The sequence below is a fragment of the Phragmites australis genome, chromosome 17, assembly GCF_958298935.1.
Source record: "Phragmites australis chromosome 17, lpPhrAust1.1, whole genome shotgun sequence".
Lineage (NCBI taxonomy): Eukaryota > Viridiplantae > Streptophyta > Magnoliopsida > Poales > Poaceae > Phragmites > Phragmites australis.
This window is the reverse complement of record NC_084937.1, coordinates 14,322,233-14,393,635: the sequence shown is the minus strand read 5'-3', so window position 1 is coordinate 14,393,635 and position 71,403 is coordinate 14,322,233. Positions and strand designations below refer to the sequence as shown.

The 71,403-nt window shown below is 41.5% G+C and overlaps 4 protein-coding genes and 1 pseudogene across 5 annotated transcripts in view; 3 read left to right on the top strand and 2 right to left on the bottom strand.

Moving 5' to 3' along the window:
* LOC133896720 (probable disease resistance protein RF9) overlaps positions 1–1,329 on the bottom strand; it is a 19,228-nt gene extending 17,899 nt beyond the window's left edge. The window contains exons 1-2 of the mRNA XM_062337321.1: positions 948–1,329; positions 1–38 (exon numbers count right to left, since the gene is read on the bottom strand). The exon at positions 1–38 is cut by the window's left edge and continues 1,117 nt beyond it. Coding sequence (XP_062193305.1) covers positions 1–38; positions 948–1,280 — 371 coding nt within the window. The 5' untranslated portion in view covers positions 1,281–1,329. The remainder of the gene's footprint in view (positions 39–947) is intronic.
* A 21,990-nt stretch (positions 1,330–23,319) lies between these two features.
* LOC133896826 (putative disease resistance protein RGA1) lies at positions 23,320–30,331 on the top strand. Its single transcript, XM_062337475.1, has 5 exons — positions 23,320–23,708; positions 25,432–26,577; positions 27,914–29,269; positions 29,362–29,527; positions 29,784–30,331. Exons 1-5 carry the CDS (start codon positions 23,394–23,396, stop codon positions 30,005–30,007), a joined length of 3,207 nt encoding a protein of 1,068 aa, XP_062193459.1. The 5' UTR covers positions 23,320–23,393; the 3' UTR covers positions 30,008–30,331.
* A 3,024-nt stretch (positions 30,332–33,355) lies between these two features.
* LOC133897852 (uncharacterized) lies at positions 33,356–36,069 on the top strand. Of its 2 annotated transcripts, none has more exons than XM_062338684.1 (6): positions 33,356–33,561; positions 33,690–33,828; positions 33,920–34,102; positions 34,348–34,470; positions 35,169–35,312; positions 35,399–36,069. In XM_062338684.1, the coding sequence occupies exons 2-6, from the start codon at positions 33,706–33,708 to the stop codon at positions 35,852–35,854; spliced, it is 1,029 nt and encodes a 342-aa protein (XP_062194668.1). In that variant the 5' UTR covers positions 33,356–33,561; positions 33,690–33,705; the 3' UTR covers positions 35,855–36,069. The 2 variants fall into 2 exon arrangements, with proteins under 2 accessions (XP_062194668.1, XP_062194669.1); XM_062338685.1 differs by having other exon boundaries at positions 33,356–33,590.
* A 15,195-nt stretch (positions 36,070–51,264) lies between these two features.
* LOC133897854 (putative glucose-6-phosphate 1-epimerase) lies at positions 51,265–54,898 on the top strand. The gene is made up of 10 exons (XM_062338686.1): positions 51,265–51,449; positions 51,565–51,681; positions 52,440–52,553; positions 52,633–52,684; positions 53,113–53,250; positions 53,391–53,489; positions 53,589–53,686; positions 54,110–54,217; positions 54,306–54,387; positions 54,534–54,898. Exons 1-10 carry the CDS (start codon positions 51,376–51,378, stop codon positions 54,597–54,599), a joined length of 948 nt encoding a protein of 315 aa, XP_062194670.1. The 5' UTR covers positions 51,265–51,375; the 3' UTR covers positions 54,600–54,898.
* Positions 54,899–55,079: 181 nt separating this feature from the next.
* Positions 55,080–57,877, bottom strand: LOC133896655 (bifunctional protein FolD 2-like; annotated as a pseudogene).
* Between the last annotated feature and the right edge of the window lie 13,526 nt (positions 57,878–71,403).

The following is a 71,403-nucleotide window of genomic DNA, read 5'->3' as shown; positions in this document are numbered from 1 at the left end:
TGCTGGAGAAATGGACATGACCAACAGAATGGAGCTGCCTGTAAATTTTATTTCAAATGACCGCAAAGACAATTAATTTCTAGGTACATGTCATCATTAAAATATTTTATAATCAAATAGAGTTGCTAAACTTATTGAGGTGGAATAACATTATTGCAATGTCATAGTAGCTTTACCTAAATTTAGATGATGCATCAGTCAGGTCATAGAATTAACAGGTTTACCACATGGTTAGGGTTTGTCTGGGTAGAGGGGATTGGATCCAAATCCTTGGAATTTAGTTCAATGTATGGACTAATCCTGAAACTCAATCCTCTTCGGCCACACAAGGTTTTAGTACTTTGTAGAAATATTGATAGGAGCAAGTGTAACAGTAGAAAAATTATTTCACATAGGTTTGACAAGGCTTTGGGCGGCAAACCAAAGGGCGCATATCCGCCATCCGGTGAAATTGAACTAAGTATTGCAAATGCATGAAAATTGGGTGCAGAAGTTTTCAATAATCTTTAAAAAAATATTATAAATAGTGGAAGCCATGCTATGTATCCATTTAAAATTACAAGATTAAACTCAACTTCATTGGGGAGATATGGAAAAGACAAAATTTTCATATATTTCGAAACTAAATTGAGTTTTGTTTTGAAAGTTCGTGAATATATAGAGCATGGATTCCCCTATCGCTCGTAATTTTTTAAGAAATTTTGTAAAACCTCTACACCAACTTTTCACATATTTGCAATACACAATGCATCCGCAAAGCAAAAGGTTGGCATGTGGCTTTAAAACGTCGAGACTTACCTAACTTCAATACTTCAAGGTTTAGCAATGAACAGGCATCCCCAAGTAATTCTCACTAGCAGTTCTACAAATATCATTTCTATATATACAAAAAAAAAAAAGGAAGTGGGGGGGGGGGGATGCATTGGCAATATTTTCGGCTACCAAACCTTTGCAATCCAGGAGCCGCTCCTTTGCGACCCTATTCCACTAAGATCATCAAATTCATCCAGCAGATCCTCCATGTCGTAGGTGATCTGCTTGATCTTCCCTGTCCACTCCTGCGCCTCCGTGCGGATCTCTAGGCTTACCAGGACATCTTGCAGGCTCGCCAGAGTTCGCCCCACATGCTCCACGTCCTCTTCTATGTTCGGGGGCAGCTCCAGCACGCGAGCGTCGGGGGCCAGCCGGCGTAGCAGCCGGTCCACGACGGCGGCGGTGTGGGCGTGTCGGCATGGCGATTTTGGTAGAGAGGCGGAGGGACAAGAAAAGCGAGTCAACATATTTCAGCAGTAGGCGGAGAAAGTGGAGTGCATACTGCGTTTTGCGTTAGTGCGTTTGGCCGATTTGATTTACGAAAATAGCTAAGTATCGGTTTGTTTTTTATTATGATTTTAGAATTCGAATCAAAAATAAATAGGTTGATTTTACAATTCAGATTTCATAATTTAGAAGTCAGATTATGCTATAATCTATAATCTAGAAAAATGATAATTCTAAATTGTGAATTATGGAGTTTGGATTATAGCACATATTTACTTACCTTGTTATTACAAACATAGCGTTTGTTTTTTTCTCCCTTCGCTTTTTTATCCTCTCGCGGTTTTCCCCATCACCTGTATCGCCGCCCTCCGCCACGGTTTAGGGCACCCCATCGCTAGAGCCCAGCGTCATCCACCCGCACAACCTTAACCTCGCCTTCTCCCACCACGACTCCGATGTCGCCAGCCTCTGCTGTCGCCAGCCCCCCTCCTCCATCAGCGTAGGCACGACCATCCCTCCCCGCCGCTCGCGACACCTTGGCCGCTCTCCGCCACCTTCTCGTCGTTTGTTTTAGATTGCACAATTCAGATTCTAACAATCTAGTCAATGAAATCTGGATTGTTAGAATCATAATTAAAAATAAATAGGCCCTAAGTGTCGTGTGTTGTAACGAAAACAAAAATATTGGACATGGTAATGTCAAACATAAACACAAATTTAAGGTGTTAAGATGTGAAATGTGTCATGGGAGCGCCACCGAACGAATATTCAGGCTACTATAAAGCAGAGTTCAGATGAGTTGTTTCAAGATGTTCATGCAATATTTGTTATGATATCACGATATGTAATTTGGTCTTTCTTGTATAACATGATGAATGGAATCAAATTTCCTATAATCAGCTATGATAAAACTGTAAGATTTATGTTTTTTCTCTTTATTTTAAATATTCAGAATTTCTAATGTAATTTTGATTTTCTAGCATCCTCTTTTCTTTTTTCTTAGTGCTCCACTATTTTTTATTAGCTTTTATTTTTTGTTGTCCATCTTAGAACTGTGACCAGAATGCAATTTGCATACAGCAGGTAAGCAGCCCTCTTGCTGGTTTAGTTATACTCTGAAGAACACGCCCAGCAAAACACAAACCAAAACATCATTGAACATGAAAAATAAAAACTCACTCAGAAAACAAAATCAAAGCATCATTCGACAACAATCAACAAGGTGTGCACATTTTACATTTCACAGGCCTCCTAATTTCCTCCAAGAATGCAACCAAACAGGCCAACTTGACCTAGCACATTAGTCCAAACTTTTACTAAAGAAATGCCCCACTGCTAGCTACAAACAAATACGTATCACTGAGAGACGTACATTCATGTAAAGGAAAGGTATACCGGATGACAATGCGGCAGTGCGACGGTCGGTGAAGAAGCAAGGTGACCTGAGCAACTCAAGTGCTAGCGAAAGAATAGGACCTCTTGCGGCTGAGGCTCAAGCGGGGGGCAACAACTATCGATTGTTTGGTTGGGGCAGTGACTCTAAGACAGCGGAGGAATCGCTGCAACATCGTCAGGAGGCAACCGTGGTGGCCGGGGGAGGCGACGCGGGGAGGAAGGGGGCAGGAGGCATTCGTGGTGGCCAGGAAGGGAGGAGTGGGGGTGTGGCCGGGGGAGGCAGCGTGGGGAGGAAGGGAGGAGGAGGCAGCCGTGGTGACTGGGGGAGGCAGCGCGGGGAGAAAGGGAGGAGGAGGCAGCCGTGGTGGCCAGGGGAGGCTGCTCGGTGTTGGAATGGGTGCAGGCGTGGACGGCGGGGACGGAATTGAGAGATCCTCCGAGAGAGGTAGGGAGGTGGGGATAGATCTGAGACGAGGACCAGGGTAGCTAAAGAAGCGGGGGATGTGCAAGATTCGTGGGTGGGCCATTGGTGTCCGGTTCTCTCTGTTTTTTGGCACGATTTTTCAATTTTTTATTAGATAGTGTGGGAGGGGTGACGTACGAACCAACTCCTAATTTATATAGTAGAGATAAGCAACCGTGCGATGGGCCCAAGAGAAATAAGAGACAACAAAAAATTGAAAATTGTGGTTTTTTTTAAACGATGATCAAAGTACCTCAATAAAAGTTTAAGGGCTGCTTCACTCAATACACTTAGGGCTCATTTTGTAGAGCTTTAGCTCCAAAAAAAAAATTGGAGGTGGATATCTCTAGTTTCAAAAACTATTGGAGTTGTAGGTACTTTGGGGTGGTTATGGTAAGTTATCTTATTTTCATTTTAGGCTATATATAGAGGTTTAAACCACTTTATTTTAGTCTACAAACTCTAGATCTTAGGTGGGTCTTGGAGCTGGAGCTCTTAATAACTTTGTTTTTTTGGTTGGTCACACTTAATATATATGGCTAATGCAAAGTACAACTTTTAGCGAGCTATGAAATGATAATTGTCTACGATTAGTAAATCGTCGATCTTACAAATACGTGATTAGAGTAGGGGATACTCTCTCTTGCCGAATCATGCACCGGAAGACAGAGATTTATACAGGTGCATGCCTCCCGAAAGATAATAGTTATATGTCATGTGTTCTTATATTGATCTTCGAGACAGATTATAGGGGGGGTCTTGGCTAGCCTAGATGGAAGTTAAACCTAGTCGAAGGCTCCTCGTGTGTAGTCTTGGTGAGATGTTGATGTAAATCACGATTGGAGAAGGTTTGGGGCTCGTGGGGCGCTTGTTGCTTCTATTTGACTTGTTGTGACTTGTCCTCCGTAGAGTCCCGTGGATCCGTATAGATATGGGGGTTGTCGTGTAACCTCTAAACTCCTTTCCGAGTAAGATTATGTTATCTTTAGAGATGAACTTCCTTATTTACGGGATACCCAGCACTTGCGGGCAGTTTCCATACATTTAGGGATTCCTTTCCCAGACACGAACGTATGCTCCGAGAATACAGGAAATCATAGGGGATCTGTACATGCAGAAGACAATCGTATACGATAGTTTTATACTACTCATCGTCAAAAATGTTTAAATGGAACAGTTGGTTATCATTAGCATGATTTTCTTCCCTAAAATCATGTCAATTTCTAGCCAAGAGATCCACATGGAGATTCATGGTTACTCGTGGGCTCATCGTCTTCTTCAACGAAGTTTGGATTTGAGATTGAGGTTAGCATTAAGGATTTGATGGGCCTGAGCTTTAGGGGTGTGATTGGTTGATCACATATTCTGTTGCTCGCATGGACCGTATACGCAGGCTGAGGGGAAGCAAGCTGAGCTGATGTAAGAGTGTTGAAGAGAAGAGTGTTTGGTTGGTTGTATCTGTCTAGACAGACTGAGCTAAGTTTCTGTTTGGTTGATTGAATCTGAGGGCGCATGAGTGGATGCAAGAGCTGATATTCTAATTGGTTGCTCGCATGAAGGTGATTTTGTGACACTGACAAAGTGAACTCGCTTGCATGAGCGGATGCAACAGCCTGCATCTGCCCAGTTGGGCTGCAGAGGGAAGCTCAAATCGAGCTTCCCTCCCGAGCCAGGCTGTGGGCATACATTTGCATTCGCCGAACCAGGCTGGAACAGTGCATGCGGGCAACCAAACAAGCTTCTCTCTGAGATTATTCGCATCTGCGGAGCCGAGATCCCTGGATGCAGGCAACCAATCACCCCTAGAGGGATAGCCTAGGTGAAAGTGCATCTAGCTCCTATGTGTGGTTTTGATAATTAATGACAATACCTATGGACTAACGATGGTGTTGAGTTTGTTAGTAGGTTATTCCATAGGTGATGCATGGATGAGAGATATGCATGAGCTCTAGGTAAATGAGGAGATTGAAAATGCATCAAGATGAATGAGCTCTATGTGATGCTCGGGTAAGTGATGACAATGCTTATGGACTAACAATTATATTGAGAATTGCTATTAGGTTATTCCATAGGAGATGCATAAATGATGAAGCACGAATTCTTTGAGAAATGCCATAAGTTCAAAGAATTGCATCAAAAGTCATTGAGATTTTAGTGATGCTCATAACAAGAACAAAGAGCTCAATAAGATTAGCAATAAGCTTGAAGGCTAAGTTGCTTGTGGAGATCAAGTAACTAAAGGTATAACTTGTCATTTAGGTTTTATGGACTAACACATGTGCTTTATGCTTGAGAGTGAGTTGGGGTTAGGATCCATAAGAAGGCATAAGTTGAATTAAAATCATATATGCCAAGAGTGAAGAACAAGAGTGGACTCCATATTTGATAAAATGAATTCCTTGAAGATGTTGAATACAAAGTGGTTTTCTATGGCAAGACGGTGAAGGGCAAGCAAGACTCGGCTGCGATGGACCATCCGTAGTGAAGGGCAAGCAAATGGCTTAGCGCCGAAGGACCAAGGCGGTGGTGAAGAGCGAGTAAAGCTTTGTGCCAATGGACCGTGCAAGGCCATGAGAAGCTATGAGTGATTCGCATCAATCACATGAGGAATCAAGAATAGATGGAGTGAAGATTTTATGGAAGTTGGCAATCCTCAAAGGTTTGAAAGTAAGAAGCGGTACTTGAAAGTATTCAAAAGGCTCAAATTGGTTCAAATGTGTTTTATCTTTGAAATTGAGTCTAGGTATGCCGCACTATTAAGAGGGATGCAACGTGAGCTAATTGTCGCGTCTTAGTGCTCAAGAGTTCCCAACCAAACCCAAAGTGAGAGTTTTTGTTAAGAGTTCGGAGCGGAAAGTGTTGAAGTGTCCAAAATAGGTTTTAGAGTATTTCTAGTTTGATCCTATATGTTTTAGGTCATAAATTCAGTTGGGATGTGTAGCCCTCTGAATAAGCTTTCCATAGAGTCCAAAATCGTCGAAATTGGACTCTGGGATCAAAAGTTATCGCCGTTTTTTAGAGGTCAGCTGTGCTGTACTCAGAGACTCCGGTGAAGACTGGATTCTCCGGTACCTGGAAAGGCCGGAGACTCCGGTGAAGTCCGGATACTCCGGTACCTGGAGTGGCCGGAGACTCCGGAAAGTCTCCAGAGCTGTTTTCTGTGTTAAGTGCCGACCGGAGACTCCGGTGTAGGCCGGATACTCCGATAAAGTCTAGAAAAGAGCATAACGGCTAGTTCTGACACGTTCTGTGACCGTTCTGACGCTGTTTTTGGAATTGAGACCAGATACTCCGGTGTTTACCGGATACTCCAGGGTAGGTGTGTGAGAACAGTAACGGCTAGTTCTTTAGAGTGGGCTATTTATACCCCACTCACCCCATCCTTTTGGGCTGCTGCAAAGGGCACGAAAGAACACATTTCTAGAGCCAAAAGAACCTCTCCCACTCCATTCTAGTGTGTGATTTGAGAAGAAAAGTGAGTTGGGTTGAGAGATTGGAAGATTGAGTGCAAGTGAGCTAAAATCCAATCTTGAGCACTTGAGTTCTTGACAAGAAGTTTGTCGTCGTGTTTGTTACTCTTGGAGGTGAAGCCTCCTAGGCGGCTAGGCGTCGCCGACGAGCACCCAAGGTTGTGGGTTGCCGCAGAAGTTTGTGAAGGGTTCGATTTCGCCTCCGCAAGGGAAGAAATCAAGAGTGGATCGAGGAAAGCGGTTGAAAGAGACCCGGCTCGTTGGAGCTTCCTCAACGGAGACGTAGGATTCACGGTGGTGAATCCGAACTTCGGGAAACAAATCTTGTGTCTCCTCTCTTGTTTCCTTACTTTTAAGTTCTTGCTCAAATCTTTGTGCATACTGCTCGATCTACTTGTTTGTGTGTATTTGAGTGTAGGTTCTTTGTGAATCTACGTGGAATCATCTCCGAGAACACACGATATTACTTGGTTTGAGCTAGAATTCCCTACTCGTTAATTTTATTCAGTTTCGGGCTCTGTTCTGTACAGAAACCGGAGAATCCAGACTTTACCGGAGTTTTCGGACCTGTATAACCCGGAGACTCCGGGCTTCACCGGAGTATTCGGATGAACAGTAATTTCAGGTATATGAACAATATTTTTAGCCTTTTTCAATTTAAGTTTTATTGCATATCTCTTGCTAGAATTGAATAATTTTTGTCACATTAGGATTGTAATTTCCACACTTCTTTAGGGTGATTGTGCACTAGTTGAGCCTAGCATATTTAGGTTTCTCACTTGTGAAAAACCCGTTAGTTTATATTCCGCTGCAAGTTTAGGCCAGCGGTAAAAAGGGGACAAATTTTTGTAAAAACGCCTATTCACCCCTCCCCCCCCCCTCTCTAGGCGACATCATTGTCCTTTCACTAGGAGGTCCACCCGTCCAATAGAGGTGGTCGATTACAAGCAGGACAACGAGGCGCTAAGGGCGCCACTGACCATGGTGGTGGAGAACTAGTGGTGGGGAAGGGCGGTGCGGAGGTAAGGAATTGACAGCTCAGTTGTCGCTAGTTTATCAGGGAGGTAGCTAGTGTTAGTGGGAGCCTCCGAAGATGAGGTAGGAGGACAGTGTGGGGGTATCCTATCAAAGAGGCGGACACGATGTTGGTAAGGTAACACGCTGGGTGGGGATCAGGAGGACATAGGCAGCGGTAGTCTCGAAGTGGAACAAATCGGGGTGGGGATAGGGTTGACAACAATGTATAAAGTAGAAGGAGCACTATCTCAAAATGAGTTATCACAGACGGTTGTTAAATCCTATAACATATGGGTTTGGCTTCGATCGCTACAAAAATGTCTATATTATCGAGCTTATCATAGACGGGTAACACTATGTCTATAATATAGCTATACATAGACGGGTCTAAATTACAATTGTGTCTGCAATATAGCTGCACACATGTCAGTTTCGCAAGTCTCATAGATGGATTTTCTTGAATAACTGTCTATGTGTATGTAGTGTCACAGATGACTTTTCTTCAGAACCGTCTGTGACTCTCAGATGGTTTCAGATGGAGTTAAAAAAAACCATAAGACAACATATCTTCTTTCTAAAGAGATTCGAGACTCTCAGATGGTTTCAAACAGAGTTTTTTAGAAACCGTCTGTGACACTTAGATGGTTTTAGACGTCGTCTGTGTCATATGACACAGACTATCTTTCGGGTCAAATTTCACAGACATGTTACTTTAATAACTGTTTGTGTCTATGTATTTCAGGCATATTTATATAAAAACTATATGTGTGCCCTAACTCCCCTAAGCACCTATTTTGCTCCTTGGCTCCCATCTGGACATACCACAATCACATAACATTATGAAATGTACATAATATCACACAGATATTCCACAATCATATATCACTAAAACAGAACTCACTATCAAATGTACACAATATAACATCACAAGGCCATGTACACATCTACATCACATAGCATACATCACATAAAGTTCAAGACCATACATCACATAGTTCAAACCAAGACATCACATAGCACCTGCAGGACAATGGAACTCCCCTTTCTTGTTTATTACTTGACTAACTAAGAAAAGGGCGAGCCGTCCTCGGATTTCACATAGTTATATAGTTGTAAGTTGAGTTGTTGGCAGCTTGAAATTATGTAAGTAATGAGCATGTGTAAATTAAGATTGAAATAACGGTGATGATTTATCAACCTTTGGATCTCGATCCCTTAGATTTGTGATGATTTGCATGTAGTGGGTAACGTTGAAGCCACATGCGTTGCCCGGTGGTTGCTGGTAGCACCGGAAAGCATAGAAATATATATGTGTAAAGTGAGTTGGAGGCAAAGTAACAATAATAATCCATGTACCACACATTGGTGACTTTAGGAATTATAACCACTAAAACCCAATAACGACCCGGGTTGTAGGGAAAAATGAAGTAGTCTTTGGTGCTGAAATATGACAATCCCTTTGCAAGGTAGTTAACAACAAATTGTTCATCTAATTCAATGTTTTGTAGGGTGAGAATAGCAGGGTCAAGATATCCGACATGATGTTTGTGCACTGTATTTTCTTGTATCATGTATCTATATATACATAAGAAACAAGTTAGATGTAATATATATAGTGCTATGAATGATTGAAAGGTGTGTTTGAAAATTCTTACAATGTGAAGCACCTCAAGAGGGGATCGAGGAGTGATCCTACATTATACCAAGTGGTACGTCGACACCTTGGAGTTTCGGTGACTCGTCGACACCGTGAGTCTTGGTGGCTCATACTTGTTGACCCTCTGACTTGGTGTGGAGTGGCGGCAAGATGCTTGTACGGGGATGCGGAGACCCTTACCTTGGTGGCTTAAGCTCCGAAGCAAAGACGGCGACAAGTGATCGGAAGAGAAGCTTGTGGTGAGGCCTTGCCTTGGTGGCTTGATGACTCAATCTACATGAGACCTAGGTGGCTCAAAGGTCGTGACCGGGTACCGTCCGAGAGCAATAGCCTAGGTGGTTGCTCCAACATGGACTAGGGATGACGTTTATGCCATCGATACTACGGGATAAAAAATCTCTTGTGCTGAGTTTGCTCTCTCTACCATCTTTATGTTTCCGTATTTACATACTTGCAATCTACTTTCGCATATTTACCTTACTAGAGTAGCTTGTTAGGATTGGCTATAGGTTATAAACCTTTTAAACGGTAGAGTAGAAATACTAGATAAACCTAGAGCACATTTAGATAGAAATTAATATAGGTTTATCTTGTGAAGTTTTTGGAGCCGTTTAGTTTTAAGATGTCATAATTCACCCCCCTTAGGACGTCACCGATCCCTACACATGTTGTTCCTGAGGTAAAGAAAATACTATCGGTGCTGAAAATGCTGCAGATGCTGGATGGGACTATGTGAGTGCACTTGGCGGCAAGGAAACTATGTTGAGCGCTATGTCCGCCAAGTGCTATATCTGCTGCTCATGTTAGCAAACGGATTTATTTCATCCGTGCTCAAAGCATACCTAATATTCCTCAGTTCTACCATGAACTCTCTGAATTTTATATTGATGTTTCGCCATTGCGCACAATCAACAAGGTGCACAGGTTTGAATCATTCTTACAACCCTTTTGTGCCAATGAAGCAATTTGACCTCTTTTTTTGTTAGCAAATAAACGCTTCAAACTAGGAATTGCATGAAGATACCACATCACCTTTACAGGAGTCCTTTGTTCCTACGACCATCACCCCTATTATTCTAACGCTTGTATGGAGGGATTCCACAAACAGGGCACTCATGCAAGTCTGCATACCCTCCATGGTAAAAATACAGTCTTGCTTGCAAGGATGAATTCTTTCTACTTCCAATCCCAAATAATAAATTATGTTCTTTGCTTCATACGTGGATGTGGCCAGTAGATTCTCATTGGGAAGCAATGTTGCTAATAGACATAACAATGCTGTGAATCTCTTATCAGATTAGCCATTGATTGCCTTCAGTTTTAAAATCAGGAGGACCATATACAACAACGTGTATTGCTCCTCATAGCCCGGATATAATGGTTCCTTGGACTACTGCATAAATTCTTAAAATCTAGCAAACTCTCTATCATTATAATCATCATTCCTCTCGGCATTGTGGACCATCTGCTGCAAATTAAGAATATCATCACATCAGTCCATGAAGTCATCAACAAAATCTTCGATGTCCGTGTCAGGAATAACTTGGTACACATCACACTCAGGAACACCTTCTTCATACATATCACCATTTGGGGCATTCATGTCTTCTTCACCATGCTTGGTCCAATATGTATAGTTATATGTGAATCCGCACATAATCAAGTGTGCATATATAATCTGTGCCTTTGGAAACTTTATCTCCTTTTTGCAATCAATTGCATGGACAAGACATAAATTTATCATTCTTGTTCAACATATCCGCCTTGGCAGCACGCATAAATCTAGATATGCCATTAAAAAACTCATCACAAGTATGATTCTCTAGGTACATCCAACTTTGGTTGGCCATATGCGATTTGCAAAAAATAACATTGATTGAATATTCAATCTAGAGAGTTGTTTTAAGTGCAAATTTGAAGCAATGGTTCTGACCTATAAAAAGACAACAGATTGAGGATTCATCAAATGTGCAGAATCCACTTTCCGAGCCAAACAAATATGTGAAAACGAGAGCCAAAAAATCCCAATTACACAATCGTTAGATGCATATATAGGAAATCTTGAACAGAAGTTCAAAAATTCAACCATATTGCACACCAAACATCATATTACAATGTGCAAGACCTCCTTACCTTCTTCAAGAACAAAATATAATCTCTTCCCTTCAATCTAACCTTATTAGTTACCGTCGTAATCTATCAATTTGGAACTAAAGAAAGTAAATACTAACCACTTGAGATTCCAACAGAAGAAGCTCATGTTGCAGAGGAAGCTTCGAAGAAATCATCCCAAAGAGGAAGCTCGAGCCTGCTGTTTGAAGACTCTCATGTGCCTTTGTTTGAAAACTCGCGCCCAAGGGCCCTATCTTAAGAGCAATAATTGAGTCAGTACGTGAAAAACAGACAAATGAGACACACATAAGTGACGAGTCATTACACAACCTGTCACTTATGTCGTCTCGGGTCAGAACCAGGTATTTACCCATCACAGATAACAAATATTAGGTGACAGGTCGTAATATTACCCGTCACCTATAACATGAGTGACAGGTAATAACTAAACCCGTCTGTCGGTGGATGAACACTACGAGCGGGGATCCTAAGGGACCCCTTTTGAGATTCGACCGGGGGGCTGATTTTGGATCCGCCTCGTACGTGGGATTAATGCCAATGTATGGGATCTAGGCGGGATGGGCGATCGTCGGCTAGTAGGAGTAATTGCACAAAGGGTTTAGACAGGTTCGGGCAGCATGGAGGCGTAATACCCTACTCCTGTGTGTCTGGTGTATTATCAAGGCTCTTGGAATGCCTTTCTCTGGATCTCTGTGTTACAAGGTTTTGCTCTAAGTCTTGAGCTTCCTTCTTGAGAGGTTCGATATCTTCAGCTTCGTATGTCCGAAGTCTATCTAATTCGCCTCCTCTTTCTACCTGAGTCTGAAGTCCCTTTTCTATGGAGTGCTCCCCCCCTTTTATACTACTGGGGGGAGACCCTCCAGGGCGTGCCCAGAACGAAGGCACAAGTTTCCGTAAATAATAAATGGAAAGCAATCATTATGGGTCTACAGTTGATGTTACAGAGGGTTGAAAATGAGCCTCTTGGACGGTCCCGTCGGTCTTCACGTCCCAGCTGTAGCAGGCGCAGGAGCGCCCACCGGCCAGCCTTCTGAGCACACTCTCACACATGTCTGGTCAGAGTTGACACGGTCTTGATGCAACGGGGCGATAGGCGATAAGCCACGAGCCCATCAAAGATATCTTTATGCCGTCTTCCTTTATGGGCCCCACGAGGGGACACGCGATAAGACCCAACGTATTAAATGTGCCTACGCCTTCCTGCCAGGCGGTGGCAGGGACTGACATATTCAGTGCGACAGGCGTGGGGGAGAGTGGTTGAATGTGACCGTACACGCCCCTCATTAAATGCAGTATCGGGTCTCCCACCGATTGACACCTCATTGTGGAGCCCTTGCGGGGTCCATCGACAAGGGGCTTCTCAGGTCCTCGGGGAACTCTGGGTACTTGGGGACTAACTGTTCTTGGCCCTGAGCACCACCTCCCGAACTTGGCTCTTCTCGGGTCCTCGGGGAACTCTGGGTACCCGGGGACCATCTGTACTTGACCCCGAGCACCCCCTCCCGAAACTGGCACTTCTCGGGTCCTCGGGGAACTTCGGGTACTCGGGGACCAGCTGTTCCTAGCCCCAAGCACCCCCTCCCGGATCTGGTTTCCTTCGGGCCCTCGGGGAAGTAACCCCCGAGGGAAGGGCGCCACGTGGCACTACGCTGTCCTGGCCTCGGATCATCGACATCGTCACTTATGACTTGGTCATAAGTGACGAGTCATGTTATAACCTATCACTTATGACTTGGCAAAGGTGACGGATTTTCCTGGGCCGGTTATAAGTGACGAGTCGTAACATGACGCGTCACTTATAACAAATAATAAGTGACGGGTAATATTATCACCCGTCACTTATTACTTAGCTCTGTTTAAAGAGTTGGCCAGCCACTATGCTGGTGAATAATTACTCAACAATTCCGCCCACACAATGCTGGCGATTTTCACCGGCTCTGGTAGAGATTTTCTAATATCTTGTTTATTTGAAGTTTGAATTGGTGCTAGGTGTTTCAAGGTTTGCATATCCCCTTTTCTCCTACTTTCCTTCTGCTCTAATCCCTATTTCGTAGATTTGTTGTGCTTTGAGTTGTAATCGATCATTTTTTATCTTTATCCAAAATCTTAGTACAAGTGAGTTGTATTTATGTTAGATTTGATACTAAGTTTGCCCGATCTACCGCGAGATGCCACAGATCTAGTGTATTTGTATAGAATTTTTAATCGAATGCTTAACCACAAAATTGTTAATGAAGAATGAATGTTTTTTATATTAATTATAGATGACGGACATAAGTTGAATATACCTTGAGACCCAGACTTGTCCGGAGTACCTGAGCGGGGTGAAACATTTCATGATTGCTGCCTTGGCGGATATGAAAGATCGTGGTAAAATGGCAATGTATTGTCCATGTCACGACTGCAAGAATGGTAAGAAGTTCCTGAAACCAGACAATATCCATGCACACTTGATCATTAAGATTTTTTCTCCAATCTTTCATGGGGCTATTAAGGTGAACTTCCAATTTTCTTAGGCTGTATTGCCTTATTGAAGGTAAAACACTTAATTCCAAGATTATAACTTATCATTTATTCTTAGGGCCATAGGGTTTGCTAAAAACACTACCCCACTTAAAGTGATTACGACATAAGGGTGTCCAAAAGATATCTGGTACTTATTCCGACTACACGGATCTCAAAAGACTTTCATAGTTATCGGAGTTTCCATGACCGAAGATACTATTCGAGGGGTGAACAAAAGAACAATTACAAGGTAAAGCTAAACAACATCTCAAGTTGAACTAGCTGGAGTATCCATTGTGACTGATATCTATTGATTCATGGCTTTCCGATTATGGGTATCCTTTCTAAGGGTCTACATAATCTTCCACAGTTGTTCCGGTTGTTGACGATGATACTTCGATGATGTAGACTAGCATAACAGTCAGTTACTTCTGTGGATAGTTCTTGACAAAGTATCCTGGTTCATGGCAATATAGCAAAGCTTTTGGGTGCTTTTGGTGTTGAACTGGGTCGCTACTGGACAATTTGCTATGAAATTGCTCGAGGCGCTTACATAAGAAGAAGATCCTGTTGGGGTTTGACGTCTTCAAAGTTCCTTTCTATCGCAGGTTTTCACTATCTTGGTTGCAGAAAACTGGATTTGCTTGGTTAGAGGTGGATCATGGGGCTTCATTCTGCATAGAATGTTGGTCTTCTAGCTTTCACCTCTTGTAACTAGCCCTATGGCGTCGACCAAGTCTAGATTTCTTCTTCTTGGTGTTTGTGTGGCCTTGGCCAACATTTTCTATGCCAAGAGCTTGACTGATGTTATTGAGTTCTTGAGCAATAGTTTGCATCAGTTGGGTTTGGTTAGCCATTATTGCGAGAAGATCTCCAACAATAGGTGATAGCGTCAGGTGATGGTTCATTCTTGTCATCCTGATCTTCTTGTTCCTTACTCAATTCCTCTCCGTCAGGGACTTCCTATATCTCTGGATTGCTTTCAGTACCTTGAGTGTGTGAGGAACCGTGCAAATAGTATTCTAATTAATTACTAAGTCGATCACTGACACGATCATGACTTCAACGATTAAACAGAATACCGCTCCGGTAGTCCCGGCACGTGTTTTGTGCCAAGGATCGGAACACATGCCTTTCAACATGTACATCACAACATAGCTTAATAAAGAGCGAGTAATAAATATTTATATTACAAGTATTAAGCATGCAACTGATTTCAACAATTTACAACAAAAGCGAGCTAGGAGGAGATAAAACACCTCAACACCTAACCACAAAAGAACTACGCAGCGGAAGGTTAAACTTATAAACAACAAAAGAGAACAGCGATGCATGCCCTTAGGCACCGTCTCAAAAATATCACTTTCAGAGTAGGATGCACTACTCTTGCCTGTCATCAAGATCGACAAGCACGAAGTAGCAAAAAACAATCTCTTCCTCAGCAGCAGGAGTACCTGAAAGTGCAAGTATGAGTACGAAGGTACTCGCAAGACTTAAACCATATATAGCACATATACATAGCTCGACTCCAAGGATTATGCATTGAGCATCCTAGATGAGCCACAGGTTAGGTAAAATATATACACTAAGCATCCTAGACATATGTGTGAGCGATTGAAACTTAACCAAAACATATGAAAACTACCCTGCAACTAACAACTGAATAAGTGTAACTGTAACCAACATGTGTATCAATAAGTAACAAGAACCAACATCACAATCTCCCACATACCAAACCACAAACCATACTCGAAACTCTACGACCAATGCAGATGGACAGAAGCATGCTCATGACCAAGAGCGCGACAGTTCGAACCATTTATACACCCTGCATGGGATACTCCTGGACCCACACGACACGAGTATCATTCAGCTTGTGCCACAGGCCAAAGTGCACACAAGGGGGTACTCGTGACAACCTTTACCAACCAGCCCCAACAATTTGGATCATGCATCGCTCGGCAAAGCGGTACTAGAACTACTCCCGAAGCAAACTAGTACCACTACAAGCCCGCCCGCTCACACCGTCGATGTCCATGCCCAAAAAGCTATAGCTGCGAAGGTATTCGGTTCGCTTTACCATTAGATCGGCATGTGGTGAGTAAGGTAAATGCTAAGCAAACAACACCGATGATCAGTGCTTAACCGGCGCAAAGCGGTCTATGGTGTCCGATTTTCTCTACCGACCTACCCAGGGGAACTCCATTTATAAATTGTAACAAAATAACTTTTGGTGGTTTCATTTTGATATAAGTATCTTAGCATTGGTGAGCTTTCTTTCAATCCTGAATAGTAGCATTCCTCTAATATTCCTGAATCTCATATTAACTTCTTTAGATACTTTTATTATTCTCTCGTATTCTTTTTGGTGAAAATTGGATTTCCTTTTCTTGGAAATTGATTGCTTGTTTTTCCTCTCATGATACAACAATTTTTCTTTCAGCAAGTTGTTTTGCAAGAATGTGATATATAGCATCCAAGCCTCATGTTTTTCGATATCCAGTGCAATATCTTTGTGTGGCCTTAAATATCCTGAGGGAACTGAGTATCATGTCTTTGTTTTGGCTACACTTCCTCCAGCATAAAATGCTAGAAGCTGCATATTAGTTCGTATCATGCAGGATGAATGTATATGTCTAAAGTAAATGCTAGTGCAAGTAGTTAGGAAATCCAATGGTTTGTTAGTTCAAAAGTTAAGTTTTCCATTTTTATAGTATAGCATAGTGCATTGATTTGTAAGTCCAATGGTTTGTAAGTCCAAATGCTAGTGCAAGTAGTTAGGAAATCCAATGGTTTGTGAGTATCATTATCTTCTTGTATATATTACATTTGGATAGAGTGATAGAGTACACAATGACAGGAGAAAGGACGATTACAGGAGTCCAAAATATTATTCAATTATATTACACTTATCGAAAGAAAAATCCTTAACCTTGATTCATTTTCTTTCCTCTAAGAAACCATGGGGAAGAAGAGGACTGTCACTTCAGAGAAACCAAAAGCACAAAGGATGCTAGCACTAGAGGCCGCCCCGACACAAGAAGGGGCGAATAGGAGCTCAAGCCCGCATGCGTCGTCCTCCTCCGACAGCAGTGAAAGCCAGTATCGCAGCCCTAGCCTGACCTGTCACCGATGCGGGAGAGCCGATGTCGAGCAAATGACGAAGAGTACAATCCCACCGAAGAGGTATTGATATGAGTCAACACATTTTATACTTGTTGAATGGAGGAATATTTTTTGTTTATGCCAACTCCCCTTGTTTTCTCTCTAGATGGCGGAAGCGCTGTCTCCAAGCCAGATAACTGGTAGTGGTGCACGAGCCCAAAAGGCAAGGTCACAAACACAGTGGCCAACGGATAAGGTTACCATCACGGGAATCGATGCTGACGGGTTGTCTACGGATGAAAAGGCCCTGAATAGATTCTGGAGGGTCGCAGGGCTCATTGCTGGGGAAAGGGTGCCGATAATAACTAAGTTCGATGACCTCAGTGACGAAACGAAGAGGGAGTTGTTCGATAATGTCATCAAGGAGTTTTTGGAGTACCCTAGCAACATGAGCGAGCATCAAATAATCGTCGCGGTCAATGCAGCAATGAAAGCGATCAAAAAACTTCATCGAAGCTTTAAGAGCAAGCTTGTGAATTGGTACTTGGCTAAATGGGTGGTGCCCTTCGAGAGCTACAAGCACTTGAAAGAGGAAAATTAGGATGCTTTTGTGCAGATGAAGAAATCAGAGCAGTTCAAAAAGGAGAGCGAGGAGACGAAGCAACTTTGGGCTAGGAACAAGCACAACCATAGGACCGGCGCAACTTGATACGCTGGGAAAAGGCCAAAATAGCAGGCAGAGAAGGCCGTGAGAATCCTTGGTTGCAATTTCTGAGACGATCACGGCCATATTTGCGTGCAAGGGGTGAGCTATCTGAAAGCGGAAAAATCATATTCAGAAATAGCGAAACCCAGGCAGTTGCAGAAAAAGTTAAAGAAAAGGCAGCCGAAGCCAGCCAAGGTTCTTTCACTGGGGTCAGGGAACATGATGTTCTCTTAGCGGCGCTGGAAAACCCAGAGCACCCAGGTCGAGTGCGGGGTGTATCAAGTTCCCAGGGCTAGAAATACGATTTTTTCGAAGACCTCGGGATGTACAAGAAGAGGAAGAGGTCTGCAGTAGACATGGATGCATTGATAAAGGACATCACCTGAAAAGTTTACGCAAACATCATGGAGTAGCTTGCATCACAGGGAATACAAATTTTCATACCAGCGGAAGCTAGCCCCGGAGCTGTAGGGAAGAGCAGTTGTGCCTCCAAGGAGGTTGAGCAACAAGTAGCTGCTGCCGTGACTGAGCCGGATACAATTGACTTGCTAGAAGGGTCCACGCCCTGCAGCCTTGTAATCAGGCCTAGCGGGTATCACATCGAGGTTGCAAGGGGTCAGGTGCTTCCAAGAGTCTCTATCGTATATGGTCCCGATACGTGTAGGCTATGCCGTGGTTACGGTGGACATGGTACATAACAATACCACCGATCACGTGTTGGAGCTTCCACCCAATGATGAAGTCACAACTCAAGGTGAAGCGCTTTGTCAAAGGATCCAGTGGAAGAGGGGCGACATCATGGTCTCTAGCGCATCCCAGTCTGGACGATCTCCAAGTGCACCATCGCCACGCCCCCAACTTCCAGAGAAGACGGCTTCACTGCCTTCTACTCCTCCAGAGAAGCTGCTCCACTGCCTTCTCCTTCGCATCCGACAGCCTCGCTTTCAGATCTAATTCTGACTCCCCCAGAGAGTCCAAAGAAGAAAAAAAAGGAGGCCGAGAAGAAAGTCTCTAAGAAGCACCTACCGAAGAAGTCGACGGCCATTGTACTGGTAAAGAAGCCCACCAACATTGGAGCAGCGTGGACTAGTGCCAACACAAAATTCGAATATGGGAAGCCCATGATGACGGTAGATGGCCTAACAAGGGTGGGAAAAGCATGTGTCGACCTGTATAATTACTACATGCAGACTTCTAGAGACAACAATGCCACATCCATAGTCATACAGTACAAACGATGACACCTCTTAAGTAATGCAGACATCTACTTCATTGTGGGTTTCAAAAACTTATACGACCTCTTCAACCTTGATGCCCTGGACGTTTTGTTATTACAAATCTTCACATTGTAAGTCCTTTGAAACTGAATATTCATTAATTAATACCACTAAGTCTTGAATCTAACTATATTCTTATCTGCAGACACATGATGAAAGAAACAAAGAAGAACAAGGAGCTCATCGCATTTCTTGACCCTGAGTCCATTTCAATATCGGTCATCCAACTTCACTTCGACTATGCTATGGACCATGTGACCAGGCCAATGCAACAACATTCCAAAATACAGTACCTGATGGGCGCCCACAACACCGGTGGCTATTGGATCTTATTGATCATTTGCCTCAAGCAGAACTTGGTGTGGTACCTCGACTCGTCAAGACCAGTAGGACGAAAAGGCAAACCTGGAGAGCGTGATTACAACGCTATAAAAGGACTCCTCAACACGTAAGTTTTGCCTGACTTAGTTTACATATTTAACTTTTTTAACATTCAAATGCTCCCTAATCGATCTATCTTTATGCAGGACTTTTGACAAGTAAATTCGAGCTCAACCTGACTACAACGAGAAAGACGACCGCAGACCGACACACAAGACCGGCTTCGCGGTAAGTGTTACCAAACAGATTACTAAATACTCTATGTTGTTGTTTTTTTCCTTTTGATCTAGCATTAAATTTTCTTTCCAGCAGTGCCACCAACAGTCACTGGGCAACCAATGTGGATTCTATGTTATGTGGAACATGATCCTCACAATCCAAGCAAAGGATATCAAATCCCTTAATGTAAGTTCAATACAAGATTATCCGTAACTAATTTCAGTAATTAGTTTAATTCCATGATAACATGACATTGCTTAGGCATCAAATTATGCAAAATTTAATGCTCTTTTTTTCAACGATGGTGCACTCCTGGAGATTTGACGACGGATCACCGAGTTCTTGATGTCTGAAGTCATTAAACCACACAGTGAGTTCCACTATAGAACCCCTAGGTTGTTAGGTCTTTTGTAATATGAGTTGATCGGAACTATGTAACATTTGTGATTATGTAATGAATTGATTGGAACTTTGTAACCTTTGTGATTCTGTGATGAAGTGAGCTCTTATATAACTGTGTTTGTCGATATGGATTTGGATACGTTGTTGTTGTTTGCAGGAGAGGACACCTGCCAAATCTTGGCTATGCTCCAGGATGCAGCCTAGAAGCGGTGCATTCCTGCCGGGTAATAAGCGACGGGTGGAGAGGTTACCCGTCACTTATGTCCGCCACCAAAGCACATGGAAGATGCTCAAAAGGTGACGGGTCGAGGTTATGACTTGTCACTGATGATATCATTGGTGACGGGGACCCGTTACCAATGACTAGTCATCAGTGATGTGTTCGGGGTACCCGTCACCCATGGCTATTTTTCACGTAGTGAGTATCACAAAAGATTATTAGAATGAATCGTCTATATATTCTCTTTCCTAAAGACGGTCTTTAACTATAGACGGTTTATCATTTTCATCCGTCTGTGTCTATCAAAGAGACACGAACGGATTTTAGAAGAAACCGTTTATGACAATATTATAGACGGTTTTTCCTAAAAACTATTTGTGTGTATCAGAGAAACATAGATGAGTTTGTAAAAATCATCTGTGAGTTCTGGCACACCCAGACGGTGGTCTTGTTATGGATACATCTGTCTTAGCAACCGTCTGTAGGTATTTTGTCAGTGACTGATCCTAAGAAGTTGTATGTGACACTTCGTCAGCTTTCACTGTTTCTGTGGTAGTGAAGGTAAATCTGGGCCATTAGATTTTTAATCCATTTGCTAGAAAAAACAGATGCTTCGGGAAAAATCATTCATGAGATAATAAGATAGACCTAGTGCATAATGATAGACCTTAGAGCATCTCTAGCAAAATAGGTAAATGGCTCGTCAACGCCATATTTGGTCAGAAGTCCGAAAATGAGTGCTCCAGCAGAATTGATATTTGGCTAGCCATCCCTGTAGACATGCCATCCTACCCCGCTCGATCAGCAAAAATAGCTCGCCTTCTCGGCTCGCCACCCTGACCACACAACCACCACGCCTTGTTCCCGTGTCTTGGCGGGTTCTGCATCCGTGTGTGGCCTCGTTGACCTCGTCCAGGTCTCCCCTCATCGCAGGCACGTCCCTACTGCAGACCCGACGCACGGCCACTACTCCAGCTAGTCCCCGACCTCTCGCTCCTCCCCAACACGTCGCTGTCGCTCCAATAGAGGAGGGAGGAGTTCCCGGGCGCGCTTCTGCTGGATCCAAGCGGCAGGGCGAAGAGGGCGGGGGGGGGGGGAGGGGAGCTTGGCAATGGCCGTCGGCCGCTTGGAACAAAAGCTCTACTTCGGCAAAGCACAGGAGAGGGGAGAGGCAGATGAAGAGGATGACATATGTAGCTAGTTATATGTGTACGTGTGTTTATTTTTTCTATTTTATTTTCTAATTTCTGTTTGATGAACTTTAGAGCTCCTAAAACCGCATCGATTTTTGTGCTCATATAATAAATAACAAAGAACTCATTTTAACTAGTTCCAACTAAACATCTCTTACAAATCTAAATGAAAATTCCTTAAATTTGACTTTTTTTATTTTGCTTGAATTTTTAGGGCATAAATTTAATTTCCAAAAATCAGGAAAAATTCATAAATATTCACCTAAACTAATGTACTAATTTATAATATTATTGACAACCCTAAGTTACATGAGAAATTTTAGTGTTTAGTGTGTTGCTACTGCTTGCACTTTACTTGTTTGATGAAATACCAGTTAGGGTTGGAATTTTAAACGTTGAAATTATAGCTGTTGCAAAGAAAAAATAGTCATTTGAAAAAACTAGCCGTTACGAATAGTATATATATAATTGGGATATGGAGAGTGACATTTAGCTAGTCTGCTAAAGTGTACAGAAATATGAAGAGAAAATCTTTTGAAGTGGATGGTCAAATGAAGATATGAAGAGTGAGATGAGATGCCTTAACCGATTAGGTGATCAAAGTGCAACCTTCATCTCTTTACCAAACTTTGTGAAGAGAAATCATCTTGGCCACCCGTTAGCAATAATGTAGCACTGTGTTTCTGGAATAATTTTGGTAATAAGCTTCATGGGACCACGACGACTCAGCGAGTGGTCCATGGCGAAAGGTCCCAAATGAAAAAGCAAGTTTTGATCATAGGAAGATACATTTTTCTTACGCTTATAAAAATATGAGTGGTCCATGGCTAAAGGTCCAAATGTGCTTAAGTTATAGATATTTTAGGCCACGTGCATCTCTCTCTTAGATATTTTAGGATACATCAATAGAACCAATAAGGGTGTTTGTAATATAGAGGAACTTGTAGATAATCATCGTTTGTAATGCATTTGAAACGAAACTTAGATAGTATACATTCTCTCTCGTTGATATTCATAAATATTTATTAGTTAAAGTAATTTAATTGCACTCGTTCTAATATAATACTCCCTCCATTTTTTTATAGGATGTATTAGGATTAAAAAAGTCTTTAAAAATATACTTTGACTATCAATTTTTATTACAATATATTATCAATTGCTATAAAATTAATATTATATTAAAAGATTTGTGAAATATAAATATATTGATATAACTTTTGTCTGCTAAATATGCATATAATTTAACTAATTGTTAGTCAAAACTTATGAAGTTTGACTTTTTCAAATCTTAATATTCCATATAAAAGAAACATGGGGAGTACTTCTCTATTGTTATTTGCTTTAAAGATTTTGGTGGCCATTTGTCAATGACTTATAAATTATCAAAATATTGATAATAAAATGACATGGTGTATGATGTCAAGTAAAAAAGACTGCCATATAGCAATCTACATAACTCGCAGAAGAAAATATAGCAAATCTATATATCTACCTATTTGGGTAAAAAAAAAAAGTGGAGTTGTAGACATAGGTATGGTTCCAAAACATAACATTTTACACTTTATTTGTATGAAAATATATGGTTAAAAAGCAATTGTGATATTATGAAATTACATTTTGATAAGAATCCAATAGCCTTTTCATATGAGAAATCTAAACATATAGGCTAAAGATCTTGTAGATCAAACCTAAAATTAACTGATTACATGCATCCAAAATATTTTTTTAAAAAAAATTGACAGGAGTACATAGTGATCTGAATTCTAAATGTTGTTGATTGCATATATTTTGAAAAAAATATTTATTTTACACGAATAAAATACATGGAGTGTGATGTATGTTTTTTTCCTGTATTCCTAGAAGACTTGGAAAAGTCATGGTCAAGAAGCCAGTCACTCGCTTCACAAAATCCTCCAGCTGTCCTCCAGTTCCAGTACTGCTTAGTGCTCCTCCTCAGTCGTCTCGTCTCGTCTCCCCTCTCTGCCCAGCCATGGTCGGCCCCGAGATGCTCGTGGCCGCGGCGGTGAGCCAGGTCGCACGGAAGATCAACGAAGTCGTCGGCGTGGCGCAGGGCGAGGTGAAGCTGTGCTGCAGCTTCGGCGACGACCTCGAGAGTATCAAGGACACCCTGGTGTACCTGGAAGGCCTGCTCAAGAACGCGGAGAACAACTCCTTCGGGAGCGAGAGGGCGAACCTGCGGCACTGGCTCGGCCAGATCAAGTCCCTGGCTTATGACATCGAGGACATCGTGGATGGGTACTACTCTTCCAAGGAGCAATTCGATGGGAGCAGCTATGCTCAGAAGGTAAAGCGTCTGTTCTTTGATTTTCTCCTAATTAATTATTTTTTGCTGTAATTTCAACCAACTTTGAAGAATTAGTATGGTGGAGTTCCCATAAGAAAAAAGAAATTAGTTCGGTGAAGTACAAAATAATCTTTTGTTACAATTTCAACTTAATGCTGCTCAGGGGGTAACCTTTCGCTATCCATATTTGATATGCTTGATTTTTAGATCAAAATCTAGATGATGTGTTAATATCCCAGAGGATATTTCTTTTTTTGAGCGAAAGCCCAGAGGATATTTTGACTCGGCAGCAAAATGCATGCACCGGCAGAACCGATCTATAGTTGGCACCTAACAATAACAATGGTAACACTTGTGAATGCGCTAAACTTATATCCCTGCAATTTTTCATCTAGATTTGGAAATACAGTTGCATTTGTTATGCAACTAAGACTTTATGATTACAAATATAGGTGTATTTTCTTTTCTTTTTTTTGGAAAATAGAGCTTTATTAACTCTTATCGTTACATCAAGCTGATACAAACAGTTCTTAAGATTGCTAACCATTCATGCCACATGGTATTTGGTGTACGCTACTAGTGCCTATGGTTGAAAATACAGTTGTATTTTTCACACAATTGTAACAGCTTTACTTATTCTACATCATTATAATCTGGTCCCAGCAAATTAGGATACTTCTTTTCTCTCTCTTTTTTATTTAAGAAATATTGAGATGATTTGATCCCGTAAGTTGTTTTTATCTTCTATGGATTACTTGATATATTTTTAGACTAACATGAGCACTTGAGAGTTGTCATGATTCTTGGGTCCTTGATTTTTCTTGACAAAGTCATAAAATGCATCTCGTGAACATAGAGCTCACAATATGTAGATTGCCAAAGTTTTGAGCATATAAGCTGGAGTGAAACAAGAAAATTTTCTTGAGGTTGACCAAATATTAAAGTATGAATATTTGAGAAACAATTAGAAACTTTTTCTTCATAAACAATTAGAAACTTTTTCTTCATACGTGCTAACATACTGTGTACCCGGATCGTGCTGCTTCTGCTCGTGATTTTAGAATCAATCATCATCATGCAACTTTAATCATAGCCCATCATTTTAGATCTCCATTCATCAAGGTCTTCAATTACACGTGCTGGTGTTGAAATTGACTAATGAAGTTGTGTTGGGTGTCAAATATGTTCTCCTCACTTCTCTTTTATCAACTTAATCTGGTTAGTGAATCTAGTCTACCTAGCTTGGTTAACAAAGTTGTGGCCATGCTTCTTGAATCTTACTTGAACGTAAACTCGTGGACCTTGTTAAGCTGGAGTCCCCAATGTCTATGACTTGGCTTTGTAATATCAACCATTGCATAGCCTAACAATGTGGGCATGTGGCACATCAACACTCTGGCTAAAGACCAGAGTTCAGTTTCCACCATCTGCAAGTTGCGTGGATTATATATGTAGATTTCCACTGATTCTCCAGGATGTGAACCCATGACTTGTGGGTTGTGATCCTTAAGATGACTACAGTACCCAAATCCAATTGTCCCCACTCTGTAACCAAAGAGGACTTGCCTTTCTATTACAGATGGGCCTTGGGCCTCTGGTCTTAATAATTCCACCACTGCACTTCATCTCTATGTTGCTGCCCAAACTGTGATTTCAAGCTTACAGCTTTTGTTGTAACTGTGATGATATTAATGCTTGGGTAGATGTGGTGAAAATTTTTCAGGGATCATTATTCTGCTCGCTATCCAATCCCATGCTTTCGAAAGTTGGCATGGTTTATAAGATGAAATCCAAGAGGGAACTGTTACAGACAAGGCAACACTTACCTACCCAATTTCATTTCATTTCACAGATTAATTCAGTGGTGAATTTTGATGAGAAGCAAACAACATCATACAGAAATAGTGATATCACAATTGTTGGGAGGGATGGAGACTTGGAACATCTCATGAAGATGTTGATGCAGAGAAATCCACAAGAGCTTTCCATTATTCCCATAGTTGGGCATGTTGGTCTTGGGAAGACAAGCCTTGCGCAACTAGTTTTCAATGATGGAAGAGCAGAGAAATTCAGTTTCAGGATATGGGTTCATGTTTCCATGGGTAATATCAACATTGAAAAAATTGGGAGAGATATAATTTTGCAAACTACAGAAAGGTTTGAGGGAAACATGCAAATGCAGTCAATTAAAAAGGCTGTTCAAGATATACTTAATAAGTATAGCTGCTTAATAGTGTTAGATAGCTTGTGGGGAAAAGATGAAGAAGTGAATGAGCTGAAGCAGATGCTGCTGACAGGTAGACAGACAGAAAGCAAGATCATAGTGACTACTCACAGTGATAAAGTAGCTGAGCTGATATCCACTGTTCCGCCATACAAATTGTCTGTTTTATCTGAAGATGATTGTTCAAGTATATTCACTCAAAGGGCCATGACAGGTCATGGTGACCCACTTTTCAGGGAATATGGAGAAGAAATTGTTAGAAGATGTGAAGGCATACCCTTGGTAGCCAACTTTCTTGGATCTGTGGTGAATGCTCAACGACAGAGGCGTGAAATATGGCAAGCTGCAAGGGATAAAGAAATGTGGAAGATAGAAGAGGATTACCCTGAAAACAAAATTTCACCAATACTTCCATCATTCAAGATAATATACTACAATATGTCCCATGAGCTAAGATTGTGCTTTGTTTATTGTTCAATCTTCCCTAAAGGATCTGTCATTGCTAAGAAGAAACTTATTCAGCAATGGATTGCACTTGACATGATTGAATCCAAACATGGAACCTTGCCGCTTGATGTGACTGCTGAGAAGTACATTGATGAACTTAAATCAATTTGTTTCCTTCAAGTTTTAAAGAGGCCTGAGGCAAGTTCTTGGATTCATACCTATAATATTACTTGATATTTCTTATTTTGTCTTATAGTGTACTAACTAGATAATCTGACAAGCATGCACATACTACATATTCTCTTGCATTCAACAAATAAAATGATTTAGAACCACCAGAGTAGCTTATGTTGATAGCTTGACAATTAGCTTTCGTAAGAAGATTTACCATGAAAGAAGAAACATATAGGAACTTCCTGTTATGTGCAATGATAATTGATATGGAAATTCTGGTATTAGTTAGAGTAATTGCCATGGCGAACATGTCAAGTTAACAATGCAGAAGGTACAAATCATGCTATAAAAAGATTTTTTAGAGATGTACAGTAAATATCTATAAGCATTCACATATTTGTACAGTTAAAATAGGACAAAACGACATCACATATTTAAAGTTTATTTACTCGTTAAAATGAATTTCTTACACACTATAAGGATTGAGTGGGAAAAATCCACACCTTTTGTGACCAGGAGGTTGAGACAATTCAGCACATCCTGTGCTCATTTGTTTTCTCCCGGCAATTCTGGCAAGAGCTGCTGTGCCACTTTACTGTCCTAGATGTTGCACCGCTAGCAGACTCAGGGAGTTTTTTTGACTGGTGGTAACAAACAAGTATCACATTCACCAAAGAAACTAGGCGCGGCTTTAATTCTTTGGTCGTGTTGGGGGCTTGGATCCTTTGGAAAATAAGGAATGATATAGTGTTCAATGGTGCCTCGCCTAGAATAGACAGGGCGCTTCTCCTTGCTAAGGAGGAAGCTGCCTTCTGGATGTTGGCAGGCGCCAAAGATCTAAGTGCCATGGTCGCTACTCGACCTGGGGGTTAGTAGGTTGATGTCTTTGTGGGTTGGCCGTCCAAATTTCTGAACGGGCGCTTTTGTACTTTTTCCTCCTAGAGTGTGTGTGTGGTGTGTGTTTTGTTTTGGCCTTTTTTCGGCCTTTGTCTTCTTCTTAATGCAATGATACGCAGTTCTCCTGCGTATTCCAGAAAAAAAAAATCCACACCTCGTAAGATGCACCAAAAGGCATCATTTCACTTTGCCTTTAAACTCATATCTAAAACAACCTGGTACCTTAATCCATGCACATCTGGTTTACCTTTTAAATTTGTCTAAGAAACTGTATACTTTTGTCTATTGAACTAGTTGGTTTGCCAATATATTTATTCTTCCCTACGATCAACTAAGATGTAATCGCACCATGGTATGATTAGCCTATGCCTAGGAAATTACATTTCACTTTGGGAAGTGCATGATAAGTCATGAATTCCCACGATTGAGTAAAGTACCTAATTAACCTCATTTTCGTCTACAGATTGCTGAAGAAATATCTAACCATTCTGAGGAAACGCTCTGCATGCATAATTTGGCACATGATCTTGCTAGGTCAGTTGCTGGTGAAGATATCCTTGTGATTTTAGATGCTGAGAATGAGCGCTGTACTAGAAACTATGACTACCGTTATGCACAAGTGTCTGCTTCTACCTTACAATCAAGAAATAGTAAGACTTGGCCTTCCAAGGCAAGGTCACTAATTTTCAAGACCAGTGGTGCAGAAGTGCAGCATGTCAGCGAAGTTCTTTCAGTGAACAAGTATTTGCGTGTTTTGGATCTCACTGGATGTTCTGTTATGGAGATACCTGCTCCTGTTTTTCAGCTGAAACAACTGAGGTACCTTGATGCATCAACTTTGCCCATTACAGCACTGCCTCCCCAAGTTAGTGGTTTTCATAAGCTACAAACATTGGATCTTTCAGAAACTGAACTAACAGAGTTGCCACCCTTCATCAGCAACTTAAAGATGCTAAATTATTTGAATCTCCAAGGCTGCCAGAAACTTCAACAATTGAATAACCTAGATTTGCTGCATGAGCTACATTACCTAAACTTGTCATGCTGCCCTGAAGTTAGAAGCTTTCCTTCATCTCTGGAAAACCTCACGAAACTTCGTTCTTTGAACCTTTCAGAGTGTTCTAAGCTTCCAACATTACCTGATGGATTATTGCAATCATTCTCTAGCTTTTCTTCTATTGTGGATTTAAACTTAAGTGGGTTTGAGTTACCAATGCTGCCTGACTTTTTTGGCAACATTTGTTCACTTCAGTTTTTAAATATGTCAAAATGTTCTAAACTTGAGGTACTCCCCCAATCTTTTGGTCAGCTTGCATATTTGAAGGGCCTAAATCTTTCATTTTGCTCTGATCTTAAACTCCTTGAATCCTTTGAATGCCTTACTTCTCTTCAGTTTTTGAATCTCTCAAACTGCCCGAGGCTTGAATATCTGCCATCATCTTGTGACAAGCTTATTAGTTTGGAGTATCTTAATTTATCACAATGTTTTGGACTCAAAGCGTTACCCACATCACTTCCAAACCTTAAAAGGCTACAAATTCTTGAGGTTTCTGGCTGCCAGGATTGTATAGTACAGTCCTGTTCTCTAAGCTCTGGAAGTGCGCAATCCCATCAATGCTCAGAGCAAGTTGAGGAGGTTGGGTCAAGTAGTGCTATCTCAGATAGCACCCCTAAGAAGCCCGCAATCAGAGATGTGACGGGAGGAACATGTGTTTTAGACACTGATGAAGTTGATTATCTACAGAATAATCTGAAGCAAAAATTAACTTCTACTTCCCACATGGCTGGACATAAAAGTGAAGAGCCCAAATTTACCAAGGTAAACTTGCCATGCAACACCAAAGTTTGTTTTCCATGAAGTTATCATAGCATCATGATAATTACATCCAGTGTTCTTATTTCGTTTTACAGACAAACTCAACTGGAGAAATAGTACAACTGATTCCTGGACACCAGTTCCCATCATCTTCGTCTCATTTTTCTTCCTTTGTGTCAAGTTCAAGAGCTCCATTTGCATCTGCCTCCTCTTCAGATGTCTCAACAATTGACCATCCAGTGTCTAATGATGAAACAGCAGGTTTCTTTCCTTTTTGGCCAATATAGAAACTCATGAATAATAACTGGTGAAAGTCAGAAAGTTTCATAGGCTTGGATATAAAAGCGAAAGATTATCAACAGGATGAAGTATCGTAATGGAGGTTACTAGGGCAAAATTCCGCTATAGGAAAATAGTGTGGCTAATGAAATGATCTGTGTTTAAAGTAAATCAAATTGTCCACTACAAAACCCATACTAGTTACCTTGCTTTATTTGTTACTTGTGACTTTTGATAGGTTTCCAATCGGAGGAGAAAGGCCAAGAGCCTCATGTGTTGGCAAAAGATGGACAGATTTCTGAAAATCAAGCACCCTCATCGCACGCGCTGGTACATATGTGTGAAGCAGCTGCTACCAAAGGAAGCAATGAGAGCCACACGACTGAGTATAACGGAGCGTATCAGTTCAATGTGCAATGTGATGGGCCAAATCAAGGGATTGTGGTACAGCAAACCAACTGAAGATAGTAGAGATGGAGCTTAAGGCATACAATCAGACTGAATGAAAGATCTTGGAGCGGAATGGAAGTCATCATGTGGAGAACAGAGTTGATTTCAGCAGTGATTCAAGTTGTTTGTGGTAGAGGAGGGTTGTTGTTGATGTCATTTGTCATTGTTCGTCTCTCAACACCATGGTTCATCTTCTCAGAGCAAAAGAGCATCCTGCTCTCGGACAGCAGAGCTTGGGCTCTTGGAGCTCTACTCCATGTTGCTGTACTCATATTTTTTGTGTGTACGGAACAGCTGGTTTTTCGTCAAGTATTTAGTGTGATTTTGTTTCAGGTTTCTTTGGTTCTACCGGCTGTTTGCTAATTTTATGTTTCATTTGTAATCCGGAAATTTTCCATCGATGATGTATCATACTGCGGAGAGTGCCAACAAAGTCGAAAAATGAAATATCATCTCAAGTGGAGCAAACTTTGCCGCTAATCTTGAAAAGAGAAAAAGCTGGCGCCCCACATGACATCAACACAAAAAATACTTGATTCAACGATCTAGGAAACCAAATTCAATACGCAAAATATCAAAATTTCATAGGTGATTTTTTAAAAACAACAATTCTGCCAACATGCGGACTCAGCAATTTAAATCCTTAATCAACAGTTTGCACCGGATTTCTCACGAATCTTTTTTTGAAATAATATTATTTTATTGGGTGGTTAGTCGGCAATTGGAGTGCTGAAAGAATCGAATGACCTGAGAGAGAGTGTAACAAAAATAGCTCTATTAAGCTATGAATTGTGATTTTAGTGGTTATGATAATATAGTTATTGGGACTAACATATTTGTTAAGAATATATGTTAATAGATCTTATAGATGCAATACATCAAAAAGCCACCGTAGTCGGGACAAAGATTGATTAAATTAGAAAAGTCTCAGGAGAAAAACTCTCACCGGATAGTTCGATGTAGAAGAAAGTGTACACACCGAAGCTTTATTTGCAGAAAGGAGCAAAATAGATGAAGCCACTAGATAGTCCGGTGTTGATAAAGAAGATGCACACCAGAGTATTCTTAGGAAAAGTTCATAAGCTGTGCATTGACCAGATAGTCTAGTGATGAAGGGTATAAAGCACCGGAGTAATTCTTGCAGAGGCGATTTCAAGTGCTGAAGAATAGAGATCATGTGATCAGATGGTCCGGTGCATGTATTGTGTACACCAAAGCATCATCATCGGAGCATTTCTTGCAGAGAAGCTGTCAGGAGTTGAAGATTGAAGCTTAACTCACGGATGTTCTGGTGTGAAGAGGAAGTGCACCGAAGTGTTCTATACAGAAAAGAAGTGACACGGTTTGGCTGAAGTTAACTCATCGGAAGGTCTGGTGATGAAATTGAAGAATATGCCGGAGTATCTGGTGTTCAGAATGACTGTGAGTGGGAGTCTAACGGCTAGTTTCTGAGATTATACTCACCGGATGATCCGGTGTTAGTACTACTGTTGTCACCGTATCATCCGGTGTTCACAGTTTTTTTGAGCTGTTGGGGCAATGGCTAGTGCGCGAGTTTGAGGCTATAAGTACCCCTCCACTCAGTCATTTGAAGACGTGGCAGACTGTTGGAGTCCAGAGAAATACAAACACTTGAAAAGATATCTAAGCCACCAAAATGCTTAAAGTGATTATCTAATGTAATTACACACAAGATTAGTAAGTGATTAGTGCTTATAGGGCTAGAGTGAGTTGTAGCTAGGTGCTGCAGTTTGAAAAAGGGATCAAGAAGTGATCCTTGCTTGTACCAAGTGATACGTTAGCGTTTTGAAGTCTTGGTGACTAGCCGGCAACTTAAGCCGGAGTTGCTCAAGCTTGTTGACCATTTGACTTAGTGTGAAGCGGCAACAAGATACGTGTTTGAGGACGCAGAGACTCTTGCATTGGTGGCTCAAGCTCCGAAGTGATCATGACAGCAAATGACCGAAAGAGAGACTAGTGGTGAAGCCTTACCTTTTTGGCTTGACGGCTCATTCGGCTTGGGACCTTGGCTTGGTGGCTCAAGAGCTATGACCGGGTGTCGACTAGGAGTATATCCTTAGTGTAGCTTCAACCTAAACTAGGGATGATATTTATTCTATAGATACTACGGGATAAAAAAAAATTATGCCGAGTTAGCTTTCTCTACCGTCTTTACGCTTTCATATTTATATTCTTGTAATCTGCCTTTGTGCGTTTACTTTCATAGAGAAGTTTACTAGCATTAGCTATATGTTGTAAATTTCTTTTGAACGGTAGAATAGATACACTAGATAAACCTAATGCGCATTTAGATATAAATTGATATAGATTTATTTTATGTCCTAATTCATCCTCCCTCTTAGTACGTCATCGATCCTTACAAGTGGTATCAGAACTAGGGCTTTCATTTGCTTCATAATTGGTGTTAGAGCCTCACACATTTCACAAGGTTTCACCAATTCAAGTGAGATTTGAGTCGTAGTCTCATTGTGATCGGTTTAGGCTTCACTGCCTATAGAGTTGTGACGTCCGTTGTAGGGATGGATTCCCATAGTGTTCAACTCTTTGATGGCACAAATTTTCATCGATAGAAAATTCTAATGTCTTGTTATTTGCAAGCCCGAAATTTAGATGTTTGGAAAGTCACTGAGGAAAGGATGAGACAATACATCACCAACAAGGAGAGACAATTAGATGTATTGGCAAAGAGTATTATTTTATCATCTTTAAATATTGATGCATTTAATCGTGTTTATTCTCTCACCAATGCACACAATATTTAAACTATTGAGCTCTAACTTCTCGATACTTAATCATGGACTTCTTTGAGATACCTATTGCTATAAATTAACAAGTGTGCATCCAATTTTATCTAGACTTAACTAAGTCAAACTACAATTCTTAACCCCCTTTATAGTACGGTCAAAAGATTAAGAAAAGAGATCTAAACTACTCTAAGTGTCATTCATCTTCTTGTGACACTTAGCACTAAAAGATCCTTAATCTTGATACATATGTCCTTTGATAGTCCATTATATCACCTTAAGGACCGAGAAAACCACTCATCATTGTGAATTAAAATTTTAATACCCTTTAAAACATACATGTTAGTCGTAAATGATACGGTTATTATTAATTATCAAAACACTCACCACTTATCGAGGTCTAGATTAGAAGTACCGACTGACACCTATTTATACAAATTTCTCATTTTAAATAATAATTTTACAATTTTTAATAAAATAATATTATTTCAAAAAAATCATTTCTCACCACCCATCACACCCGCCATACTATCCATTCAGCCGGAGCCCCACTTTTCGGCCCAAAGTGACGTTTAGGCCCAATACCAATAAAGCGAAACCGATCGATTGGGATTGGACTCCGGTGAAGACCGGAGCGTCGACGAGCTTGGCAAGTGGCGACTGCCTGAGCTCGGGAACTCGACCTTCCTCGCCGCTTCTCGTGGCTTCGTGCTCCACCTCCACTTGGTCGGTGAATCCTGCTTCCCTTCGGTCCTCCCGTTCCTGAACCAATCGACACCTGAACTGAGCTCCAGTTCTTCGGTTAGATCTTGCCCCTTCACCTCTCCATCGTATCTCCCTCACCTTTTCCTTTTCGTCACCGTTGCCGATTCCGAAGATTGGGGAAGCAAAGGCTTGAGCTTTGTTCATTTCTCTTTGACTTGTTCCAGGGCATTGGGTTTCTTGATGGGAGAGAGTAGTAGGCAGGAACCGGGGGTCCGCCTCCAAGCGGATGGTTGGTTGCAGAAGCCTCCGTTGGGATTCAACAGCATCATGCAGATTCCCGATAAGATTCAGAACTCTCTTAAGGTTGGTTCCTTTTTTAAAAAAAAAATATTTTTGGGGGTTTGGAATTGGTTGTGCAGATGTGAATTGGTTGATTGGCTGGGTCCTGTCACAGGTGCATTTTGGGCGTTTCGTGAAGAAGAATGGTGCTGGCCGCGGTATGAGTGCTGAAATGCCGTCAGAGAAGGTGAGTGAATCGTGTAATGCTACTGCTGCTGCTGCTGAGGTTAGCTTGGACAGGCAGGTCCAAGCTTGGAAGAACAATCCTAGTTGGACCGATGAGCCTCCAGAAATCAAGGTATGCGCAATGGTTTGTGGCAGGAGACTTTTCTTTCTGTATTGGGATTTGAGGGTGCTTGTTTACAGATGGTTTAGTGCTCAATAATATTCCTTAGAACCTTCAGTTTGAGCTCACTTTGATGTACTCTATTTACAACTAGTAGGTATTAGAATTCCCTGTTATTCTAGAAATGTTGGTGCTAATACTTTCTAGATTGTTCGTATAGTTTAAGAATTTAACCCTGCATGATCATATCTTTACAGGTGACTGTACCAGAAGGTTCTCTTTGCAACCTCAATCTAAGATTTAAAGCAGGATTACCACCGGATGCTGTTTACAACATCATAATTGATCCCGAGAACAAAAGAGTGTTCAAAAATATCAAGGTTTGTAGTAAGATGTGCTTTTACTTCGTATTCAGATTGATCAAGCTGAAATGTCCTTATGCGTGCTAAGGGAACTTATTGAATACTTCAACTCTGTTTTTAACTCCTCACCGGTGAAGATGTCTTGAAAATTCTGCCAATTGGAGTTCTTTTTCGTTTGTGCTTTGTTGGATGCTGGATCTTCAATTGTACTTCTAGTTCTAGTTAGGAGAACTGGTCCTTCAATCGCTGTATAACATTGTATGGAGGATAATAATTCTGTGGTGTATTTTGTCGATTAAGCATCAACCCCAACTTTTTTAGATGATGTCATCTGTCAAATATTTCTTGGAGTTCTTTTAAAGTTTTTACTATCGCAAGAGCTGGCTTCAGTGGTAGGGTAAAACAGTTTTCTCTTATGGGTTTGTATTAGTGAAATAGGTGGTGTAACTCGATACTAGATGTTCTTGCAAAGTGCTTGGTGTTTCCGTACATACTGTGTAGGGTATATATACAGAATCCTTGAATAGTATGACATAAAACATGAAGGACCATGTGTACTAACTACTACACAATCCAAGAACGACATGAGGACCTGTGCATGATTTATTTTCTTACTGATAATAATAAGCCAAGGATTTTTCTCATAAGAAGAAAAGGGACCAGGATAACACCCTATAGCCAGTATTCATGTCAAGGATATTGTTTTGCTTTTTCAGGAAGTAATATCGAGGAAAGTCTTGCTTGACGAAGGATCAAGGCAAATAGTTGAAGTGGAGCAGGCAGCAATCTGGAAGTTCCTCTGGTGGTCTGGCATCTTGTCAGTTCATGTTTTTGTTGACCAGAACAGAAAAAATCACACTGTAAAAACCTGAAATATTGCAACTATCCTTTGGTCAATACATTATATATGTTGCCTGATATGTGGCTTCATGAATACCTTTTGCAGGTAAAGTTTAAGCAGGGGCGGACAGGTTTTATGAGAAAGTTTGAGGGTTGCTGGAGGATAGAACCCCTCTTCGTTGACAAGGAAGTATGCCTTCCTCTTAATCCACGTGCATTGGAAGAATATGAATCTTGTACTGATGGCAGGGGCAGAATAGGATCTGCCATTACCTTGGATCAGCTTATTGAGCCAAATCTTTTGCCTCCACCGCCCATTTCATGGTATTTGAGAGGGATCACCACAAGGACAACTGAGATGTTGGTGAATGACTTGATAGCGGAAACTGCTCGGCTGCGAGGCATCTCAAACAATGTGGATGGCAAGCAAGATATTGAAGAAACAGATATTAACAAAAGTCGTCCGACAAATGAGTGTGATGACCTTAAGGAAAGGTGGCGACAGAAAAGAAAAAGTGGACGGCATGGAAACACCCTTAGATTAACAAGTCAATTGCTGTAAGATAAGCTATGAAAAAACACTCATCTTAGGACAGATTGTATTTTAGGGCCAATTTACCTGTATCCTAGTGTTCAAGGTTTTGGTTCTTGTAGATGATATGGTGTAAGATTGTTAATAACTTTGTCATTGTTTGACAAAGGGCTCTTTTTGAACATTTAGTAAGCTAGTTGTTCAATATTACATGTCTGATGTGAATAAAATTCTACTTCAGTTGAGTCAAAAGCTACCCCTCCTATGGTTCTGATTGACCTTTGCTCCATTCAAATCTTCCTGAACATTTGTTTCCAATTTTTCTGTCTCTGTCAATTGCCTGAAGCGCAACTGTACTTGCTTGAACTTCACGGTAGATCTTCATGTTCAGCATGTCCATTCCTGCATTGTTGCGTGATGTTCTGAAAGCATGTGAATTGATGTTTGGTGAAAATTGTGGGTGGTTAAATGGCCGGATGCCAATTGCTGAACCTGACCCAAACTGATGCCCTGCTCAAGGTCAGCTGACAAACAACCGGTGCATCCTTTCTCCAAAGCTGCAAGCCAAGAAAAGCCTCAATTCCTTACCTTTCTTGACATGCTCAAGGAAATACCTTCTTGCAAGCAATCAGCAACTGAGGATCATCTATAACATATATTAAAGGGTCAAGAATTCGCGGCCTCCCAGGGTCTGTTTCCTGTAGGTACTGTAGCAGTGGGTCCCGCTCATGTGTATGTACAGATATATGGATACATATACATATACATATATGTATATTTACACACATAGTACAATTTTCATTTTCGATAAGTTCCAGAAAAATGACGAAAGGAATATTAGTTATATTGATAAATCAGCTAAAATAATCTAAAATGCAAAGAAAAAAATATCTAAAACTCAAAAAAATATGAAACAAATTTTGTTAGGTTCGTATTACTGTCGTCTGCATATTAAAATTATGTGCATACATGAAAGTACTATTGTTTTCCCTATAATTAAGTGAATGTGTTAAATATTTATAAATTCATAAATAAATATTGAGATGTCCAAAATTGGTGAACCTAATTTTTTAAATCTTCTTTTGTCATGTTGTGTGCAACAAAAAACGGACGCAACGCAGGCGCGCCAATCAGCCTAGTTGAAACCTATGGAGCTAAACACTACATGGTTTCATGTCCAATGCAATTCAAATGCCTACAATTTGCTCCTTGTCACCAAGACCCTCGACCCAAAGGCAGCCATGTCAGGCCACCAGCCACCGTCCTCATCGTCGATGCCACCGCAATCACAGCCATTCCGCTTCTGGCTTCCCTACAAAAGCAATGTGCCATCGTGGCGGCAGCAACCACGGCCACCGTCATGACCAATGCCATCCTCACCTCGACCTCAGCCACCTTCGCCGCCACCACCACCAACTCCGGCAGAGCCTGCGCCACAGACTTCACTGGCAAACGCCATGGAGGAAGATATCCCAATCCAAGCCGAGTCGTCCGATGAGTTGGACACGATTCCAATCCAAAGCTTAGAGTTGTCGTCACAGCTGCAGGGTGCTAGGCCGTCCATGGCCGACCTGGAGCTGACGCTCTCCGGGGCGCCTCCCATTGGCCAGGAACAGAGCTCGGGCAGAGACGGCAACCGAGGCAACGACACCAAGATCGCCATCTCTGGCTTCCCGAGGTTGTGCCTCTTCAACGGCGCACGCGCGCCGTACCAGCGGGAGATCGAGGACGGCCTCAATAGCCTCGCCGGCCGCGAGACGCCGGCGCTGAATGTACTTAAAGTCGCCTAGAGGGGGGGGGGTGAATAGGCGTTTCTGAAAATTAAAACTCAGCAGCAGATTAATCAGAGCCCGAATACTCCGATGAAGGTCGGATACTCCGGTAGTCCGGACTATCCGATCTTGTACGGATTATCCGGGTTATACAGGATTTCGAAATCGAAATGAATCTAAGCAAGTTTACTAGAATCTAAGAGATACCACAGGTTCTACTAGGAGTAAAATACTTAAACAACAATACCCTGCAGTAAGATACTCACGAACAATAGAATTTGAGAAAAATCCCAAAACTACAACAATTAGTAAAGCTTGCACAAAAATAAGGAGACAAGAATTTATCCCGAAGTTCGGCCACCTCACTAAGAAGCGCCTACGTCTCCGTTGAGGAGCTCACAAAGAGCCGGATCTTTTTCAACCCTATCCTCTCCTAGCGACCACAAATATCAAGCTAGGTTTTCTTACTCAAATCGACAGCGATTACAAATGTCCCGTGGCACTCCACAATTCTTGGGTGCTCTACGGGCGACGCCTTGCCGTCTAAGAGCACGAGGCTCCAAGAGAAAAGATCACAAGTGAATGCTTGATGATGAACTCAATGCTCAACAACTCAAATCACTCTTCCAAACTCAATCTCTCAATTTTGGAGCAATCTAAACACTAGAGAGGTTTGGAGGACTCTTGAATGCTCTTAGGAGGCTTTACCAAAGAGTAGCTTAGCAGCAACAGCAAGCATTCAATGCAAAGAGGTGTGGAGGTATATATAGCTGTCCCTAAAAAACTAGCCGTTACTGTTCTGGTTCACCTAACCCGGAGTATCCAGTGAACACCGGAGTCTCCGGCCATAAATCCAAAATGGGTTCAGAACAGTGTCAGAACTAGCCGTTACGGTTTTGTTGAACTGCCCGGAGTATCCGGTAAACACCGAAGACTCCGAGTGGCACTTAGTCGCCACAAAGAAAAGGCCTGGAGACTTACTGGGCTCTCCGGCCTCTCCAGGTACCGGAGTATCCGGTGAACACCGGAGACTCCGGACAATTAAAAATAAATGCTAACCGAGACAATCTGGCAGAGTCTCACTCGGAGACTCCGGTCGAAAACTCCAACTACCGGAGTATCCGGTGAACACCGGAGACTCCGGTCATTTTAAAATAATACTAACCAAGGCTCTCTGCCGGAGACTTTCTCGGAGACTCCGGCCAATTAAAATTAAATCGGAACCGAGACTCTCTGGTGGAGTATCCGGTAAACACCGGAGACTCCAGACTCAGAACACTTGGCCTATTTCCCGGTGTCCGTGGGTGAATGTGTCTCTCAACTTTTGGTTCTAAGAGGTTACTTTGAGCATTGAGACACCATCAAAACTAACAATTGCATCCCTCTTAATTGTACGGCTTTCCTAGACTCAATTTCAAATATAAAATCAAATTAAATCCTATTGAGTACTACAAACTGCTTCTCTTTTCTTTTCGAGGGACGTCAACGTCGTATATTTTCACCAATGAGACTAAAACCTATTCATAGCTTCAATAAACTCATTAGTCCCTTAATCGTTTGTCATCAATAAGCCAAAACCCACTTAGGGAGCCTAGATGCACTTTCAGGCGCCGAGACCGGAGAGCGGCCAGGTGTACCGCGTCATCTCGCTCGCCGGCCACAACGTCGGCACGAGCATGGTCCTCGGCAACATCGGCCCCAGGGACACACCGCAGCCAAGAGCTCCCCCTATATTCTAGGATCCGTGGGGTGCAAGATTGTGTATACATAAATATCCATGATGCATATGGCACGATATATCACTCAATCTAATAAAGAGAGAAACAAGCATAACAAGACAAACTTAAAAGGCATCAAACTAACATAAATTGTCTTACACATTTTAAAGATACTAAAAGCACACCACATAAGTCATCACAAATATTACATATGTCTTAATGTCCAACGGAGACGAAAAGAAAAGATTACAAAGCTAAAAAGGAACCGGCTGACCCGAAATATCCGGTGAACACCGGATACTCCGGTAAGGAGCAGACACTCAGAAATACTGACATCTCTCCCCCTTTGGCATCAAGCACTAAAAAGAGGAGAGAAGCACGAAGAGAAGCTATTCATTGCCTTCCTCATAAATCTCGTCTCCATCGTCGTCGTCCCCGCTTCCATCGTTGTCACCATCATGAGAAGAACTTGCTCCATAGACTTCTTCTTTATCGGAGGAGTCATCAACATGTTGTGCTTGTGAGCTCTCTGCAGCCGCTTGGGCTTCATCATACCATGCCCAAGGATTTTCAAACTCAACTGGCGCACTTTCTTCTTCGTCTGAAGCAATTGGAGAACATGGCGGCTGAACATTCATGGAAGCATACATAGCTTTTTGCCGCTTCTCTATCTTCCTTAATCTGACATTTTGCTCTTTAATCTGTGTCGCATTGTGAGTACAGAAGTTGAATATAACTTTGAGAGCACTCTAGATGAAGGAGGATCCACGTGGTGGAGCACGTCTTGAAGCGATCTTCCTAGTAATCGGGGGAACACGAGGTGGAGATGGTGATGGAGAGAGAGCCTTAATGTTCAAAGGCCGCATCCGATAGGGCTCATGTTTGATCTCTTTGACAAAGGTCTTCTTGGATATTCTCTCAATTAAGAACATGATATAAGTAGCATATCCACAGCTCTTGACAGGAGATTTGGAAGTGAAGACAATCTCTTCCCAAAGAAAATATGCAACACTGAACGGTGCATGATCATTGGACATCGCAGCAAGAAGATTTCTTGAAATACTTTGCACCGTAGTGGCATCTCCACTTTTGGGCACCAAAGTGAGCCGAAAAAGAGAGTTCAAACACTTATAGAATGGCCTCATCCCAGTAAGTTTCCCAAATTCAACCTTTCCATGATTTAGATACATGAAACCCAATTCTTCCTGAGTGAGTTGATGCTCATTATGAATTTGACCTTTTTGGGTGTCATGAGCATCAAACCTAAAGTGATGAGCAAAAGCTCTAAAACTCACTTTGTATTGTTCTCCCTCTGTCATCCAGTACATGGAGGGATTTTCTGTACCATCAAACCAAACAGTGGCATAGAATTGAGCTATCACTTCTTCACTCCAATCATATTTAAAAGTCATAATGTTCTTCACTTTCTTGTGTTCACAGGCTGCTATGACCTTATTGAAAACTGAATCATTCTTTTGTGCCATATAGTCCCAATCAATCCATTGCATGTGAGTGATTGGTTTCTTCTTAGTAAGAATGATTGTCTCATAAAAATCCGATTGAAAATCATTTCAAAAGCGATAATCGGTGACATTTTTCTCATACTCATAGGGATTGACATGCCTCTCTGAATTTACCTTTGAAGCATGTTTCATGTAATTGACAGTTTGCTTTGGGGTTTCAAAAGGTGGAGACTTTTTGATAGGCTTGTGAAGCTTCAGGGGGCCTATCACAACATTCTCTTCTCGCTCCTCCTCTTGCTCTTCCTCAAAGTCATCATCGGGAGCCCCCGAGCTGCTCCCCATAGCAATGCCATTGCCCCTTTCTTCTCGTGTTGGCAAGGTTCCTCTTCCTCTACCCGTTGTGACTGGGGCTGATCCCCTCTCTCTTCTAGATTCTCGACCTCTAGCCACTTGACTCTTGGTTCTCCCTTGACCAACATTTGTTCTTTAAATACCTGCATCAATTGTTCCTTCATCAAGTCGAATACTACGTCCAGTGGCTTGGGGTGACTTCACTTTCTTCACAACTTTCCGGACGCGCTCACCGCTTCCATGCCCACTACCATTGTCCTCTGTTTGTGGCGGAGCACTTTGTTCTTGTGCTTGATGATCACTCTTCTGCTTTTTCTTTCTTTCGAAAGCGTGACCTTGCACATACCTATCTCCTCCCATGTTGAGATTCCTGAGATTCATAAGAGAGATAGGCTTGAGATACAGCAAGAATTGCATGAAGACAGGGCTGTTCAGAAAAGATTTACAGGGGCCGGAGTATCCGGTGAACACCGGATACTCCGGACAGCCCGATGCCGACCCAAAAACCTTAGGGTTTGAGGGATTCAGTCGACATAATGCGAATCTCTTAGAGCAACGAGTTCTAAGAAGGATATTGAACAAGTTTACCAGAGGAAATCGATTCTAGAAGAAGGCATTGATAGATCGAGAGATTTTTCAAAGGAATACCTTTTTAGGGCAAAGGACCCCGGAGAATCGATCTACAGGAGAGTCCAGAGATTCTGACCTTGGATTTGAGGGTGAATCTATGAGAGACGCCAAAAATCCTTGGTCACACTTGAGAATCGCTGGAGAGAGTTGTTTGTGAAGAGAGAGGTTGAAAGAAGAAGTTTGTGGTAGGGATGAATAACAGTTCGGGTAGGATAGGGATAAAAACTTGGAGAGCTCGGAGACACCGACCTAGTCCAGAGACTCCGGACCTGACAGATCACCGGATACTCCGGTCTAGACCAGAGAGTCCGGGTTCTGTTAACTCGACAGAACTCAGCACATATATGAACAATGTCAGGTACAGGATACTCCGGCCTAGTCCGGACATTCCGGCACCTGGAACAGTGACATGATTGGAAGTTTGGGCTGAGATTCGAGGGGAAGTTTCGGGAGAAGGATAGTTGGACATATAAGACTATTTTACCACTTGTGATCAGCCAACAAACATCATTACATAACTATGATCACAAATAGCAAATAATGATCATAAGATCAAAGAATAAAATATTTTGAAAATAGCACACAAAATGCAATTTTTGCAAACTCCTAGCTACAAAAGCTATAACACTATAATAATCAAATGTATGCAACAGTTCAAGCCACGTTGCGAGATTCTAGGATATTTAATTCACTTCTCAACTCGCAAAACCTTTGCTCGTCTAGTGACTTTGTGAGGATATCGGCTAGTTGTCTTTCGGTTCTCACATGGCGAATGTCGATATCCCCTATGGTTGCGTGGTCTCTCAAGAAATGATGTCTAATATCTATGTGTTTGGTTTTTGAGTGTTGCACGAGATTGTTGGCTATTTTAATGGCACTCTCATTGTGACACAAAAATGGAACTTTGGTCATGTTGTAACCATAACCTCTTAGGGTTCGCCTCATCCATAGGAGTTGAGCACAACAAGCTCTCGCGGCAACATACTCGGCTTCGGCGGTGGATAGGGCTACGGAGTTTTATTTCTTTGAAGATCAATACACCAAGGACCTACCCAAGAATTGGCAAGTCCCCGAGGTGCTCTTCCTATCCACATTGCAACCAGCATAATCGGAATCTGAATAGCTGATAAGGTCGAAGGATGACCCTTTAGGATACCATAAGCCAAGGTAAGGTGTATGAACCAAATATCGAAGAATTCTCTTAACGGCCACTAAATGGCATTCTTTTGGAGCAGCTTGAAATCTTGCACACACTAAGCATGATATCGGGCCTAGATGCACAAAGGTAAAGAAGAGAACCGATCATGGAGTGATATACCTTTTGATCCACGCTCTTGTCGTCTTCATTAATATCGAGATGACCATTTACTTGCATGGGTGTCTTGATGGGTTTGGCATTCTCCATATCAAACTTCTTGAGCATATCTTTGATATATTTGGTTTGACAAATAAAAATCCCTTCTTTGAGTTGTTTGATTTGAAATCCAAGAAAGAACTTCAATTCTCCCATCATTGACATCTCAAACTTTTTTTATGATCCTACTAAATTCTTCACAAAATAGTTGATTAGTAGAACCAAATATAATATCATCGACATATATTTGGCAAATGAATAAATCATCATCAATATTTTTAGTAAAGAGTGTAGAATCGGCTTTGCTTATTTCAAAGCCCTTTTTAACAAGAAAATTTCCAAGACATTCATACCATGCTCTTGGTGCTTGCTTTAGCCCATAGAGCGTCTTATGGAGTTTATAGACATACGAAGGATACTTAGGATCTTCAAATCCGGGTGGTTGCTCCACATATACCAATTCGGAGATTTGTCCATTAAGAAATGCACTCTTCACGTCCATTTGGTATAGCTTGAAATCATGGTGAGTAGCATAGGCTAATAATATGCGAATTGACTCAAGCCTAGCTACGGTAGTATAAGTTCACCAAAATCCAAACCTTCTATTTGCGTGAAGCCTTGAGCAACCAACCTTGCATTGTTCCTCATCACGATCCCGTTCTCGTCTTGTTTGTTGCGGAAGACCCATTTTGTGCCGATTACGTTTTGATTCGGTCTTTCCACCAAGGACCAAACTTTATTCATTTTGAAGTTGTTTAACTCCTCTTGCATGGCCATCACCCAATCCGGATCTTCAAGAGCTTCTTCTACCTTCAAAGGCTCCAAATAGGAAACAAAAGAGTAATATTCACAAAAATTTGCAATTCTTGAGCGAGTAGTTACCCCTTTTTGTATATCACAAAGTATGTTGTCCACCGGGTGATCTCTTTGGATGCTTTGATGAACACGTAGGTGTGGCACTTGAGATTGAGATTGAATGTCTTCCACTTCATCATCATCTAAGAATTTATTGGAGTCATCATGGGCTTGATTTTGGTCTTGAAGTTAATTTTCACCTTGATCTTGAATTGATGTTGATGGCTCCACTTGCATTGATGAAGATGGTTGAGCTTGATAATTTTGAACCATTTGTTGCTTTTGTGGTTCTAGAGGCTTAATTTCACCAATTGCCATCTTCTTGATTGCTTCGTTTGAATTTCTTCATCACCTAATACATTAGGATCAACTTGCTCCACTTAGGAGCCGTTAGACTCATCAAATATCGCGTCCCGTGCAATTTCAACACAACTAGAGGTTTTGTTGAAAACATGATAGGCGTAGGCATTTGATCCATAACCAAGCATAAAGCCTTCATCTACTTTAGGAGCAAATTTAGAACTCTTTGCTTTCTTATTCAAAATAAAGCATTTACTACCAAAGACTTTAAAGTATTAAACATTCGGTTTGTTACCGGTTAGGAGCTCATAAGCGGTCTTGTTCAAGATCTTGTGGAGATATAACCGGTTGATGGCATGGTATGCGGTGTTGATTGCCTTCGCCCATAATTGATCCGGTACCTTGTATTCATTAAGCATTTTTCTTGCTGACCAAATTAGAGTCCTATTCTTCCTCTCGACAACCCCATTTTGTTGAGGGGAGTATGGTGCCGAGAATTCGTGCTTGATCCCTTCTTCATCAAGAAACTCTTCAACTTGTATGTTCTTGAACTCGCTTCCGTTGTCACTTGTCACCCTTTTGATCTTCACTTCAAACTCATTTTGGGCTCTTCTTAAAAATTTCTTGAATATGGCTTGTGTTTCACTTTTGTCATGCAAAAAGAATACCTAAGTGAAACGAGAATAGTTATCAATAATAACCAAACCATATTTGTTACCGCCAATACTTATGTAGGCAATTGGTCTAAATAAGTCTATGTGGAGAAGCTCCAATGGCCTTGTAGTTGTCATCACGTTCTTAGCGAGATGAGGTGCTCCAACTTATTTTCCCGCTTGACAAGCACTACAAATTCTATTTTTCTCAAAAGAAACATTTGTTAGTTCTAGGATGTGTTCACACTTTTGAAGTTTAGACAAATTTCTTATGCCAACATGGGCTAGTCGGCGATGCCATAGCCAACCCATGCTAGACTTAGCAATCAAGCAAGTTTTAAGCTTCACTTCATCCGTTGAAAAATCAACAAGATAAAGTTTACCCTTCAACTTACTGGTGAAAGCTATTGATGCGTCTTTCCTTCTAGAGACAATCACACCCTCATTAGTAAAAAGACAATTGTAACTCATTTCACATAATTGTGATATGGATAACAAATTGTAATTAAGAGACTTGACTAACAAAACATTTGAAATAGAGTGACCATTGGAAATAGCAATTTTACCTAAACCTATTACCTCTCATTTTCCATCATCGCCAAAGATGATGTTTTCATGTGGTCCTTCATCTTCTTCAAAAGATGAGAACATATTCTTTTCTCCGGTCATGTGATTTGTATATCCACTATCGATGACCCAACTTGATCCACTGGAGAAGTATGCTTACAAAACAAAGTTATGCCTTTATTTTAGGTACCCAAATTTGTTTGGGTTCTTTAGCGTTAGTCACAAGCACCTTTGGTACCCACACATTCCTTTTGACAACTCTATCTTTTGTACAGGGACCAACATAAAGAATAACCACTTTACCAAGATGGTTTCTCTTAAGCATATAAGAGGCATAAAAGGTAGATTAAGGAGCATATGCTTTTGGTTGCTTTGCTTGAGCCGTGAGATCATCTTGCTTGCCTCCCTTGATGAACTTGAGGCATTCCACTCCATTCATCATCACACGACCATTTGGCTTGCTCGTGTGTTGATCAAATCCAAGCCCTCTTTTTTGCCTGTTGTCATTAGCTTGAATGGTCTTGTATAGTGCATCTTTGGATTTATAGGTTTTGATGCACCCATACTTGACCAAGGCATTTAGCCTCCTATTTTCTTTTTTAATGCTTGCAAAGATTCAACATTAGTAGTACAAGCATTTATATCAATATTAAAGCAACGAGAGCACCCATTACTAGTGGAAGCACTAGATAACAAGTTTGCATCATTCGAGTTGAATGAGCTACTCTTAAGGGTATCAATTTGCATATCAAGAGTTTTATAATTTTTATCCAAACATGATAATTTCTCTTAAAGTGTAGAATTGTTACTCTCAAGACTACAAATTGAGGAATTGGCCAAATCATAATCATTGGACAATTTCTCAACTTTCTCCTTCTCTTTAGTAAGGAGCTCCTCGAGTTCAAGGTTTCTCTCCTTTTCAAGGATGAGCAAGTCCTCTTATCTCTCAAGGGTCTCCTCATGACTATCTATTATATGCATTAGCTCTTTTATCTTAGACATGACATTTTTGCTTAAACCTTTAAACAAACTATCATAATCATTATCATATTCACTATCACTATCTAGGAGCTTGGATTGAGATTTTACCTTGCGGCCTTTAGCCATGAGGTACTTGAGGGAGTCATCATCATCATCATCACTCATTAAGAATGATTTTCTTGGTGTAGGCTCGCGGATGGCAATGGTGGCAATCCCATCATCATCGGAGTCGGAGTCGGAGTCGGAATTTGAATTCCACTCCTCTCCAATGTGTGCTTGACCCGAATATTTCTTCTTGTGGGTCTTGTACTTGTCCTTCTTGAATGGCTTGCTCTTATTTTCTTCCTTGTCTTTTCCCTTCTTCTTGTTGGGACAATCGGCTATGAAATGGCCAATTTCGCCACATTCATAGCATGCCCTTTTAGATGTTCTCTTCTTGGGCATATCTCTCTTGTATTTGGAATAGCCACTCTTCCTCATGAATTTCTTGAATCTCTTCACAAAGAAGGCTATCTCTTCATCTTCGGAGCTCTCTTCTTCACTTGAGCTTGATTCTTGAATTTGTTTACTTTTACTTGCCCTGAATGCAACTTCCTTGTTCTTGGAGATTGAGCTTTGCTTGGCATGAATCTTCACTTCATTGGTTTCTTCCTCCATGAGCTCATGGGCAAGTATCCTCCCGAGCACATCGCTCGGTGTGAGCCTTTTATAATCTCTTCTTTCTCGGAGAAGTGTCACTAAAATGGGATTTTTAGGAGCAAAAGCTCTAAGCAATCTTTTCACCACTTTGTGATCATCAATGTCTTCACTCCCAAGCCCTCTTAGCTTATTTACAAGCACCATCATCCGATCATACATGGTTTGGGGAGTTTCATGGTCTTCCATGACGAATCTTCCTAGCTTGCCCTCTAGTAACTCTATCTTGGACTCTCTCACACTTGTAGTGCCTTCGTGTGCAACTTGGAGAGTGTCCAAAATTTGCATAGCCTCCTCAAGTCCATCTACCTTGTTGAACTCCTCTGGACTCAAGGTACTAAGCAAAACACTTGTGGCTTGAGCATTGCGGTGCATATTTTGCTCTTCATTGGAAGTGAGCTCTTGATCTTCATCCGGCAAGTCACAACTTGTGCAAACAATCTTCCAAATACTTGGATGAAGAGATATTAGGTGCATTTTCATCTTATGCCTCCAAGCGGCATAATGTGTACCATCAAAGAACGGTGCACTCCCGGATGGCACGGAGATGTAATTGCTAGAAGAATTTAAACGATCATAATTGAAAGGTATTTCACTTCCCTTTCCCTTACCATTACCTTCGCCGTTCTTCGACGGATCATCTTTTAGACTCTTCGGGCTTCCGGATGTTGACATTTCGAATTCTTCTAAGCGTTGAAGCCTTATAGGAGGTTAGGCTCTGATACCAATTGAATGTACTTAAAGTCCATGGCCGACCTGGAGCTAACGCTCTCCGGGGCGCCTCCCATTGGCCAGGAACAGAGCTCAGGCAGAGACGGCAGCCGAGGCAACGACACCAAGATCGTCATCTCTGGCTTCCCGAGGTTGCGCCTCTTCGACGGTGCACGCGCGCCGTACCGGTGGGAGATCGAGGACGGCCTCAAGAGCCTCGCCGGCCGCGAGACGCCGGCGCTGAATGTACTTAAAGTTGCCTAGAGGGGGGGTGGGTGAATAGGCGTTTCTGAAAATTAAAACTCAGCAGCAGATTAATCAGAGCCCGGATACTCCGGTGAAGCTTGGATACTCCGGTAGTCCGGACTATCCGGTCTTTTTCGAATTATCCGGGTTATACAGGATTTCAAAATCGAAATGAATCTAAGCAAGTTTACTAGAATCTAAGAGATACCACAGGTTCTACTAGGAGTAAAATACTTAAACAACAATACCCTACAGTAAGATACTCACGAATAATAGAATTTGAGAAAAATCCCAAAACTACAACAATTAGTAAAGCTTGCACAAAAATAAGGAGACAAGAATTTATCCCGAAGTTCAGCCACCTCACTAAGAAGCGCCTACGTCTCCGTTGAGGAGCTCACAAAGAGCCGGATCTTTTTCAACCCTATCCTCTCCTAGCGACCACAAAGATCAAGCTAGGTTTTCTTACTCAAATCGACGGCGATTACAAATGTCCTGTGGCACTCCACAATTCTTGGGTGCTCTACGGGCGACGCCTTGCCGTCTAAGAGCACGAGGCTCCAAGAGAAAAGATCACCAGTGAATGCTTGATGACGAACTCAATGCTCAACAACTAAAATCACTCTTCCAAACTCAATCTCTCAATTTTGGAGCAATCTAAACACTAGAGAGGTTTGGAGGACTCTTGAATGCTCTTAGGAGGCTTTATCAAAGAGTAGCTCAGCAGCAACAGCAAGCATTCAATGCAAAGAGGTGTGGAGGTATATATAGCTGTCCCTCAAAAATTAGCCGTTATTGTTCTGTTTCACCTAACCCGGAGTATCCAGTGAACACCGGAGTCTCCGGCCATAAATCCAAAACGGGCTCAGAACAGTGTCAGAACTAGCCGTTACGGTTCTGTTGAACTGCCCGGAGTATCCGGTAAACACCGAAGACTCCGGGTGGCACTTAGTCGCCACAAAGAAAAGGCCCGAAGATTTACTGGGCTCTCTGGCCTCTCCGGCCTCTCCAGGTACCGGAGTATCCGGTGAACACCAGAGACTCCGGACAATTAAGAATAAATGCTAGCCGAGACTCTCTAGCGGAGTCTCACTCGGAGACTCTGGTCGAAAACTTCAACTACCGGAGTATCCGGTGAACACCGGAGACTTCGGTCATTTTAAAATAAATACTAACCGAGGCTCTCTGCTGGAGACTTTCTCGGAGACTCCGGCCAATTAAAATTAAATCAGAACCGAGACTCTCTGGCGGAGTCTCCCTCGGAGACTCCAGCCTAAAACACTGAGTACCGGAGTATCCGGTGAACACCGGAGACTCCGGACTCAGAAAACTTGGCCTATTTCCCGGTGTCCGTGGGTGAACGTGTCTCTCAACTTTTGGTTCTAAGAGGTTACTTTGAGCATTGAGACACCATCAAAACTAACAATTGCATCCCTCTTAATAGTATGACTTTCCTAGACTCAATTTTAAAGATAAAATCAAATTAAATCCTATTGAGTACTACAAACCGCTTCTCTTTTCTTTTCGAGGGATGTCAACGTCGTATATCTTCACCAATGAGACTAAAAATATTCATAGCTTCAATAAACTCATTAGTCCCTTAATCGTTTTGTCATCAATAAGCCAAAACCCACTTATGGGGCCTAGATGCACTTTCATGCGCCGAGACCGGAGAGCGGCCAGGTGTACCGCATCATCTCGCTCGCCGGCTTCAACGTCGGCGCTAGCATGGTCCTCGGCAACGGTGGCCCCAGGGACGCACCGCAGCCGAGAGCCACCGAGCCGGACGCGCCGGCCTCGGTGGCAACGAACGTCAACAGCAACGTGCAGAGCGTGAACAACTCGTCGATGGAGGGGAGCACGTGCAGCGCCGGCAACCCCAGCGTGCACATGGACACCAAGAACACGCGCGAGGAGCCGGTGCCGGTGACACCGACGCGAAGGGAGTACGAAAAGCTTCACAAGCCGGCGACGAGACCCCCGCTCGCTGTGACGGCGCAGGAGAAGAGTACAGCGGCAAGCAGTGGTGAGGCGGCGAGACCAACGAGGCCGAGGCGGTGCCTGCGCGTGCTGATGATGGAGAGCGGGAGCTATATGAAGGCGACGCAGAAGCCGAGGCCCGGCGCTTGCCGGTTCCAGTGCGTAGCGGATCATGCGCCGCCGGCGCCGACGAGAAACGTCGGTGGCACTGGCGCTGGCGGCAAGAACGCGGAGGATGGCGGGAAATCAAGAACAAAAGAGGCAAGTTGAACTGTGTATCACGATGGTTTGATAAAGATCATATGGCTTTGTAAATTGTAATGGGCTAATTGTTTTTGCGTGAATCTGAAATGATATAGTACATGATGAGATGCTTTCTGATGCTGAAACTACAGCAGTTTGCTGGTTTCAGATCCGAAGAACAACAAGTTGTTTCACATTGACAAACGCTAGGATAGTATTTAGGAATCTACTGTGTCAATGATGTAGCAGCAGTTAACGAAAATAATTACTCTGGGTCATAATCTAAATTCTGAGGAAAGAGGTATGGTTTAAGAAGTAAGAACAAACTGTAATCAGTAAGTATCACTTCTGTGCTCATACATAGAAATGTTATCTCAACTAGTTTAACTTTCATTTTGGCCGATATCAATTTTGCCGTCATGGAGAATAAGAGAACATGGAAAGAGCAAAAGGAGGGAAATGATCAGGAGAAAATGTGTGTGCATTGAGATTATGAGATATCCTCCTGGTAAGGCCTTCGAGTCATTCAAAGGGCATATCCCAGAATAAAAATGCTCGCAAGGGACAAGCTGTGATTTGTACCACCCTCAAGGCCACAAACGTCTCCGGCGCAATAGCTCAGATCCTTTGTGTGACAACAGACTCCAGCGGTCTAGCGTGCTTCCGCTTTTTGAGAACCTTTTTGTTCTTCTGTTGACAAACAATGCATATACGTATCAAGAACTATTAATAATTTAGTGTTGCAAAAGTACACAAGAATATTACATATTTACATTGCAAAGAAATTTTTCAGAGATATTCTTGTGTACACCTTCTGCCCCACGCTGGCAAAGAAATTATTTGCAGTAGTGAGGCCGCGAGGACAAGGAGCCGCCTTGCTTTGCATTAGGAACCAAACACATATGACGGCACAGAACACTCCTCGCAGAAGATCCAATCCATTTCCCACTCTGAACTAGGCAAACACCATCGAAGTCTCAGCTTCTCCGAGGAAGGGGGCACCAGCATCTTCACCTTGGGGCCAAACAGAAATGGCGGTTTCTTGCGCCCTCACTCGCCCTTCACCCTCCTTCGCCTCCTCCTCTAATTCACCTCGCCGCTTCAGGTACCACTACCACCACCACAACCTCTAACCTGTACTTGTCTGAATCGATTCGTGTGTGCGCAAGCAACAATTGACGACCCTTGGTGGGTTTCGCCTCGGCGGTTCTTGAATGCAGGCGCTCTGGGGTGGTGGCCATGACCAGCGTGGGGCAGAAGGTGTACGCGCCCGGTGTGGCGGTCTCCGAGGGCAATGGCGGGCTGCCGAAAATCGACCTCAAATCCCCTAATGGAAGGTAATTCTGATTTTTTGTTTATCTGAGAAAGAAAATCAGGTGACCAATCTGGGTATGTAGTATTAAGTGTGTAATTTTTTGAGGGATTGCAGCTCTGGTTTCGAGTGAGGAGATAGGCGTGTAAAGATGGGAGCTTGATTGGTTTTTTAGGTGAAATGAAGGGAATGTTTGGTTGCATTCAACTGCATGTGCAGCTAGAGATACTAGAGTCGGGGAAATATTACGGTTTAATATTTGCTGTCTGTCAATATCTGCGATCAAGAGCTGTGGTGAATTTTTTTTGTTTGCTATTGAAAACAGTTCAGTGTGTTACTGTGAAAATTGTGCTAATAATTTTGCAAGGGTGGAAAGTTAAATATTCAGAACATGGTTCAATGACAGAGAGAATGGTGCATTAAATAACAAAATAATCAAACTGCTGCAATGATATTTAAAGCTTTGAGATATACTGAGTATTGTCAAATCATATGTTTAATTTTGTTAAACAGTCCACTAATATACAAAATACAGACAACTAGTATTGTTCTTCAGTGGTTTACTGAGATCATGATCAACAATCCCTATTTTTATTGACTATTCCTGCAGTAAGATTTTTATGTGCGTAGCTACCTCCGAGCATGCCTTTGTGCATTTGAATTTAGTAACTTACTTATTCCTGAAGTCCTCTATTGCCACTAACAAAAATATGTTTTCTGGCATTCTGGCTTCTTTTTTTAAAATTAGTACCAGCTAATTGTCTAATCATTTTGTGCATGAAGCGAGGCTGAGATCTATCTATTTGGAGCATGTGTCACTTCTTTGAAAGTCCCTAATGGCAAGGACCTGCTCTTTGTCCGACCAGATGCCGTGTTCAATGGGAAGAAACCCATCAGGTTGTATTCAAAACTATCTGGCATAAAATATCAGGTGTTTAGCCAATAGCAATCTGACCATCCCCTTTTCTGAAAGCAGTGGTGGAATTCCACATTGTTTCCCTCAGTTTGGCCCTGGCCCCATGCAGCAGGTTTGTGAAGCCAATTTCTATTGCAGCCCATGTGGACAGGAAAAGAAACTAAATATTTTGCACTATGGCATAAAACTTTGCAAATAGTTTGTCCCAAAAAGTTAATAGCAAATTTCGTATTGATGTCGCATTCAAATATCTAACATATCAATTAGGCAAGTAACAAATCAAGCAGTGGATCCCAAGTTAACCTGAAAATGAATTACCTGTATGCAGGTATAATACACTCCTTCATTTTTTTCTTTTAGGAATTCCTTCACTTCTACTTTGTAACATGAAATGTCATCATAGTTACTGTCCATGCTTACTTATACCAATGGTGCAGTAATGTACTGTAGTGTTCGTCGCATTCATAATCAAATATAAAAGAATGAAACACTTGTGCAATGTACTCTTTGTACTGACCAAGGCTAACTTCACTTTGGCAGCATGGATTTGCTCGGAACATGAATTGGTCTATCACAGATTCAGAAGTCACTGAAGGAGATCCAGCTGTAACTTTGGAACTGAAAGACGACTCTTATAGCCGTTCTATGTGGGATTTTAGCTTCCAAGCATTGTACAAGGTTGAACTCTGCTATAGTACTATGTGCCTTGATGCATTTTGTCCATACACACTCAACCTTATCAGCATTATTCACGACAGAAGTTTAGCCTTGGCCTTTGCAGCATATGAGTTTGAGGAGTTTTTTAAAATATTTTGTAGGTAGCCCTGCACTCGACAAGCTTGTCAACAACTCTAAAAATAACAAATACGGATGACAAGCCTTTCTCCTTCAACTCAGCACTCCACACTTATTTCCATGTAAGTTGTAAGCTTTCTGGAACCTTATTCTGTTTGTTTTCTTTCTTCTATTGCCAAATACCATGGAGTTTTAACTTTCACACCCATGTGGTTCTACAGGCTTCCATAACAAACGTATCGGTGAAAGGTCTGAAAGGTTGTAAGACTCTCAATAAGGATCCTGACCCTAAAAATCCTTTGGAGGGCAAGGAAGAGAGGTCAGCTTGAATTTGGGTCAATAGTTATGAGGATATCTCATTCTCTTATATATCAAAACATTTTAAACTTCTATGATCCCACATGCCCACGTTCTTGTTAGTTTTCCAAAAAGTTTTCCCCATTTGAGAGAAATTAGAATCAGACTCTGGTTCCCTGCCTTGTCATTGAACTTGCTTGTGTGTGGAAGCAGTACGTACAGAACACTGTTAGCATTTAGGTTTCCTGCCTTGTGTCGTTGAACTTGCTTGTGCGTGTATCTATGTGGAAGCACAAAACACTATATACATTTAGTATCACTTATGTGCATGGTGTTCAGAGCTGTTGCATCGCCTAGTTGATCTTTGCAATGGACACACCCATTGCAGCAATATGCATGGTGTAAGCTGCTGAACATAAATTTTGAGCCACTCAATACCATACAGGGAAGAGGTGACTTTTCCAGGATTCATTGACTGCATTTACCTTGGTGCACCGAGTGAGCTCATCCTGGACAATGGATTGGGTGACAAGATTGCTATCTCAAATGCAAAGTAGGTTGAGATCTGTAAATAAAAAGGATTATTTTTTATATTGTAAAGATCACATGATTAAATTGGTGCTATTCTTCTTGGAATGCAGTTGGTCAGATGCAGTGTTGTGGAATCCTCACTTGCAGATGGAGGCCTGTTACAAAGATTTTGTCTGTGTGGAAAATGCAAAGGTAGTATAACTAGCACAAGGAAATAGCCACAGAAAAACTTGAATTAACATTTGTCTACTGTTGATGTTTCATGATGGAAATCATGGGGAACTTTAGTTGATCATTGCATGATTTTGGTTGATGATATGATCAATTGTGTCATGTAGATTGAAACAGTGCAACTGGGGCCCAAACAATCTTGGGTGGCAGAGCAGAAAATTGGACTAGTCTGAAGATATCTAATGCAGCAACTGCATTAGAAAAAGGAAATCCTTTTCCTTTCTAGCAGTGTGAGATGCAAATGGTGTTCCCCCAATGTAATTCTTCATGACACATCATCACAACAGTTCTGCATCTGATATTTTCCGTTAAAAATAATAAATGTCTTCGATTTTTCTTTCTATTTTGTGGTTAGTCAGATACCTTGTACTCTCTGCTCAGTGTAATTATGTGCAAATGCACAACTCGAATTCGAACATGGACTCTGAATGAAAGGGAATGACCATTTCGGTCTTTCACATGTCTTCTGCTACTCCAATGTGTTTCTTTAGCATTGTGCAAGGTCATTCCGCTTTTAATCATTGGTTAGTGCAGATTAGCCTTGAAATTGGTAATGATGTCAGGCCCATTTCTCATCAAGATACAAGCAATCATGTGTCCTAAATTCCTGCTTTTGTGTTGGTTCTTAGATGGCTAATAGCTGGGTTATAATATGGTCTCTAAACAAAAGAAATTTATTAAACGAGTGTACATTGGTAAGCATACAAATATTTATATTGAGCAAAAATATGTTACATCCCAGCTCCCGTACAGCTAAAAGAGAGCAACGGAAGGAGGAAAAAAACAACTAATTTACAAAGGGCAAGCATGACAAGGTTAGATTCCAGGGGGTTCAGTCACTCAAGCCATAAACACGTTTTGCAGAATCAAGTGTGTTGGCAAGAAGCATCGCAATCGTCACCGGTCCCACTACACCAGGAACTGGAGTTATAGCAGAGGCCACCTTCACTGCTTCCTCGAAGCAGACATCTCCGGTTAGGCGATAACCGTAATCACTAGATGGATCCTGAAAAAGAGAAGATATCAGAATTGCCGATGGCTAAGTGCGAAGGCATATGTACTAGAAAAATTAGCAACACTGCTCGCTATTTAGCTCTGAGAATTATAACAGGAAAAAACATTGAAAATTACGTCCAATTTGCTAAGTGTTGGTGGACTGGTGCTGCCTACAGAAAGTACGGTCGCAGAAAGGTGACATTTTAAGTTTACAGTGGACAACAATTTAAACATGACATGATTGAATTAAGATGTGCGATGTTTTGTGATTTGCTTGAAGGAGGAACTTTGAACATAGACTACACATTTTTCTATAAGAAGACTTGTATCAATAAGCAACGTTGGGATGATTTTTAGAAGCACTCGACAAATTAAATCATTAACGTTACTGCTGTAGATATAATTAACTAGGAAACAAAAGGGTTCTGATGGACAAACAACACTAGAGACAATGCAGAAATAACAGATCGACCTTCTTGAGCAAAAGTACAGTAAACTGTGTTGTTTTACCTCGATTGGATTTGTCCCAACATCAATCACAACTGAACCTTACTTTAACCAGCTTCCTCTTACAAGATTGGCCACTCCAGCAGCTGATATCACAATGTCAGATTCACGGGTAATTGCCTCTGGATTTATTGTGAAGGCATGGATAACACTGACAGTGGCGTGATGCCTCTGAAAAAAAAAAATTTATATCAAAGTACTGTCATCATATACAACAGAGTAAAAACCGCATGAAGAATCATTGATAAGACTTAATTTTTGACAACTTCACCTGTAAAAGTAAGGAAGTAGGTAATCCAACAACTTTGCTTCTCCCAATCACAGCCACATGCTTTCCCATGAGTTCGATCCCAGATTGGAGCAACAACTCAACGCAAGCCTTTGCAGCGCATAAACAAAGGTTTTTGGCTTCTGAGAACAAGATTACCAACGTTCAAGGGATGGAAACCATCAACATCCTTCTCTAGGCTGATGGCGCTCAGAATCCTTTCCTCATCCATATGCTGATTTATACAAAATTACCACACAGAATACAAAGCTCAACGGTGTATTATATTAAAAAAACTGTTCTCTAGTGGATGGAAATGAAAAGCTTTTCATGATATTAATCTATGAACTAAACCATATATCATGCCTTTGCGAGTGGCAACACTAGAACAGTAGAGCACATTACTTGTGGTAGAGGTAGCTGCACTAGGATGCCATGAACAGATGGATCTTCATTAAACTTTGACACTGAAACCATCACTTCATCTTCTGCACAGTTTCCAGGCAACTTCGCCAACAAAGATTTTATTCCAACTTCCTCACAACCTTTTGTTTTGTATCGCACATAGGATTCAGAATCTCTTCTATCACCAACCAATACGACTGCTAGACCAGGCACATGTCCGACTGCACTTTTCATTCGACGGACTTCTTCAGAAATATGTAACCTTATGTCCTCCGCAATGGACTTGCCATCGATAATGGCTGTGGTGTGATCATACTTAGCTAGGAAAGACAGAAGCGTAAGTTTCACAGCATCAGATTTTTATTATAAGATGCTGAACAACAATGGGATGGATGATATCCCTTAATCGGCCAAGAGTCAAAGGTGTCAACTTGAAATATACTTAGTGCAGCTACCAAACAGTAATAGTACAGTATACTAAATGAAGTTTCAGTTTGCACCGAGTAAAGCTCAATATTTCCCTCTGAATTTTCCATTTGTACTGGTGTTTACACCAACAACCTAGAACTTTCATACTAGCTAGCACAGTGGCTACTTAACCTCAACTTGCATTTCATTTGAAGTCACATTCTGGTCAACCAACGCTATCACTCCAAGAGCATCAAGTATCATCGATCATTAGCAGCAGAATAGCTTTCTACATGAACTACTATAGGATCTGAACATTAATTCTTCGCGAATTAAAGGAACTGCTCCCATGCCACAAGGCTAAGTTGACGAATCATAAGCGCTAAGCTCCCACCAACTTACCAATCCAATCACAATAACATCTAGAAACCAGAAAAAAAAAAAAGCTCCGAACAGCCTCTCCCAGCGAAATCACTAATCCAAGAAGCCCACGTCTACAAAAACCACACCTTTAACCAGAGATTTACCAAACCAGTAAGCCCCGCTCACCTCCATCACCCTGCGTAGGATGCGGCCTCGCGGAAGCGTGTGGTGGATGGTCCCAGGTGTCGGGAAAATCCGGTCCAAGAAGCCGGCTGGTGCTGCTCCTCCGCCGCCGCCCGCTCCGCGTCCCCTCCTTGTCCTCCTCTGGTGCCACCAGCGCGGCCGAAGCGCCGTGGACCCCGCGCGAAGCCCTGGAGAGCAAGAACGCGAGTGAGGCAGGGTTGCGGCGTGTGGCTGCGGCGGCGAGCACGGCCACGGCGGCGCCACCCATCTCCGTCCACGCGCCCGCCGCTGTCGCTCGTGTCGGAAAAGATTAATGAATGTTTGGGCCTTTGGGCCCACGTGGGCCTCACCAAGTGAATTTTTTTTCGTCACACTGGGCGCATCTGCTCCTTCAAAAAAGGAAAAAAGAGGAGAAAAATCTAAAAAAGAATTTTGCAAACTCATGCGCTGCACCATTTTGCTCTCTTTCTCACATGTTTGACGACAAAATCTAAATGAGAGATGCTTGAGCACCTACGTACATGTGTCAGATCTCTTGGTTTTCTGTCACTATCGTGGCATATTCTCCTTCGCTTTCGTCTGATACTCCAGGACTGATCCACCCGGTCATTGCCACGGCGCTGTCAGGACAACAAAACGATGTCCATGCACATTGCTGAATTTCATTCAAGATTACATCTGCAGGAAGAATGGAAATGAAAATCCTCTGTGTGAAAAAAAGGCTCAAAATTCTGTAAACTAACGAGTATTTACACGAGTGAAAACTATGAATTACCAATAGATAAATGCAAATACAGACCAAAGATTTGGCCCTGCTCTACTTTTCTTTTTGAGGACGTTGATCCTGTTCTACTGAAAGCATAGATGCTGTGACAAACATAGAAACTAGTTTGCCGGCAAAGCAAATGCTAAGATTTAGATCTCGTTTGGTAGTGATTCTGGATTTTGTTTCTCTCTAGAAACCGGAGAAATCCTGCCAAACTAGTAGTTTGGTTTTTGATTCCTACAAGAAATCAAGAGAGATATTTTTTTACTAGCAAGAGAATCACTCAAAACGGTTTTTCTAACTAGAATTGCATTCCCCCTCTCACATACAATCTTTAGAAATCCGAATCTACTGAACTAGCCAAACAATTGCACACATTGATTTTGATTCATCGTAGAAATGTTTCCACGAAGAAACTGAATCTGAAACATAAAAATGGGCATCTCTCTGTCCCTGAGCACAGACAGATGGTAAGCAATTGTGTCTACTTGAAATGAGTTCCCTATAGATCATATCTCTGTGTTCTGTTGATTCCTCCGGTGTGGTCCATCGGCAAACCAAGGAGGAATTCCATCTTGTGAGGCCTTATGCCCGATAGTACAAGCTTGAAGGATGAGAAGAACATTTTAGAGTGTGGGGTGGGGGGGGGGAGGTGGTGGAGGAGGAGTAACAAGATGAGAGTTCCCTACACTTCACCTCCTGTTCATCACTATCTCAAAGTGTGGTTTATAAACTTTTTGTATGAACACTTTTATATGCAATGCTTTCAAGAAACAAAAATCTGGAGGTTTGATATTGTCTCAAAATTACCCGAGTGTATACAAATTTATCATCTAGGTGTCATCATACAAACATAAGTCTTTTTTTATAATACACGGAGGGAAGATAGTAGGCCCGTAATGATGTCATGTGCAAAGTGTGCCCCTACATAGGGCCCAAAAAATCAGCACCCTATTTTTTTATTAAACACTAGTAAATTAGTACTAATAAAAGATTAAACAAGAAATAAAACAGAGCATTTACTACTTCCTAAAAACCTACCAACCTACACCGGCACATCTCTCTATCCTAGAAATTTTCCCAGGCAGGCACGCCCTTTTCTCTCTCTCTATTTGTCCTCTTCCCAATCACCACAGTGACACACGACAATAGAAATCTAACTTTCTCTATGAAATTAACTCTCATCCTAATTCTCTTATCCATAGCTAATTTCTTTGCAAATTCTCGAAAATATATTTGTTGGCAATGAATAGGTGTATAGCCTCTAACCTCAATCTCTTATCTATTTTTTACTAGGTGTTTTCCTTATCATATCTCATGCATTGTTCTCCATGGCTGTGTATCGGTGTCGATTTGAGACTTGGAGTTGACTAGTTCAAGATTGCGGAGTGGGGATGTCGTCCCGTTGAAAGGACAATGATGTCGCCTAGAGGAAGGTGAATAGCCGTTTTTCCAAAAATTCGCCCCCTTTTACCGTTGGCCTAAATTTGTAGCGGAAAATAAACTAACGGATTTTTCACAAGTAAATATCCTAAATATGCTAGGCTCAACTAGTGCACAATTACCCTAAATAAGTGTGAAAGTTACAATCCTAGGGTGACAAAAATTATTCAATTCTAGCAAAAGATATACAAGAAAACTCTAATTAAAAAAGGCTAAAAACACTGTTGTTACCACAACCTCATGAGCTATTTCTAGCATGACATGTGAGTCCACAAAATTTTCATAAAAGCACACAAGCTCATCATGATTTTCTTGTAAAGCCACATGCTTGCTCGTGAGCTCTTCAAGTTGAGCCTTTAGCTCAATATCTTCTTTCTCCAAAGATGCTACATAAGAATTATAGTTAGTAGTACAAATATTATTAATAGGAGAAATAGTGCATTTATCTTTAGATAAAATATTGGAATTAGGACATGATTTTTTTAAATCTATTAGAGGCACATCATCTAATTTATCAAGCAAAGAAATATACTTAACTTTAAGATCCCCATAAAGATTTGATAAAAAACTATAAGATTCTTGAAGTTTTTCATATTTCACATTTAAGGCCTTAAGTTCTTCTATTTTCTCAATGATGAATTCCTCTTGCCTCTCGAGGCTTTCCTCATGGCCTTCTATTATACGCAAGAGCTCGATCATTTTAAGCATATCCTTTTTACTCAAAAGATCAAACCCGAGTTCATCACTATCACTAGTACTAGAACTAGCATTAACATTATTAACCTCACTTACAACTCTCTTTTTACCTTTTGCTATAAGGCATAATGGAGAATCGGTGTAAGGGGATGAGCATCTTGGAGAGGTGGATGCTTCTCCACCTAGGCTTTGTCTCTCATAGACTTCTGTTTCCTTGAAAAAGTTAGTCTCACAAGTACTAATGGAAATAGATTCATTACAATGAGGATAATTAACTATGTCATCATGATAAATGGACATTCTTGCACTAGATGATATGCAAGGGTTAGCAACACTACTAGAAATAGAAATCTCATTGCAAGTGTTGTTAAAGTCCAAAAGAAGAATTGGACACTCACTTATCACACTCATCATTTCATTACCTTGCTCGTTGTTAAATATTAGTGAAGTGAATGAAAGTGCATCTAAGCCCCCTAAGTGGGTTTTAACTTATTAATGACAAAATAATTAAGGGACTAATGAGTTTATTGAAGCTATGAACAGGTTTTAGTCTCATTGGTGAAGTTATACGACGTTGGTGTCCCGCAAAAAGAAAAGAGAAGCGATTTGTAGTACTCAATAAGATTTAATTTGATTTTATCTTTGGAATTGAGTTTAGGAAAGCCGTACTATCAAGAGGGATACAATTGATAGTTTTGATGGTGTCTCAGTGCTCAAAGTAACCTCTTAAAACCAAATACTGAGAGACACATTCACCCACGGACACCGGAAAATAGGCAAAGTGTTCTGCGTCTGGAGTCTCCGGTGTTCACCGGATACTCCGGTACTTAGTGTTTTAGGCCGGAGTCTCCGAGCGAGATGCCGCCAGAGAGTCGGTTCCCATTTAATTTTAAATGTCCGGAGTCTTCGGTGTTCACCGGATACTTCGGTGCTTGGTGTTTTTAACCGGAGTCTCCAAGAGAGTCTCCGGCAGAGAGCCTCAGTTTCATTTATTTTTGGCCGGAGTCTCCGGTGTTCACCGGATACTCCGGTAGCTAGAGTTTTCGACCGGAGCCTCCGAGTCTCGGTTAGAATTCATTTTAAATTAGCGGAGTCTCCGGTGTTCACCAAATACTCTGGTATCTGGAGAGGTCGAAGAGTCCGGCAAGTCTCCGGGTCTTTTCTGTGTGGCGACTAAGTGCCACTCGGAGTCTCCGGTGTTCACCGGATACTCCGGGTCAGTTTAACAGAACTGTAACGGCTAGTTCTGACACTGTTTTGAGCCCGTTTTGGAATAATGGCTGGAGACTCCAGTGTTCACCGGATACTCCGGGTTAGGTCAACCAGAACAGTAACAGCTAATTTTTGAGATATAGCTATATATACATCCCCACCTCTTTGCATTAAATGCTTGTTGTTGCTGCTGAACTACTCCTTGACAAAGCCTCCCAAAGTATCCAAGAGCCCCTCCAAACCTCTCTAGTGCTTAGATTGTTCCAAGAATTGAGAGATAGGGTTTGGAAGTGTGATTTGAGTTGTTGAGCCAAAATCCAATCTTTGAGCATTGAGTTTGTCGTCAAGCGTTCACTTGTGATCTTTTCTCTTAGAGCCTCGTGCTCCTAGACGGCAATGTGTTGCCCGTAGAGCACCCGAGGTTTGTGGAGTGCCACAGGAAGTTTGTAATCGCCTGTTGATTTGAGTAAGAAAACCTAGCTTGATCTTTCTGGTCGCTAGGAGAGGATAGGGTTGAAAGAGACCTGGCTCTTTGTGAGCTCCTCAATGGAGATGTAGGTGCTTCTTAGTGAGGTGGCTGAACTTCGGGATAAATCCTTGTCTCCTTAATTTTCATGCAAGCTTTACTAATTCTTGTAGTTTTGGGATTTTTCCCAAATTCTATTATTCATGAGTGTTTTACTGCAGGGTATTATTGATAAAGTCTTTTTACTCCTAGCAGAACCTGTGGTAACTCTTAGACTCTAGTAGACTTGCTTAGATTCATTTCAATTTCGAAATCCTGTATAAGCTGGATAATCCGGACAAGACCGGATAGTCCGGACACCCGGAGTATCCGACATTCACCGGAGTATTCGGACTCTGTTAATCTGCTGCTGAGTTTTAAATTTTAGAAATGCCTGTTCACCCTCCTCTAGGCGACATCAAGTACATTCAATTGGTATCAGAGCCTAACCTCCTACAAGGCTTCACCGTTTGGAGGAATTTGAAATGTCAACATCCGGAAGTCCGAAGAGTCCAAAAGATGATCCATCAAAGAACGGAGAAGGTAATGGTAAGGGAAAGGGAAGTGAAGTACCTTTCAATTATGATCGTTTAAATTCTTCTAGCAATTACATCTCCGTGCCATCCGGGCGTGTACCGTTCTTTGATGGTACACATTATGCCGCTTGGAGGCACAAGATGAAAATGCATCTAATATCTCTTCATCCAAGTATTTGGAAGATTGTTTGTACAGGTTGTGACTTGCCGTATGAAGACCAAGAGATCGCTTCCAATGAAGAGCAAAACATGCACCAGAATACTCAAGCTACAAGTGTTCTGCTTAGTGCCCTGAGTCCAGAGGAGTTCAACAAAGTAGATGGACTTGAGGAGGCTAAGCAAATTTGGGACACTCTCCAAGTTGCTCACGAAGGCACCACAAGTATGAGAGAGTCCAAGATAGAGTTGCTTGAGGGCAAACTAGAAAGATTCATCATGGAAGACCATGAAACTCCCCAAGCCATGTATGATAGGATGATGGTGCTTGTGAACAAGCTAAGAGGGCTTGGGAGTGAAGATATTGATGATCACAAAGTGGTGAAAACATTGCTTAGAGCTTTCGCTCCTAGAAATCCCACCTTGGTGACACTTCTCCAAGAAAGAAGAGATTACAACAGACTCACACCGAGCGATGTGCTCGGGAGGATACTTGCTCATGAGCTCATGGAGGAAGAACAAAATGAAGTGAAGATTCATGCCAAGCAAAGCTCAACCTCCAAGAACAAGGAAGTTGCATTCAAGGCAAGTAAAAGCAAACAAGTTCAAGAATTAAGCTCAAGTGAAGAAGAGAGCTCCAAAGATGAAGAGATGGTCTTCTTTGTGAAAAGATTCAAGAAATTCATGAGGAAGAGTGGCTATGCCAAATACAAGAAAGATATGCCCAAGAAGAGAACATCTAAGAGGGCATGCTATGAGTGTGGTGAAATTGGCCATTTCATAGCCGATTGTCCCAACAAGAAGAAGGGAAAAGACAAGGAAGAAAATAAGAGCAAGCCATTCAAGAAGGACAAGTACAAGATCCACAAGAAGAAATATTCGGGTCAAGCACACATTGGAGAGGAGTGGGATTCCAATTCCAACTCCGATGATGAAGGGGTTGCCACCATCGCCATCCGCGAGCCTAAACCAAGAAAATCACTCTTAATGAGTGATGATAATGATGACTCCTCCAAGTGCCTCATGGCTAAAGGCCGCAAGGTAAAATTCCAATCCAACCTCCTAGATAGTGATAGTGATTATGATAGGCCGCAAGGTAAAATTCCAATCCAACCTCCTAAATAGTGATAGTGATTATGATAGTGATTGTGATAGTATGTTTAAAGGTTTAAGCAAAAATGTCATGTCTAAGATAAAATAGCTAATGGATACAATAGATAGTCATGAGGAGACCCTTGAGAGACAAGAGTACTTGCTAATCCTTGAAAAGGAGAGAAACCTTGAACTCGAGGAGCTCCTTTCTAAAGAGAAGGAGAAAGTTGAGAAATTGTCCAACGATTATGATTTGACCAATTCCTCAATTGCTAGTCTTGAGAGTAACAATTCTACACTTCAAGAGAAATTATCACGTTTGGATAAAAATTATAAAACTCTTGAAATGCAAATTGATACCCTTAAGAGTAGCTCATTCAACTCTAATGATGCAAACTTGCTATCTAGTGTTTCCACTAGTAATGAGTGCTCTCGTTGCTTTAATATTGATATAAATGCTTGTACTACTAATGTTGAATCTTTGCAAGCATTACAAAAAGAAAATGAGAGGCTAAATGCTTTGGTCAAGTATGGGTGCATCAAAACTTACAAATCTAAAGATGCACTATACAAGATCATTCAAGCCAAGGACAACAGGCAAAAGAGAGGGCTTGAATTTGATCAATACACGAGCAAGCCAAATGGCCATGTGATGATGAATGGAGTGGAGTGCCTCAAGTTCATCAAGGGAGGCAAGCAAGATGATCACACCGCTCAAGCAAAGCAACCAAAGGCCTATGCTTCTCAATCTACCTTTTATGCCTCTTATATGCTTAAGAGAAACCACCATAGTAAAGTGGTTGCTCTTTATGTTGGTCCCCACACAAAGGATAGAATTATCAAAAGGAATGTGTGGGTACCGAAGGTGCTTGTGACTAACGTTAAAGGACCCAAATAAATTTGAGTACCTAAAATAAAGGCATAAACTTGTTTTGTAGGTATACTCCTCCGGTGGATCAAGTTGGGTGATCGATAGTGGATGTACAAATCACATGACCGGAGAAAAGAGTATGTTCTCATCTTTTGAAGAAGATAGAGGATCACATGAAAATATCATCTTTGGTGATGATGGAAAAGGAGAGGTAATATGTTTAGGTAAAATTGCTATTTACAATGATCATTCTATTTCAAATGTTTTGTTAGTCAAGTCTATTAATTACAATTTGTTATCCGTGTCATAATTATGTGAAATGAGTTATAATTATCTTTTTACTAATGAGGGTGTGATCGTCTCTAGAAGGGAAGACGCCTCAATAGCTTTCACCGATAAGTTGAAGGGTAACTTTATCTTGTTGATTTTTCAACGGATGAAGTGAAGCCTAAAACTTGCTTGATTGCTAAGTCTAGCATGGGTTGGCTATAGCATCGCCGACTAGCCCATGTTGGCATGAGAAATTTGTCTAAACTTCAAAAGAGCGAGCATATCCTAGGACTAACAAATATTTCTTTTGAGAAAAATAGAATTTGTAGTGCTTGCCAAGCAGAAAAACAAGTCGGAGCACCTGTCCCACCAAGAACGTGATGACGGCCACAAGGCCATTGGAGCTTGTTCACATGAACTTATTTGGGCCAATCGTCTACATAAGTATTGGCAGTAACAAATATGATTTGGTTATTATTGATGATTCTTCTCGTTTCACTTGGGTATTCTTTTTGCATGACAAAAGTGAAACACAAGCCATATTTTCAAGAAATTTGTAAGAAGAGCCCAAAATGAGTTTGAAGTGAAGATCAAAAGGGTGAGAAGCGACAATGGAAGTGAGTTCAAGAACATACAAGTTAAAGAGTTTTTTGATGAAGAAGGGATCAACTACGAATTCTCGGCACCCTACTCCCCTCAACAAAATAGGGTTGTTGAGAGGAAGAATAGGACTCTAATCGAGTCGGCAAGGATGATGCTTGATGAATACAAAGTGTCGGATCAATTTTGGACGGAGGCAATCAACACCGCATGCCTTGCCATCAACCGGTTATATCTCCACAAGATCTTGAACAAAATCGCTTATGAGCTACTAACCGGTAACAAACTAAATGTTTCATACTTTAAGGTCTTAGGTAGCAAATGCTTTATTTTGAATAAGAAAGCAAAGAGTTCTAAATTTGCTCCTAAAGTAGATGAAGGCTTTATACTTGGTTATGGATCAAATGCCTACGCCTATCGTGTTTTCAACAAAACCTCTGGTTGTGTTAAAATTGCACGGGATGTGACATTTGATGAGTCTAATGGCTCCAAGTAGAGCAAGTTGATCCTAATGTATTAGGTGATGACGAAATTCCAAGCAAAGCAATTAAGAAGATGGCAATTGGTGAAATCAAATCTCTAGAACCACAAAAGCAACAAGTGGCTCAAAATGATCAAACTCAACCATATTCATCAATTCTAGTGGAGCCATCAACATCAATTCAAGATCAAGGTGAAAATCAACTTCAAGACCAAGATCAAGCCCATGATGACTCCAATAAATTCTTAGATGATGATGAAGTGGAAGACATTCAACCTCAATCCCAAGTGCTACACCCACGTGTTCAACAAAGCATCCAAAGAGATCACCCGGTGGATAACATACTTGGTGATATACAAAAGGGGGTAACTACTAGCTCAAGAATTGCAATTTTTTGTGAATATTACTCCTTTGTTTCCTCTTTGGAGCCTTTAAAGGTAGAAGAAGATCTTGGAGATCCGGATTGGGTGCTAGCCATGCAAGAAGAGTTGAATAACTTCAAGAGAAATGAAGTTTTGACATTGGTGGAAAGACCAAATCAAAATATAATTGGCACCAAATGGGTCTTCCGCAATAAACAAGATGAGAACGGGATCGTGACAAGAAACAAAGCAAGGTTGGTTGCTCAAGGTTTTACACAAATAGAAGGTTTCGATTTTGGTGAAACTTATGCTCCCGTAGCTAGGCTTGAGTCAATTCGTATATTATTAGCCTATACTACTCACCATGATTTCAAGCGATATCAAATGGATGTGAAGAGCGCCTTCTTAAATGGAGCAATCTCCGAATTGGTATATGTGGAGCAACCGCCCGGATTTGAAGATCCTAAGTATCCTTCTCATATCTATAAACTCCATAAGGCACTCTATGAGCTAAAGCAAGCACCTAGAGCATGGTATGAATGCCTTAAGGATTTTCTTGTTTAAAAGAGCTTTGAAATAGGCAAAGCCGATTCTACACTCTTTACTAAAAATGTTGGTGTTGATTTATTCATTTGCCAAATATATGTCGATGACATTATATTTGGTTATACTGATCAACTATTTTGTGAAGAATTTAGTAGGATCATGACAAAGAGGTTTGAGATGCCAATGATGGGAGAATTGAAGTTCTTTCTTGGATTTTAAATCAAACAACTCAAGGAAGAGACTTTTATTTGTCAAACCAAATATATCAAAGATATGCTCAAGAAGTTTGATATGGAGAATGCCAAACCCATCAAGACACCCATGCAAGCAAATGGTCATCTCGATCTTAATGAAGATGGCAAGGGCGTGGATCAAAAGGTATATCACTCATCGGTTCTCTATTTTACCTTTGTGCATCTAGGCACGATATCATACTTAGTGTGTGCATGTGTGCAAGATTTCAAGCCGCTCCAAAAGAGTGCCATTGAGTGGCCGTTAAAAGAATTTTTCGATATTTGGTTCATACACCTTACCTTGGCTTATGGTATCCTAAACGGTCATCCTTCGACCTTATCGGCTATTCGGATTCCGATTATGCCGGTTGTAAAGTAGATAGGAAGAGCACCTCGGGGAATTGCCAATTCTTGAGTAGGTCCTTGGTGTTTTGGTCTTTAAAGAAACAAAACTCTGTAGCCCTATCCACTGCCGAAGCCGAGTATGTTGCCGCGGGAGCTTGTTGTGCTCAACTCCTATGGATGAGGCAAACCTTAAGAGATTATGGCCACAACATGACCAAAGTCCCACTTTTGTGTGACAATGAGAGTGCCATCAAAATAGCCAACAATCTCGTGCAACACTCAAGAACCAAACACATAGATATTATACATCATTTCTTGAGAGACTACTCAACCAAAGGGGATATCGACATTCGCCATGTGAGAACCAAAAAACAACTAGCCAATATCCTCACAAAGCCACTAGATGAGCAAAGGTTTTGCGAGTTGAGAAGTGAGTTAAATATCCTAGATTCTCACAACGTGGCTTGAACTGTTGCATACATTTGATTGTTAGTGTTATAGCTTTGGTAGCTAGGGGTTTGCAAAAATTGCATTTCGTGTGCTATTTTCAAAATATTTGATTCTTTGATCTTATGATCATAACTTGCTACTTGTGATCATAGTTATGTAATGATGTTTCTTGGCTGATCACAAGTGGCAAAATAGTCTTATATGTCCAACTATCCATCTCTCGAAACTTCCCCTCGAATCTCAGCCTAAACTTCCAATTCTGTCAAAGTTCCAAATATCGGAATGTCCGGACTAGACCGGAGTATCCGACACCTGACACTGTTCCTGTATATGCTGAGTTTTGTCGACTTAACAGAACCCGGACTCTCCGATCTACACCGGAGTATCCGGGATCTGTCAGGTCCGAAGTCTCCGGACTAGATTGGAGTCTCTGAGCTCTCCAGGTTTTTATCCCTACCCTACCCGAGCAGTTATTCACTTCCAACCACAAACTCCTTCTTTCAACCTCTCTCTTCACTAACAACTCCCTCCGGTGATTTCCAAGTGTGGCCAAGGACTTTTGGCGTTTCTCATCGATTCACCTTCAATCCAAGGTCGGAATCTCCGGACCTTCCTGTAGATCGATTTTCCGGGGTTCCTTTGCCCTAAAAAGGTAATCTTTTGAAGAATCACTAGATCTCTCAATGCCTTCATCTTGAATCGATTTCCTCTGGTCAATTTTCTCTAAGGGATTTGCATTATCTTGTCTGAATCCCTCAAACCCTAAAGTTTTGGGTCGGAATCGTGCTGTTCGGAGTATCCGGTGAACATCGGATACTCCAGCCTTGTCAATCCTTTTCAGTAAGCTCTTTCTTCATGCAATCCTCGTGTGAATCTCAAGCCTGTCTCTCTTATGAATCTCAGGAGTCTTAACATGGGAGGAGATAGGTATGTGTAAGGTCACGCTTTTGAAAGAAATAAAAAGCAAAAGAGTGATCATCAAGCACAAGAACAAAATGCTCTGCCACAAATAGAGGATAGTGGTAGTGGGCATGGAAGCGGTGAGCGCGTCCGGAAAGTTGTGAAGAAGGTGAAGTCACCCCAAGCCACCGGACGTGGTATTTGACTTGATGAAGGAATAATTGATGCAATGCTTCAAAGAGCAAATGTTGGTTAAGGGAGAACCAAGAGTCAAGTGGCTAGAGGTCGGGAATCAGGAAGAGTAAGGGGAACAACCCCAATTACAGCAGGTAGAGGAAGAGAAACCTTGCCAACACGAGAAGAGAGAGGCAAGGGCATTGCTATGGGTACCAGCTAGGGGTCTCCCAATGATGATTTTGAGGAAGAATAAGAGGAGGAGAAAGAAGAGAATGTGGTAATAGGCCCCTTGAAGCTTCATAAGCCTATCAAGAAGACTCCACCTTTTGAGACCCCAAAACAAATGGTCAATTATATGAAACATGCTTCAAAGGTGAATTCAAAGAGGCATGTCAACCCCTATGAATATGAGAAGAATGTGACCGATTATCGCTTTTGGAATGATTTTCAATCAGATTTTTATGAAACAGTTATTCTTACAAAGAAGAAACCAATCACTCACATGCAATGGATTGATTGGGACTATATGGCACAAAATAATGGTTCAGTTTTCAATGAGGTCATCGCAGCCTGTGAACACAAGAAAGTGAAAAACATTGTGGCTTTTAAGTATGGTTGGAGTGAAGAGGTGATAGCTCAATTCTATGCCACTGTTTGGTTTGATGGTGCAAAGAATCCTTCCATGTATTGGATGACAGAGGGGGAACAATACAAAGTGAGCTTTAGAGCTTTTGCTCATCAATTTAAGTTTGATGCTCGTGACACTCAGAAAGATCAAATTCATAATGAGCATCAACTCACTCTGGAAGAATTGGGCTTCATGTATTTGAATCATGGAAAGGTTGAATTTGGGAAACTTACAGGGATGAGGCCATTCTATAAGTGTTTGAGCTCTCTATTTCGCCTTACTTTAGCGCCAAAGAGTGGAGATGCCACTACGGTGCAAAGCATTTCAAGAAATCTTCTTGCAGCAATGTCCAATGATCATGCACTGTTCAGTGTTGCATATTTTCTTTGGGAAGAAATCGTCTTCACATCTAAATCTCCCGTCAAGAGTTGTGAATATGCTCCTTATATCATGTTCTTGATTGAGAGAATATCCAAGAAAACCTTTGTCAAAGAGATCAAACATGAGCCTTATCGGATGCGGCCTTTGAACATTAAGGCTCCCTCTCCATCACCTTCTCCACATCGTGTTGCCCCGAGTACTAGGAAGATCGCCTCAAGATGTGCTCCCCCACGTGGATCCTCCTTCATCAAAAGTGCTCTCAAGGCTATATTCAATGTTTGTACTCACAATGCGACACAAATTAAAGAGCTAAATGCCAGATTAAAGAAGATGGAGAAGTAGCAAAAAGCTATGTATGCATCTATGAATCTTCACCCGCCTTGTTCTCCAATTGCTTCAGAAGAAGAAGAAAGTGTGCCAGTTGAGTTTGAAAACCCTTGGCCATGCTATGATGAAGTCCAAGCTACTGCAGAGAGCTCACAAGCACAACACGTTGGTGACTCATCCGGCGACGAAGAAGTCTATGGAGCGAGTTCCTCCAATGATGGTGACAGTGATGGAAGCGGGGATGACGACGATGGAGATGAGATTTATGAGGCAGGCAATGAATAGCTTTTCTTCGTGCTTCTCTTCTCTTTTTGGTGTTTGATGCCAAAGGGGGGGAGATGTCAGTATTTCTGATTGTCTACTTCTTACCGGAGTATCCGGAGTAGGCCGGACACTCCGGGTTAGCCAGTTCCGTTTCAGCTTTGTAATCTTTTCTTTTCGTCTCGGTTGGACATTAAGACATATGTAATAATTGTGATGAATTGTGTGGTGTGCTTTTAGTAACTTTAAAATTTGTAAGACAATTTATGTTAGTGTGATGCTTTTTCAAGTTTGTTTTGTTATGTTTGTTTCTCTCTTTATTAGATTGAGTGATATATCTTGCCATATGCATCATGGATATTCATGTATACACAAACTTGCACCCGCGGATCCTAGGATATAGGGGGAGCTTTTGCAAAATTTTCTTATAAATATGTGCATTTGAGTTCAAACCAAATTCTTCATCAATGCACACATTTAGGGGGAGCTCATCGTATATTCTAGAATTCAAAATCTTTAAATTCAGTTATCTCTTGTAAGCTTTAATCATATTGTCATCAATCACCAAAAAGGGGGAGATCGAAAGTGAATCTAGACCCCCTAAGTGGG

What these genes read in the sequence shown, in the direction of transcription:
- LOC133896826 (XM_062337475.1), top strand. Translation starts at nt 23,394, where the DNA reads ATGGTCGGCCCCGAGATGCTCGTGGCCGCGGCGGTGAGCCAGGTCGCA. An exon ending in AAGTTTTAAAGAGGCCTGAG is followed by an intron (nt 26,578 to 27,913) that starts GCAAGTTCTTGG and finishes TTTCGTCTACAG; the next exon opens with ATTGCTGAAGAAATATCTAA. An exon ending in AAGAGCCCAAATTTACCAAG is followed by an intron (nt 29,270 to 29,361) that starts GTAAACTTGCCA and finishes TTCGTTTTACAG; the next exon opens with ACAAACTCAACTGGAGAAAT.
- LOC133897852 (XM_062338684.1), top strand. Translation starts at nt 33,706, where the DNA reads ATGGGAGAGAGTAGTAGGCAGGAACCGGGGGTCCGCCTCCAAGCGGAT. An exon ending in ATGAGCCTCCAGAAATCAAG is followed by an intron (nt 34,103 to 34,347) that starts GTATGCGCAATG and finishes ATATCTTTACAG; the next exon opens with GTGACTGTACCAGAAGGTTC. An exon ending in AGAACAGAAAAAATCACACT is followed by an intron (nt 35,313 to 35,398) that starts GTAAAAACCTGA and finishes TACCTTTTGCAG; the next exon opens with GTAAAGTTTAAGCAGGGGCG.
- LOC133897854 (XM_062338686.1), top strand. Translation starts at nt 51,376, where the DNA reads ATGGCGGTTTCTTGCGCCCTCACTCGCCCTTCACCCTCCTTCGCCTCC. An exon ending in TTGGAGGGCAAGGAAGAGAG is followed by an intron (nt 53,687 to 54,109) that starts GTCAGCTTGAAT and finishes AATACCATACAG; the next exon opens with GGAAGAGGTGACTTTTCCAG. An exon ending in TCTGTGTGGAAAATGCAAAG is followed by an intron (nt 54,388 to 54,533) that starts GTAGTATAACTA and finishes TGTGTCATGTAG; the next exon opens with ATTGAAACAGTGCAACTGGG.